This window comes from Pieris brassicae, chromosome 9 (genome assembly GCF_905147105.1).
Source record: "Pieris brassicae chromosome 9, ilPieBrab1.1, whole genome shotgun sequence".
Lineage (NCBI taxonomy): Eukaryota > Metazoa > Arthropoda > Insecta > Lepidoptera > Pieridae > Pieris > Pieris brassicae.
Window position 1 is genome coordinate 5,803,856 of NC_059673.1, and position 60,948 is coordinate 5,864,803.

Genomic DNA, 60,948 nt, shown 5'->3' on the forward strand with positions numbered 1-60,948 from the left:
AGATTTCGTTTTTAACACTAAATGGTAGCTATATTTAAACACAGCATGAATTTTAAATTAGGCTAAATACACAGTAGATTTAAAATATTTATAACCTGAAATCGTTTTTAAATTATTTTGAAATCGTTCCTAAATTGAGCGGTCTATATTGACGACTAGCTGAACTGGATTTTTTACTTAGCTTACCTTTTCCATACAAGATATGGAACCTAGCAGAATGTATAAATACTGCTCTTTCGGAATAAAAACTGAGTTTCCGGTTTGTTCTTTATACAATGCTGATAAACTGCGAGTAACTTTACGTTCAGTATATAAATATAATTCATAGATTCTCGTCTCGAAAGTTTAATACATAAAATGTCATTGTCCCGTCTACGAAGTTATGTATTACAGTATTTCTTATAAGTTCATACATCGCCCGAGCTCCCTTTTGTTTCAATACCACTTATGTTAGCACATGTTATATTGAATTTTTAACACCGGAAACCTCTCGCTTCTAACGAAAAGTCTATACACTTGGATATTAAATTCATGAAGTCTTACTTGAAGAAGGTAATTTGTGTTGCTGCATGTAATTTGACTATAGTTGCTTGTTCCTCTTGTATTATTGACGAAGTTCTTGGAGCAAGTTTAAGAATAAAGTGCTAGTGCCTCGGCTTTGTGGCTTTGTTATGTGTTATCAAGATATATAAAACTTGAATAATTAACTCCAATTTGTATCTTAAATCTTGCTCTGAGCTTTGTCAAATACATTGTCATTAGCATCAGCTCATGAGACAATATTTTGCGCCGCGTTAATGTTGCAAAGGGTTTGGATCATATGTGTAGCGCATTTGATTGTACTATCAAGCATTAAAACGTATTTGACATTCAAAACCCAATGTAGTCTCTAGTATGAAGCTTGTCTAATTATTATAATGCGAGCATTTTCACAGACCAAAACTAGTTTTGGTACCTCAAGGTGATTTGTTGAAGTCAACTATATAATTTTCAGTATGTTAAACCCAGCTTTACCTATTCTGGAAGCTCTTTAAAAACAATGTAATTTTAGCTAATTTTCCAATTTAATGATTGTTAATCTCGAGACTCATCTTCAGATTTATCCTAAGATTTTGATTCCAAATAGTGTTATATAGTATACTCGCGCCAAGATAATATAAACGCACTCCGACGTCGAGAATCACTCAAGGGTGCTTTTACACAATTTCCCCGGCATACCCTTTTCGTAAGGCTCCCTCTACCTCCCGCCCTTAGCAACTTCTCCTTTTTAAATCAAAGACACTCAAGTACTCAGCAGATTGAACAAGTTGAAACAGGCATTTAATTTTTAAGGATGAAAATGAAACAGAATCGTCGATATTTCAAAAGCATTAACATGACATACAGCCTGGTAACGAATTATTGCACTTAAAGTACCTATAAATATTATTTATGATATTTCGTGGCCAGAAAGGGAAGTGGTTTAACGTTAAACGATATATTATCTAAAAGAAATCGGTTTCTGGAAAAATGGAAAATTGCACGGCTTTATAAAAAATAAAATTTATTTTACTGACTACCTAACTACTTAAGGTAAGGGCACTGTTTGCCAGTGAAATCTGTATGCAAATCTCATCCCTGAGGTCGTAGGTACAAAACGTAGACTTTTCGACGTTTGACGAAGGTTTTTTTTTTATTAAAGTGGTGGTGACTTAGCATGTATGTATGTACGGATAAATTCTTTTTTTTTGGTAATATACGATACATTGGACAGTAAAATAGTTTTGTTCCACTGTCAAGTCAAATTTTGTTTTTATTGTTTAATAAACAAGTAGGTATTCCAGCGAATAGTTTGCAAAAAACTATTGACAAGTTTTACAAATCACATCGTCAAACTTATCTCGTTATCGGCTTCGTAATTTTGCACGTCCAAATCGAGTCACATGTAGACGCGAGATAAGGGTAACGGCTCTTTCAATTTACCGATTCGACAATCGCTTGTAAACGTGCGTTCGTTATCGAGTTGTTTTTATTACGGATTCAAACTTCGGGTGTTAGGTTTTGATTATAAAGTTACATTTGATAGGTGTATTGGAAAAATCTTATAGGGACGTTAAAGATTAATAATTCACATTCAAAAGATTTTTTTAAATATTCAGCTTTTGTTTGTTTCTAGGCTACTGCTGGTGCTTCACGCTATAAGTTTTGTGTCGAAACGGCCTCTGCGTATGTCTTTCAAGAGCCGAGCCCTTCCTTCTGGTACTGACTCCGTTATTTCGACAATTTTTTTTTATAGAACAGGGGCAAACGTGTAGTAGGCTCATCTGATGTTAAGTGATACCGCCGCCCATGGATACTCTCAATGTCAGAGGGCTCGCAACATTGCCGGCCTTGTAAGGATTGGTACGCTCTTGTCTTGAAGAAACCTAAGTCGAAATACTTTCATGTGTAATACAGTACGCTAGACACTTTCACTTGCCCATTAGAAAAAAAATGATCATGAAACAGATACAGAAATCCGAGGCCAAGGGTTGTAACGGCACTGGATTTTTTTACATGTTTATGAAAACGATTGTTTCACGTATATACTAGATTCAGTTATATGGATTTTTTCGTAGTCAGCCGGAGTTTTAATAACGTCAAAGTGCAGTTCCAAAATTCAGCTAAGTACCTAGGTATGACGCTGGACGTCCATGTTAAAAAGAGTGCGAAGAGTTGGATCTCCGTTACACTAAACTGTACTGGTTACTCGGAAGTCATTCCACGTTATCAGTACAAAATAAATTATTGATCAACAAACAAGTCCTGACACCTGTATGGATTTATGGATTCCAGCTGTGCGGCTGTACCAGTAATAACCATATCCAAGTAATCCAACGATTCCAAAACAATGTCCTCAGAGGAATAGTCAATGCCCCCTGGTACATTCGCAATTACGACCTCGATCGGGCCCTTAATATAGAGGACGAAAAAACTGCTGGAGCCCACGAACATAGGCTTCACCATCATCATCATCATCTAGTGAGAAGACTGAAAAGGACAAAACCATTTGAACTAGTGAATTAGTGATAGTGCACGTTAGTACTAAACAGTGAAAAAATAGAACACAAGAACAGAGTGTCTTCTCTTTAATAGAGACTGTAAGTAGTTTTATGGACCTGGATATGGACCTTATGTTAAAAGTCCTTTGTAATAAATTAGGTTAGATTTAAATTACTTATTAGTCTTAAGTTAAGCTAGATCGTAATGTTCCATGATGTCGTAGAGGAGAAACATATAGATTAAAAAAACTGTTTATAATTGTAATAAGATTCATATAATGTTAGGAAAACCTAATTAAGGCTGTGTAAATTAAAGAAATATCTTGGCTGACATCCGGATAAAATCTCTGGGCACGTTGCCTAGTGAATGTAATTTGGATACGATCTTTAACATTTTTTAATTTAAAACTTTTATTAACGATTCTAGTATGAAGTTTGATACTTGGCATTATTGTGCTTATCTAATCATATTAAGTATTTCAAACGCATTACGTTAATATAAAGAACAAAGTAGTATTTATTGATAGTAAGGTGTGATGGTGTAGGCGAAAAGTGTAGGTATTACGATGTATGAATGAGGTACGTTTACGGTTCCATAACCGTCTGATGGAATATTATTAAATGAAAACAAACGTATGCAATCGTACAATACGTAACAGTTGTCTGAATCCAAATTATAGACGAAGAATTTCATCAGACCGAAATCAAACTGTGAAAGGCATGGTAAAATAACTCTTTTGTTTAACTTCCTTAAAAACTTTATTAAGATATATACAATTCGATAGAGTATATGTTTTTCTCGGTGATAATTATCGCAATTAGGATACGAATCCTTAGAATTTTTATTTGTTTTTATCTACTGATTACAAACAATAAAAGAAAATAAATCAGTGGCTCTACAACCTCTTTAGATCTTGGTGTCAGATTTCTGTATATCTTTCATGATCAGCCAAACACCGTGTACATTTTGGGTCTAAGGTAAGCCGGTTTCCTCGCTATTTGTTATTGGTTTGTTGACTAAGTTTCCGCACTTAGACTCTCAATAGTTCCATTGTGCGTAAAGTCCTGGCTAACTAAACCTTACTCCTTTTAAAAGCACAGAAGCCTCATGGGCACTTCGCAGGCTTCACGGAGCGACCTCACTGTTCCGAGGATTTCTGGCCACAGTCTCGCATTCCAGGACTACGTGGGTGAATGATTCCTCTGCGTTGAAACAGCCTCTGAGGCTGTCTGTCAGTTTCCTCACTATGTTTTCCTTCGCCGTTCGAGCGATTGTTAAATGACCACATAGAAAGACAGTTCATTGGTGCACGTGCAACCGAAGATCGAATCTACGACCTCATGGATGAGAGACGCACGGCTACAAGGCCAACACTGCTCTGATTACAGAAATTCAAATAAAGAAAAACATTTATATAAAATTATTATAACGGATTTATCCGCCAAATTATCTCATTGATATAATATATTATTATTCAATATTTATTTGTGATGCAGTCAATAATTAGCCAAGCGTACTTTATAATTGATTTCTTAATTTAAAAAAAAAAACAATTAGTCGTAATACACTTTATTTACAAAATAAAACACAACTAATGCCCATCACAAGCGCCTTGCTGTCGAATCGCCACTTCTGTAAATAACAGACATGATGTCTTAAAGTCGGAATTAGATAGCTGGAGGCCTCGGGGCAACGAAGGACAGGCTCCAAATTATTTTCTAAATAAAATGGACAATTTTGTTCAGTTGAGTTTTCCAATAAATAATTTATCGTGAAAACAAGTTTAGATACTTTATTAAAGTCTCTATTGTAAAGATCCGGTTGCACTCTCTAAAGTTCAGCGTCTTAAACATTTCACCAAGGTGACAAATAAATTAAATTAAAAACAGATACGTTTTGTAGTAATAGTAGAAATCCTAAAATTGTGAGCTAAAAAAGCTAAAATTATAGTATTGTTAACATAGCTTTTACACAATATACACAACATATAATTATTTTACATATATTTTTTTTCGACGTTTCGCGTGCTTTACTGCTTGCGTGGTCACGGTGACTTTTAAATTATGTAAAATAATTATAAGTTTATAATAATACATAGCAACAAACCGGTTAAAAAGTCTTTTCTTTCAAAGCTAAAATTAATGATTACTAAATTTTTATACGAATATTATATAAAAGTCAAATTTGATTGCTACTACCATTCAGACTTCAATCCTGTCACAACACCCAATGAGTGATACCTGCATTATGGAAAAGGAAAATGGACCATCACCAAAGTAAGGAATTTTGCTTACCTATTCCACATTTTTGTGCGCATTCAAATTTCTCTTCATTGAAATATGTTACATTATTTGTTCCACATATAGGTTGGTAATCGGATGAGGTAGAGCAATCTTGAACACATTTTGTTCGGGCTGCGATATCCACCTCACTAAAAAAATATATTTTATGTCAAAGACAGAAATCATTTATTGATATAGGTAACACAATGTACACTTATGAACGTCAAAATTCAAATTTTACATTTACTGCCAGTTCTGAAATCAAGGGCGTAGAACGGAAGAGAAGAACTGGCAATAAACTCTCCGCTACTCTTTTTAATAGCCAAGTTTTTTTGTTTTACACAACGTTTGTAAGGAGCTGCAATCATCACACCATGTTCCACATTACATCAGCAGGAGGCATGGTGAAACAGGAGCACGCACTTACGTTCTCGTGGGAACAACATGCAAATACATAGCCAAAATAACTAACATCACCGCATACACGAATTCGAGTACGACCAGTCACCAGCAGTAGCACCCGTTCACGAGTATCCGCATAGCCAGCCAGCGGCCCCCTCGCCATATTTTAGGCAGAGAGACAACCCTATGCATGATACCCGATGGACGCATGTATGATATGTATCTTTAATCTCCACAAGGAGAATCTCATTTCCGTTAAATAGATTAAAAACCATAAATATTGTAAACTTAAACTTCACTCCCACACAGTTAAAACGTATAGGTACCTAAAAGTAAACCAAGTATCATTTCTTGTTTGAATTTCTATTTTTACGTAACTTTGTTTTTAAATATTAAAATATGATTGTTATAAATCGTCGGTTGACGGTGAAATTGTAGCCAATTTGTGTTTTGTCACATGAATTTATTTACTTATAAAGATAAAGAAGTTACGAAAATTTTGTATCGACTATTGTTAAGAATGAAAAGTTATTGTTTATTTTGTTTTATTTTGTATTAAATTTATAATAATTTGAATGAATTATATATCTCAATAGCTTCACCGATAAACGCTTGAATATCTTATTGAAACACCCACATATAAGCACCATAGAAAATTGTATATATATATATATGTTTTGTGTGTGAGTATCGTTGTAGCGAGGTACAATTACAAATATTTCCAGACCGAGGGCGGGCATTTTCAACATTATCATTTCAGATTCTATTATTGGCACCAATACACAAAGATTGACGATGAAGATGACACATGAATAAGCTAAAAATAAGATTCGTGAAAAGAATTTTTCTGTATTTATTTCTATATTCTCTGTACTGTAAAACAAGAACGTTTTCACTATGTTTTCGTTACACATAATTACAAGTTTATAACTTTAGCGCTATTGAAACGAGACTTGGCGATGTTTGACACCCGTAAGTCAAGAAATGTTGGATTTTGACATACGTTCGCGCTGTTTCTTAATCTCCTATGACAAATATATCGATTTAATTACGAGATTACGTCATTCAATGCCGGAGGGCGAGTGCGTTGCCAGCATTTTCTTTTCTGTCTTTGAAGGACTCTGAGTCGAATTGGTTCGGAAATATTTCAGTGGGCAATTGGTTCCACATATAGGTGGTGCGGGGCAAAAACTTACTTAAAACGGCATTATATAACGCTCAGTTGGTTGGCACAATGAGGTAATAAGGATATTGGTTCCTTGTTATAAATTAATTGATAATTGTTGAGAATTGATAACAAGTCCTCAATAGTAAGTCAATCATTAAAATCTGCTTTCTTTTAATACCGTTATGGCATTCGCTTTATTACAGCTGACTAGAATAAATTTAATAATTCTAATCAGTTTTATTGAAATATTCAGTAAAATATTTATTAATATTTCAGTACTTAACTGGAAATGTATGCAATAAAAATATAGGCCGCTTCGAAATGTTTTTCCTTCTGCAAAGAATTAGGTTAAGAGCGAACAAGCGCCCCTTAAGTTTAGGTTCGCAGTTGTCATTTAATGCTAACCTTGTAGAGATTTCTTTTTTAAATGCTATAACTTTTGAATTTTGAATTTCGAATGAGTTTTTAAGAAACAGTCATAGATAGTAAAGAATATTATGCAATTAGTATCAGAAGCCGTAGAGAACTAAATAAAGATGGTTTTTAATTTTTTTGTCCATTTATATAATATACTAGTGAGCTTCGGCTTCACACGGCTGGATTGACGTTTTAGTTGAAATAGTAACTTTTGTTATTTAGGGGCAATATTGTATTAATAACTAATTGGGAAATAATTTTAAAAATCGATCCAGTACTTTTTAGTGTATTCGTCACAACGACAATATACAAATAAAAATGCAAAAATAATATCTGAATACCGATTGAAATAATTAACAAGGCTGATTTGACTTCAATATTGGGACAAAACATAGATTAGCTAAGTCTCAACTCTTGAGACTTAGCTAATCTAAAGCTAAGTGCAATTCGTGTATCTCTAACATAATGAAATATTAAATCACAATACAGGATTCACGGGTGATACCTAAGTGTATAGCTTGTTTAGTATTTAAAAAAAGCAGTGGCGCTACAACCCTTGGTGTTCAGGCCTTCAGATATAGTCATCTGTTTCGTGATTATGTTTTTGGGGGTGATCAGCCTGCGACTCCCACATGCGGTCGACATTTTGTATCCAATATCGGTTTCCTCACGATGTGTTCCTTCACCGTACGAGTGATTATTAAATACACGCATACATACATAGAACTTTAATGCACAGTAGGGGTTCGAACCTACGACCTCAGGGATGAAAGGTGACCTCAAGGTGAACGCGCTAATGACTCAGCTAGCTAATCATTGAATAAATCAGTTAGCGAACTAAATTTTCCACAGTTGTCAATTATATTCGAAAATCAAATAACCTTTGACATAGTAAACCACAAAATTTAATTTCAAAACTAGTATATTTCTAATAGATGTATTTCAACTGCGATTTTTTTTATTTGAAATAAATATTTGAATTGCTATATCAATGTTTTTCTCATCAAACGAAGGATATACGAATTCGTGGAATAATTCTTTCGTTCTAATTTTAAACATGCGAACTAAAATTTAATATTCGACCCGTTTGAAATTGGAACAACCTGTCCTACTTTGCGTGTATCGCCCAAAGAGAAAATGTCCTTAGAAACGGCTTATCTTACAAAAATTACGAAAGGAAAGTTCATCTCTCGTTAGCAATGCAAAGAAGGGAATTTAGCCCGCGGTTGCATTTTTAACTACAGCTGCAAGGCATTGTGCGGCTTAATCTCACTGATCACGGCCGAGATCAAAAATGTTTATAGAGTCGTCCGCACTTATGAAATATTACAACGTCGTAGAATATTTTGATGCAAAATAAAATCTTAAATGCACTTTATTAAAGTGAGTGAACTTTAACTAAATATATATTTTCATATAGCCATTACAGTCTAAAACACAAATTTTCGGGCTTTACTAAAGTAGGTAGGCGGTCGAACATAGGTAACAACGAACAGGCGCAACCACTAAGCAATTGTGGATTTTATAAATTGCTGTTAATAATAATAATCCGGAGATGTTACAACCTTTCTTCCTTCCAAAGTTCCTTCCAGTTCCAAAGTTCAAAGGCTTTGAAACTTTTAAAATCATTATTTATTAATATAGAGTCACGTCAACCCTTTCTACGATCTTAGTTATTTAATAAAAAAATCAATAATAAATATACGTAAAAAGCTGTTTGGAGTTGGTTACATAATATTAAAAAGATAAGAAGAAAATAAACTTTCATAGTTTTCGCCACACAAAAATAGTAAAACAAGGCCAACAAAAAGAATCGTTAAATAAAATAATTATAAAAATATCGATATAAATAACATCAAATACCTTTTAGGGGTTGACGGAGGATTTATTTCGGAAATAATGACCGGATTGCCTAATATAGCCTTTTCTGTTGTGACAGCTACATCCGCCTGCTCACTTTGATTGGGGTATTGTGAGGCCTCGTTCCGAAAGCCTGTGGGAAAAATGCATATCCAATTACTGTAACTTGGGTTTTGGGAATTGCATATCTAGAATTCTATAGAATCTTAGAATTCTATATCTGTTTCGTGTCCATTATTATGAGTAGCGAAGTGAGGCACTTCTACCTGATATACCACGCCACGGTGTTTTGGGTCTAAGGTTTCCTCAAAAGGTTTTCCATCACCGTACGAACGTACACATAGAAAGTCTATTGGTGCACAGCCAGGGTTTGAAGGTACTACCTCTGGGATGGTAGTCGCTGCTCTTGTGTATTAATAAATGTATTTTTTTTAATTAACAATAGTCATTTTGGGGTGTCAAATACATATTGTTAGAAATAAATCTAAAATAATTATTATAAGTTATAATTGCTTTGATAATTTAACGTATGTACACAACCTCCCAAACTTATTGTCATACTTTTTAAAATAAAATAAAATTAGCACGATAAAAATACATCCAAGTATACATTGCTGTATTGTATAACTGTAAAAAATAATGCTATATTAGAGACTCTAGGACCGTTGGGTTCAAGTGTTCAGGCGCTAAATAGTTGGCGCCTGGTAGATAGTACCGATGACCATTGGTGCTTTCCCCGCTCAACGTATAGGTATCGCAATACATTGAGGAAATACTGCCAGCATTAAAAGTATGGCAAAGACCGGACTTTTAAAATTTATTTTAGTTTTATCCAATTACTATGTAGGTTAAGAATACTGTAAATACTCTAAATAAAAGAATAGTTTTAAGTTACAATATAATATATTTATGCCACATTTGATAGTATTTAAGTCGTTAGTTAAAGAAAAAATAGAATACGTATAAAAATATATAGGTACAATATAATGTGAAAGTGTCCTCCATACTTGTCCAAGTGCCATACTTGAAGTAGTAGATAAATAATAACAAATTTAAAGACAGGTTTAGATGTTATTTATAATGTTTTGGATCGAGAGTAATAATTTTTCGGCATATTGAACAGTTTCATCTTATCGAAAAATTGCTCATAATCAATATTTTGAGGTTTGATAGTTAAAAACTTATGAGGTTTTATAAAATTACAAATTGCATTTTCATTTTTAATACGCAATACTTCAAATTAATTCAAAATCATTTATTCATATACGTAAGTAACACAATGTACACTTATGAACGTCAAAAATAGAAATGTATATGAAATGCTTCTAATTTTACATTTACTGCCAAAAATCAAGGGCGTGGAACGGAAGAGAAGAACTGGCAATAAACTGTCCGCCACTCTTTAAGCGCCAAGTTTTTTTGTTTTACACAACGTTTGTAAGGAGTTGCAACCATTACATCATATTCTACATGTAGATAAGTAATTAATATTAATAAAATAATTTAAAAAAAAAAGATTTGTCAGATCAGCAGGAGGAAAAAGGAGCACGCACTTACATTCTCGTGGGAACAACACGTAAATACGTAGTCGAAATAACTAATATCACCGCATACACGAATTCAAGTACGACCAGTCACCACAAGTAGCACCCGTTCACGAGTTTGACGCATGGGCAGCCATCGGCCCCCTCGCCATATTGTAGGGAGAGAGACAACTCGATGCTTGGACGCCGATTGTATACTTTTCCAAATTCAATAGTAAATCTAGACAATAACAATATTTTTTTAAGCTAAACTTCAATTAATATTATCAAACTTACCCGTGTAGGAGTCACTCTGAGGTGGATATCCGTTCTGACTTGGGTATCCATTTTGGTAGTTAGTACCAGGATAAAGTTGACCACCCTGATACCCCAACTGACTTGGACTTTCATACCCCTGGTTTCTCCTTTGGTTAGCATTCCAGCTATTTGGTACATCAGTCTGTAAAAAAAATAGGCAAGAGGTTTCAAAATACCTATTTAATAGTTTATTTTTATCAATTTTTTTAACATGCTTCCGGGTTCTATATACTACCAGTTGTATTTCTTTACTAACTGGTAAGTAGTTAGGTTGTAGCAATAGTGATGAATCGTGATATAAGACCCGGAAATAAAATCGCGAAAAAAATTTTTTGGGGGCGAAAATTGAGTTAAATTAAAAATTCCGGGTTATAAATACAATTAAGAAGTTGTTTGAATAATATATTATAACGGTTTTTTTATTCAGAATTGGACGGACGTTTGGCTACAATACTACTTGATGTTCGGTGAGATGTGGCCTATTGGAGGACACGCATGTCCAGGAGATGCCTGTTTAACCGTTGCTTAAATGATCTAAATAAAATATTATACAGTCTAGGGTCTAGTCTAGTCCCATCCACCACTAATGAGTTAACAATACTTCCTGTCGTACGCACAGTCATTTATTACGACAATGCATTTAAAATATTTAAATTACTTTACCATCGATTTAAAAAATATATTACACTTAATATAAATTATTAAACAATTAAAAAACTTGTATTGTAGTATTGTCTTTTGTTAACATAGCTTTTACACATTAAGAAAACACTTTTTAAACGGATTGAAGCTATAATATTCATAAATTTATGTAAATAATTATAAGTTTATAACAATAATACATAGCTTTAATCCGTTTAAAAAGTAAACTTGTATTGTAACAATTAAAACTAAGAACTTTCGTCCATGTAGCAAGGTATACAGTTGCAAAGAACGAAGAAGGTTTCTCCTTGTTTCTTTATCCTTCCATTTAACATAATTGTTTAGCTTATCCAAAACACAAACGCCACTTAGAATAAAATAAAAAGTCCTATGCCATTTCGCCAAATCACCACAAATAAATTATTGAATAAAATTCTTCAGAGCACTGAGATGAGGCATTTAAATGTCATGTTTTAGGAATAAATCTCATTACTGAAAAGTCGAGTTAATCACGAAAGTTACCTGAATTCCATTTACTGGATACGGCTGAGGGTTCCCTGGATAATTAACACGCGGATTTAAACCATTATTCCAATTATTCGCTGTCGGGTAATTAGGGTTAAGTTTCTGGAAATATTTTTTAAAGAATGTGAAGAGCTGTTTTCGGCTTCTTAATTAAATATTGCGTTAAGAAAATTATTACGTATATCAAACGAAATCTTGTTAGCGGTAAGTCTGACCAGCGTATGTCAAAAATATATTAGATATTGACGTACGGGAGTCGTAGTTCGTGATAATATCGTTCCTGAATCTTAAGATGATATTCATATATTCAGAATCTCGTCCTGAGCGCTGTGAATTGTATCAAACCGTTTGACATACAGAGCAAATTATTTGACAGAACTTGAAACTAGAGTTAGGTTGATTGAATTTCTAGAATACGAAGCTCAGAGGCTTCGTGTTCTTATAATACATGAAAGTACATAAGTATTGTAGGCACCGCAAGCGAACCGCAAGTGCACCGCAAGTAAACCGCAAACGAACCGCAAGTATCTATACGATAATTAAACAACCATACTTCATAGATTCTGTATATGTGATATGAAATAGTTACTTCGAATTACACTACTTAATATGTGTCTACCTAAAGTAAACAAAAGTATTTTGAAAATATGCAGTTATATAGTGAGAATGAATGCAGCAACTCGTTTTAATTATATTAAAATAAAAACAATTGAAAGAACGAGGATGAATTATGTTTAATAATAACATTTTTAATTTCATATTAAAAACGCATGAATCTTAAAAAAAATCTGTTAGTGTTTTACAAATAATTGTAATTAAAAATTTAAAATAAATGAATTAATAACTTCGTTCTTACCTGAACATTATCAATGTCGCTTGGATTGCCAGGTTGATAATAATTGGGATTTTTTGCATTGTGCTGGCCAGAGTAAGCCGCGCCAGTCTAAAATTAAACATTCAATTAAGGTTTTTCTCAAACTTTCCTGCTTGGAAATATCCTGACGTCATCAGCCTGATGACGTCATACTTTTACATGAAATAAAACTGGTTACATAGGTAGAATGGAAGGGTGTGAAAGAGGCTTTTATCGCGATCGGACTGTTTTGCTTTTATTTCGGACAAGTTCTCTTCTTCTCTTCTTCCACACAATCCTCTAAAAATCAAACTTAAGTCCGATTGCCGATCCCAACAAAGGCCTCCTCCTTTCTCGCCCCAATCTAGACCAAATCTTGGCCGGCAAACAGTTTTGTTTTATCTTCCCAGCTTGTAATGTAGTTACTCTTATTACTTTTTACAATTTTTAAATATTAGTACTACGACTTTTATTGAAAACTAAAATATTTTTTTTTGATGGATATAAATGTTAATTTATTGCCGCCTGAAAAGATCTTCAAAAATTTTAGCTAAGAACCAATTCGATCAACGCTCCTTATACAATAGCATTTTAATCGGTCTTTTCGTTAAGGCGATATGGTTAGACAGACATGTCAAACTCCACAACCTTTCTTTTGCGTCGGAGTTAAACGTTATTGATAAATAGTAAAAAATAATTTACACACGTCAATATGTGTATAGATTGTTGTATAGTGTCACATACTTTTGTTGGCCGGTAAGAGCGACGCTGTCATGGATATTAGTATTGCCAGTAAATAAAAATTAACCATTATTAGGGGAATAATTCGAAGTCATGAAAGCTAACTTAATAATTTATTCAAATGTCTTAATAAAATAATATATACTAGTGGTTGGCAATAACCCTGCATGCTCCACCACGATGTATGCAAAAAAATTGTTACGCCATGGCTATGAAACTATTTAATCACCTTCCTAGAAGTTATAGATCACGACCATTTAATTCTTTCAATGTGAAGGTAATTTTTTAAATCAAGGTTCCTTTATAGCGTAGGCGAGTGGACCATAGGTTTAACACCAATTGTAAATAACTTTACTTTGACATTATTTTATGTCATTATAAGACATTGTATAAATTTATACGACATTTGCATGCCTATTTATATATGGCTGATTGTGCAAATCGATCTAATTATACCACTATCTTGGTATAATGATTTTGTTATTTATTAGTATCGACGTAGAAAATACAGTTAGGCTTAAATAAATGTCACACAAACTTAGGTACAACTGGTATGATAGGTTTTGTTACCTGTACTATTAATATAATATCTTTTAAGATGCATACCGTCAGAACTTTGCCATTGATTTTTATTAGATGTTCATAGATAGTAAAATAATGTGTTATATTTGAGATCTAACAGATATTATCAGTCAAACATTTCCATTTTAACAAACATTTACAGCCGCCAAGAAAAGTATGTGGCACTGTATAATTGCAATTTTCGCATTTTAATAAGATTAAAAATAACAAATAGCTAAAAACAAGGGTTTTTCATTACATTCGAAAAAGGAAACATTAAATTTAAGGTACTTAATCTCTCACCTGTAATCCATTCTGCGGGTAGGACGGCATGTTTGGATTATTAGAATTTACATTCGCACCGATTCCATTCCAATTCCTTCCTTCAGGATATTGACCAGGTTCATTGACCTGAGATTACATAAAATTCTTTAAAATTTAATATTCTTAATTGTTTTTATTATACTATATAGAAACTAAAATGATACACAACTATCTCCGCGAACTTCGAATTATTTATGCAATAGATAAGCTATAGTTAGCCTATTTAAAATTACCTGTAATTATATTTTGTTTAATTATTTAGCCGACATAAATTGCAACATATGGTTGCAAAAAGCCGATGACTAAATTAACGAAAATAAAGCTAGCATTTGACAACCCTAATGGTGCGGCTGACGGAGCTGGCAACCATTTTTTTATCAATTATCTAGAACATTTCTTTTAAAATGTCGTAAAATGTATTAAAACAATATATAGTTGCAACAACGAATGTGAACTATACAATAGCCTTTTTGATTTGCAAAACAAATATTACCAACAAATTTCGAAGAGGTTATTCCATGTTTTTTTTCATTTCCGGTAGGATTTTGCTAACCCTAAAATATAAACAATAGTTAACCAAACATCCTATTCCATTTTTGCGTATTATGTGTGGCCCGATATTTTCGTCAACTTAGACGTCAACAATTTCGTCAACGCGTTTTAGCGAGATACGAAATTGATATGAACAGTTCTTCCATAGATTATTATAAAATTGTAAGGTCTTCACAAAAATACTTAAAAAGTCAAAGGTTCAAATCGTTATTAACCAGATAGTTATCTCTGTATATATACTATACTATAATACGTCAGTTCGCACTCAAGTCAACGATCGATCTAACACACTACTGACTTTGATATATTTACAATTTACAACCTATAAGATGGTTATTGCTCTTATTACATTTTCTATGTATTTCACAGAATAGCTCCCAGAAACAGTAGATAAAAAACTTACCTGTGGTACTTGTTGGTTTGGATATCCTGTCTGGGTTTGGGGACTGCTCCATCCCTGACCTGGTAACGACGTTTGTGGATAATCTCCCTGCGATTAAAGGTTTTACTTGGTTTAATAATATTTATACAAAATGACACTGGGGCTTGGGATATATATATTTATTTATTAACACTTCGTTATATTTGAACAAAAATTGAACATAATCAAATCAAAAAGAGGGCAACTGGCGGCCTTATCGCTTGCGAGCGAAATCTTCCAGGCAACCACTGTGAGTAAAGAAAAAATAAATAAAAATGTATTAAATTACATAAGATAGGCAAGTAGTGCAAAAATACATGTTATACACAGTTATTAAGGAAAAAACTAAACAGGAACAACAAAAGAAAAACTAAACTAAAAAGATGATACATTAAAAATAGAAAGTAAAAAGTAAAAACATATACAAGTATCATCTTGGTATCAGATGATAGTTGTCCTATTATATGGTCACATTATTAACTAAAGACAAAAATAAACGAATGAAATCGAAAGTTATATACGCATCACCATTAGTCGAAATGAGACGTCAGGTGACGCTTCATTCATCGGCGATATTCACACTGTATCTGAAGTGTTTGTGAGAAAAATAGTTTTTACCACTATTAACACTATTTATATTATTATGAAGACGACGATGATGAAAAAGACTGTTAACTGGGGTGTATACAAACTCTATTGGATTTGCAAAATAAATATTATAAACAATTTTATTTAACCTTTGGATATTTATTAACAAATTTCCAATACGTAATACATACTTTTACTTGATTGGCAGGCGAGCCGAGGTTATTCCATGTATTTTCATATCCGGTAGGTTTTTCCTGAATATAAAATATAAGCAAAGGTTAACCAAACATCCATTACTTCAATTTTTAAGGCACGTTATAATAAACCGATTTGGTAGAGGGTTGTCTTAAAATCAAGAAAAAAGCGCAAAACCCCTTGGTCCTTAATACGTAACATTATTATTATTATAATTATTACTCAGGCAATCCAAAAAATGTGTGCGTGTACTAACGTGTCGAAAAAAGTGAAACTTCTTTATGACCTTATTTTTTGAAAAATGTATAGTGGATCTATATCCAACTTTACAGAAATTGGTTAAATAACGTTGAATTAGATAAAGTTTAACAAATGGCTTTTACTATCATAGACATGAATACAAATACTACAATTACTTCATTTTACCTCGTTACTATTAAGATTATTACAGAATTTCATTAATCGTAATAGAATTATTAGTATCATTGTTATCGTTATTATACATTTTTGTTAATTATGGCTTCGAATCAACCGTGTGGGGACAAGAAAAATATGGCGTGTAACGGAAAAAACTGACGCGTAACCGAAAAATGTGACGGGTTTTTTTCCAACACCGATAAAGAAATTTCACTTCAAAATTTAATAATAAAATCAGGGTACACGGTTTGGCGTTGTACTTTCAAATCTATTGTCCACATCCAAAATTAAGACATACTACTGGATGGCTAACGGAACAGTCGCGCTCTGTGGAGTGGGAAGCGCCGCCATTTTGAGGTTATATTGCTGCGTATCAAGATTTGCAATGTGTATTGTATGTATATGTAACTTTTGACTCGCCGATGCTGCGATGTTCGATTATGTTTTAATCATCAACTGTCGTTTAAATCTATCAATTATAATACACCTATTCAAGTAGGTACAACACACGGCCGTGTCATGACACAACCACGTAGATCACCTACACCATAACCATACACCCATAAGCATTCATGCTTTAGTTATATAATGTTAGTTCAATAAAACTGAATTTATAACATTCATACCAACATATGAAACATTTTGCTATTCTACACCATAGAGACTGACCGCAATAAAAATATAATAACCTCAGAGTTCAAGGAAAAAATATAAAAATATTTGCGTATTTATTAATAAACATTAAAGTATAAACACAAGTAATAATGGCCTTTTATTAAACACCAATACATACTAGTATCTAGAAAAGTAAATTGTTTTTTTGTACATTATCGCGTTTGTGACCGAGCGTAATAAACTCACCTGTGATACTTGTTGGTTGGGATATCTTATCTGTGTTTGGGGACTGTTCCATCCTTGACCTGGTACCGAGCTTGGAGGATAATTTCCCTGAGTATAAAAATGTTAATTAGTCTAAATTAGATTTAAATTTCATTCAACATCTTAACAACAATTACCGTTTTATTATTTATTTATTTTTATCGCTTTCAACTCTACTGCGAGAAATCTAATGGAGAAGCTGTGTATTAATTTAATAAAGCAATCACATCTTACGAATGGTGTCTTTGTTGCAGTAAAGTAGTTAAATCAGAGAGTTAATTGAATCTCTAGACAGTTAATTAAAAATCGATATTCAAACAAGTCGCTAAAGTTCCGTCAGACAAGTGAGTGAACGAAACGTTTAAAGAGTTTCCTAAACGTTCCTAGACAACAAGACTAACCTAACCTAACCATTTATAATAAAGAAAAACAAGGAATATCCAAGCTCTCAGTTCTTCACGATCACATCGAAATAACAATAACAAATGAAACAATTGTGGCGGAGTCTTGTTTTACCATCTTGTTTAACATTGTTAATCAACACGCTGGCTTTCGGTCAGACAGATAGTTAAACGTTTTCGACGCTGATTTATTTAAATCAAAATGCTAGCGACTTTATTGAATATTGTCATTTAATTAACTGTCTAGAGATTCAATTAACTCTCTTAACTGTGACATCTATATAGTAGTCATTTTTAGGACTAGTATATTATTCTATTAACAAACTCCTTCAAAATATTGTATATAAAAATTTACACGAACGGCTGTCAATGTACGAAATATACATTTGTTTAATTAATCTTTCTATATATAACATCTCAAACAAACATTTTTAATTTGAGGACAAAACGAATAGGTGAATGAATGAAATCTTTAGAATTGCGGGTGAGCGTTGAACCGTGATTGAGTATTATTTATTTTATTCATACAATATATTCACTAGCCATACAGGCTAAGCGAATACAATAATCTTAACAGGTAATATATACATTATACATACTTGCACTTGATTCACAGACGAACCGGGGTTATTCCAGGCATTCTCATTTCCGGTAGGCCTCTGCTGACCCTAAAATAAGTTCACTGTATACTGTACTTATATCGACGTATAATCACCCACCGACTTGGTCAATCTTGTAGAAAAACAAAAGACGTATGGTTGCCTAGCAACGGGCCAGGAAGTAAAACTGCAAATTTGCTTTATTTAATAAGACTATTATGTAATCAAAGTACTGAATAAATATATTTTTTAATTTATAAGGTATTATTTTTCACGCTTTATCAATTAATATGTATATCATTATTCTTTAAAAAAATTATAGGGAAATTAACAATAATTAATAAAATTAAAGTATTTTATTACAGGAAATAAGTATAGATTAAATAACATATTGTAGATAGTAGAATTTTTGATGTTATCGACAATATAATATAAAAATCTGAACAAAACAATTAAACACCCTTATGTTTTTTATGTTGCCAGCTCATAATTTATAGATTATAAATGATATTAAATTATGGCTAAAAAAGGACTCTAAAGGGATGTCACCTACTGTGGTTCATATAGTGGTCGATTGACAGTTGTTAATAGGAACAATGAAATTAACTCAAATAGTAGTCCTAATTAGGCGCATTTCAACCTAACTTTAGTAGTTAAATTAATAATGATTTTTTATAGAAATTACTAGGAAGAATCCCACGATCACAACATGGGTGTACAATAAAAAAGTGTATTGCAGTACATTTTAGCTTTGCAATTACAAAAAATCTTATTTCATTTCTTTTACTGCAAATATGGACAAAATCTGGGAAAATAGGTCAGTCAATTTCACAAGCGACTAGAGCCAAAAGGAAAATGAACAACATACAGGCTATATTATGCCTGTATTTACTTTAATATCTTGTTTACTCTATGATAAAATAAGAGTAATATAACATAGACAAATCAACAAACGAGGTTTTATGAATATTTAGTTTATGATGAATTTATATTAAAATATTTAGCTATTGTCTATGCTTAACATAGATAGCAACGAGGATTAATATAATTTCTAGCAACTGAATAAAATGTAAATTACCTGAATCGCGGTGCCTGGGTAATATTGTGAATTAGCCGGATAATTCATCCCGGGATTGCCATTTCCATTATTCCAAATATTTCCTTGGGGATTGTTCAACTGTAAGACATTCAAAGAAAACTAGAGATACACAGAAATTCAATCAAGATAGGATAAAAGATTTTTAGTCCAGCACAGTGTTTTTAATTATTAAAAAATCTAACCTACACAGGTATTTTAATGCTTTCGTATGTTTGTAGTTCAGATATATCTGAATAAAACTTAAACCAATAATAGACAATATTGTAACTAACAATGGTCTTATAACTGGCTGGTTGAATAAATAAAATATTTTTATATTTAGAACGCGCATATAATATAGTGAAATAAGTTCTATCTATATGAACTTAGACTTGAATGGAACTGCAGAACAAATGATTTTTTTTCGATAGTTTGTTTGTCGATTTAAATCTAATAAGCGGTCAAAACTGGTTTCTAAAAAGGAGCTCAAGGCTTTCAATAACTTGAAATGAGATATCAGAAAATTAATCATAAACTAGCTTCCCCCGCGAACTTAATAAGATTTTTTTACTTAGCTTAAAAAAAAATTATCTAGCTTATCTTTTTAGTAACTATATACTAAATGAACATTTTGCTATGCTACCGTATAGAGACCGTTTGCACAAAAAATAAGTACTAAATAAAATGAAATAATAAATTGTGTAATTTTTTTTATATTTCTCTCCACAAAGTTCAAGGCATAAATAAAATAATCGAATTGGTCCGGCCATCTTCGGGTTTGGCGCTATGCAATATACATATTTTGGGAATAATTTTCATTTATATAGATTTTGAGTCGTTCATCCATGATCAATCAATGAGAATCTCGAATGACTTCATTGATTTTTTGAATAGGAGTGAAGTTCGCCTCTTGCTCCCAGACATCGAACAACCGAATTGAAGTTAGCTGCGTTAACAACTGGTGCCATTAAGGATCCAACAGAGATGTAAGAGGTCAAGAGGCTTTGGCGCCATTCCCCCCGCCTACTTATCTTTTCTTATTTTATTTTTTATGATGTATCTGATTCACTTTAATTATGAATACGTATGGTTTTAGATAAATCACTGACACGACAAAGCCCTTGCATGACATCTACTTAATCTAGCAAACCAAGCCATAGTAAAATATAGTATGTATACACTATTAATACGTAATTAAGCTAATTGCTAGTAATTACCTGCCCCCCATTTACTGGGTTTTGCGAAGTCCCGGCTTGAGGATTTCTCCGAAAACCATACTTAGGAAAAAGATTTCCAAACAAACTATTTAAATCGAACGAGGTCTCCTTTTCCAGTAACTGGCCTTGTATGCGACCTGAAATATATTTGAAATAATTTTTATTACTTACGGATATTATATACATTTAGTTCCATATACATAATATTTGAAATATGCCCAGCGAAGTCGGCCAGTCCCGTCGATCGTTCGAGTCGTACATCAATAATTGTTACTTAAGTCGATATCGCAATCCTTATTTTAATACAATCCAATACATAGATCTTAAAAAAACTCTAATTCTTAACTATAAATAAGTCTTATGTCTCTTTCTGTAACATTGTGGTTACGCTGTGATAAAAAGATATAGCTGACTTTAGTTAAAACCGTGCAATTAGACTTTTTAAATATATCATTACGATGGATAGAAATAACGTTCAAAGCTTTTTCAATTAAGCTAGTGAAAATGTTTTAATTAAAAATTAGGTACTTATTTTGAAATAGGCAATAGCATTTTTTTGTAGATAATTTAAAGCGATTTAGGCAAGTCCACTTGAGGATATTTGACCTTTGTATAACAGACTGAGTATTTATTTTTACAAACTACTACTAATAGCGATAACTTCCAGCAGGTAACTAAACCATATTTTCTGTATTGCATATAGACTTAAGACTTTAAAAATAAAAATAAATATTTATAAATAGGCTAGTAGGATCAGCCTTCTGTGCGTTCATTGACGCACGCCGTCGAGTTTTTGGGTCTAAAGCAAGCCGGTTTTTTCACGATGTTGTCCTTCACCGTTCGAGCTAATGTTAAATGCGCACATAGAAAGAAAGCACAGCTCGGGATCGAACCTATGACCTCAGGGATGACAGTCGAACGCTGAACCAACTAGGCCAACACTACTCAACTTTCTCTACTTAAGCCTTACTTAAGTCTAAATCTATGTATTATTTACTAACTGTAACAGTTATGAAAAGTGTTACCTTTAAAATATGATTTTTCAATACTATCAAATTAAATGATATGGCAAAGAAATATATTTAGATAGAGGCAATTTAATGTGTTTTTAATTATGATGATAAAATAAATACGTTAATTGCCTATTTACGATTAAAACTAGTAAAATAGTGTTTCGTTTTAACACGTATTTTATTCACAACTGTCAAAGTTTTGTTACATAAAACAGACAAATCTAAACATAACTTCAACATTCACCATTAAACGCTCAAAATAATGAGTTAAATGACCGGGACTTAATACCCGATTTTTAACTAAATACTCATAATGATTTTTTAATAAAGCGTCATATTTAGACATTTTTTTTAAATAAATATAAACACTCACCAATGTCACACACACTTAAACAACAAAAGAGTAATAACTTTATGCAAATCATAATGCAACACTTAAACACGACCGGTACAAACTCGACGCGTGCACAAAAATAGTGACCCTGGTCATGGTTAATGTCTTTTATACATAATGATCGTCAATTATTAACACTCTTTTTTCATTAGTAATTAGTAAACATGTATTAGTAATACTCTAGGCCAGTCAAAGGGTAGGGGGAAGGGGGCAGTAGGCCAATAAAAGAATTAGGTACAGACCATAGATCAAATATAAGTTATTACATAAAACATATAAAAATACAACATTTCTTCACTGTACAATAAACAAAACATAATAACTAAGACATTATATTAAGGGATAAATCTTACAAATAAATAATTAAGGATAATTTTTTAAGATGGGGCTGGTGCCTTTTATTGGACCGGGAAACATTTTAGTAGTGACTGAAAGGGTTAACACATACAGTAATCTTTAATATGCAAACACTCTTTCGTCTCTTTCTATGAAATTACGTTAACACTATCATGGAAAGAGACGAAAAGTATTTTAGGTGAAAAACACTAAGTTAGTTTTTTTTAATACGGCGGTAATAGTTGGTGATATCAGGTAATATCAGGAACCACTAGTTCGATTTGAAAAAATATTTTTGTGTCTGTTAGCCTAGTTTCCTTTAGAGAATCCTTTAGGTCAAACCGCCTGCACGTATTATATGCATCAATTTATAAAGCGTCTGCGGGATGCCTGGAAGATGGTTTATTAGAGATAATACCATGGTTGTAATACGTAATTTCTTTATTTTAAATATTATGGCAATAGTTTTGACTGTATGCCAGTTTCAAGTAAAAGGTTGGGAAACTACACGCGACAAAAAACAAACGAAGATATCAAAAGAAAACAAAGGGATAAGTATAATTTCAACTTGTACCGTAATTAATAAACTAAATATACCACAGAACATAATATTAAAGAGCTATAAATGTTATATATGGCGCTTTTACGTTAAGAATTTTTTAAATCGTAATAAAAAGGTATATTAATTTTGATTCTTATTATTAATAAAAAAAAATATTTAAATTATGCTATTTCTTAATTACAATATGCAATTAGTGTTTAATACACATTGCATAAACGCAATCATTTTAATCCAGTACACTAGGTACTTAACCGAAATGTGTTAGTAAATTTTACTCATATAATCCACTAAGAAAAGTTTCGTTTTCCTCAACCTTTTACAGAAATTATTAGAACAATTCTTATTAGTCGCCGGAAATTGTAATCGAGAAAGAGTTTTCAGAACAGATGATTTAGTAAAAAGTCATAGAATAATTTGGAGTAGTTACAAAAAAAGGTGATTGAACAATTATTTATAGATAATTACTATATATTAAGATCGGTTAAATACCCACATGTAATATTTAAAGCAATCATGGCGGTTCAAAAATTCCAATTATATGACTTTGTAATTAAGATTTCATCAGAAAAGCAAAATACTATCATAAGTGTGAATAATACTAACCGCTTTATGAAGCATCTGGTATTTCATTAAGTCAGGGTAATTAAAGTAACGCGATGATTCATATTAATGACACTGATAAACATTTAAGCGGTCACACAGTAATTCAGAACAGTTTTAATACTAATATTTTAAAATAATTTCCTTTTCTGCACTGTTAAATTACCACATTTTAAAAATTACGCGCCAACCAATTTATGGTAAAATAATATTCCTATTACAGCCAACCTATAAAAATAATTACATTACTTGGCACAGAGCATAATATAATTTATATTATATTTGTGACATCTACAAATCGCGTCAGCCTGACAGTTGACAGCTATTAATACTTGACAATAACTTCGTACTGCATTATACGATAATATGTTTTTTAATTTATCTGAGTTGCCGACTTCGATGTTTTTCACTCAATATGGGGTTATAAAAAACGTCGAATTGATAACTTCCTTCTACAGGTTATTTTTAAATCGGTTAATAAACAGGATGAGTTTGCTATATATTTATATAAAAAAAACTGATAAACTTTACAAATATATTGTATTTACAATAACAATATGACCATTTTATACTGTTGGTTAAATTTCAGCTGACCAAAACAGCCCGAGCTGGGCTGTCAAGACTCTTGAAGTCAACAGCGAGATTCAAATCAAAAAATATATATTGTTATCTTACTCTATTTTATCTAACTACAAGATTTACTTACATCTGCTATGGTTTAATTATAAAAAAGTTTCAGTTAATTGTTGAACAGATAGACATGTTTTTTCTTATAAAGATAAAACAAAAAAGGAAACCAGACCATTGTTTTTTCTGATTAGTTTGACTATATAATAGCATCTATTTGACGTTTTCAGGGAAAATATTTTTGTGAAGTTGGTAACTTTGCCGCTCGCTGGAATTTGGACGCCGGCTTTATAATTTAGAAATCGGAAACGTATTAGACAAATGACAGTACGTAATACAGCGACATTTTTTATTTCTTGTTTTCGATTTGATTGAACAAATATAGAAAAGTGAGACTCTTGTTAACTTTTACAACAGCTTATTTACCGTGCAGGTCCGTAAAGTTATTTGATCAATAAGCAATGTTGTCATTCCTATGGCTTTATCAATCCTTACGTTGCATTATTTGTAGGTCCAGCCCAAAAAGAATTTTATATAGAACCGGCGTCGCGTAAGTTGCTTCAACATGAGCTGCCCTTTCGACGAAGAACAATTGACCCAATTAAAGACATTTGTTGAGCTTTGCAAAAATCAACCCCTGATACTCCAACATCCCAAATTATCTTTCTTTAAAGATTATTTGGTGTCTTTAGGTGTTTCATTACCCACGGCTACATTTGGTACGAAAACATTTGCGCCTGCAGGAGATGGGTATGTAGCTTTTTAACGGCACTATAATTATGTAATACAAATTAAACCATTGAATTTCTAGTGTATACTGATATTTTCTGTATTGTTTAGAACATTTTAGAGATTGTATATATTTTGTTATTCTAAACATAGAAGGTTATGCTTGTAGAGACCACAATATAGACTTCAATAAAATGTATTTTTTATGAACTTTTCAGTAACTCACAAAGCAATGTTGAAGATACTGCAAAGGAGCCATCTTCTGAATCTGAAGATGAGCCAGAGTCTGATGTGGAGCTTGATATGGAAGGTAAATTTTACGTGATTAAATTAGTTTCCTCTAATTAGGCTGTAGTATTTATGTACGTATAGATAACGACTATCACTATGTATGCACTATTGTAAATTTTAAGATGATTAACATAATTAAGATAGACAAAGTGTAATAAATGTCCAAAAAATACTTTTAGGTGTAATTGAAGGTGACCCATCTGAGGCTACTCAAGAAATGGGTGATGAAATGAAAGAGCCAACTGATGAAGAGAGAGACCAGTCTGATGAGAAGCGGTCTGAGGCAATGAGAGCTTTCTCTGAACAGAATTATGAAGAAGCCATAGAGTCTTACACTGAGGCAATAAAACTTAATCCCCTGAGTGCACTACTCTTTGCAAAGAGAGGTCAAGTAAGTGATGAGTATAATTATGAATTTGTCTTCAAATTTCAATCAATAATTCAAAGTACAATTTTTACAATAAGCTTGGTACTATGAAGTTTGTGATGTAGTGATTCAGAACTGACGGTGCGTAAACTGTACACCCATATGTTAAAATTCAATAGATTTTTGGTGAGTCTGTGAGTATATGGTAATTATGTATGTTAGCACTATGTCAAACATGGGCACCTAGTCAGTAAAATCATTGAAATAGCAGTGACACTAAGTAGCCAATCTCATGCCACCAAATAAAAAATCTTGTAAATTAACTTTACTGCACTATTTTAAATTATTTTATATGTGGAAGACTAAAGTTAAAGACACCTCTCTTACCTTATTAAAGAAAAACTACTATTAACTACAAATTGTTCCTTGCAGTTTCAGTTTATATTAATGTTTAAATTAGTTTTTGCAATACTTCATTAAATTTTTATCTGGCTTCACAAACTCTCTATAATTTTTGCAAAACAATAGAAGCCAGAAAAATGGCAAACTTTGTCAAGAACAATGTTTCTGAATATGATTTTGTAAACTTTAATTTGCCTCAACTTGGCTTAGCCCATCCTTGGAGTGTTACACAATAACATCTCTGAATGTATTATACTAAAAATATGGTATATGTATTTATTTTAATGTAATGTTTTGACAAAAATTTATATCTTATCAAACAAAATGAGTTACATAGTTATTTTGTTGTATTGGCATAATCATGACAATTAATAATAAATATACTTTTATGCAAAGTAATTAAATATCTGGTTTACATTGATATTGTATATTTCAGTATACTTTGTTAAAAAATAATAGTGTGTGTGTGTGTAAGCAATACATAAAAAAACTTGTATTCAAAGCTGTGGAATTATTGGAAACTAAATACAATTCCTTCCTTATTTTGTTTCAAATTCATTACAATTATACAATCTAGAACACCCATTTATTTCAGGTTTTTCTTAAACTGAACAAGCTCTATGCCTGTATCAAGGATTGCACTCATGCATTAAAACTTAACTGTGACAGTGCTGCCGCTTATAAGTTCCGCGGACGTGCTTACAGGTAGGTCTTGATAATAAATGCCTACAAAATGAAAACAAAAATACAGACCTATGTTTATAATATCACGATTTGTCTATTTTATTATTAAACCTCATTATTTACATAGGGAGTTAAGACAAATGTCAGCACAATGTTTTAATGGTAACACCATCGAACATGTTGAACAATGAACAAACAATTTGTACATATGTAGACTACATAACTTAGAGCAAAGTACTGTTCCTTTCATTGGAGCACATGACAGATTTCTGTGTGAGTTTTAATGATAGTATTGTCGAAAAACTGACATTCATCTACATGTTGAGAGAGCTACCTAATAACTTTATATAGACAGTGTTTGTAATTCTACTTCTATACGGCTGGACCAATTTTGATGATAAGATGAATGAGATGTTTTTATTATAGATTTACAATTAGATATTTTTTTATTAAAGACGTGTGTACAGGACAACGTCTGTCGAATCCCAGAGCCTGTAATTATATTATGTGGTTTATGCATGAAATATAAAAATCTTATATGGATTGGTAATTAGGCTTTTAGGTAAGTTCGAGGAATCCTCTCATGACCTCTGTGAATCTCTGAAGATCGATTATGACGACCAAACAAATGAATGGTTAAATGAAGTGAAACCAAATGCCGAGAAACTTCGTCAACACAACCTTAGTGTTCAGCGCAAGAAGGAAGAAAAAGAGGTAATTTAATTTTTTCATGATATTTGAATTTGGAACCTTACAGTGTTCAAAAAGGAGTTTCAATTTAAAAGGAGTTTTTTTTAAGCCACTCTATCCGTATTTTACCATTCACACATTTCATTTTTACCAATAAAGTAGTGTACACATAAAAACAATCTGCTAAAACACTTGTAATTTAACTTGTGAACCCATGGTATGCAACAGTTTTAAAAATGATTTCAGCTATTTCGGGCGAATAGTTATGACACATACCACCAAAGATGGCAACTGTTAAACCGAAGTTAGGCTGCGCTCAGTACACTGCCTGAATCCAGATAAATTTATTATAACTAATAAAAAATATCATGCAACTACGTTTTTCAGCGCCGGGACAAAATCCGTCGTGCTCGCAAGGCGCAAGAGGCTCGCGCTAAAGCAGCTCGTGAACAAGAAGCGAATGCCAACGCCACAGGCATGCCAGGAATGGGTGGAATGCCAGGAATGGGCGGCATGCCAGGAATGGGTGGAATGCCAGGGATGGGCGGCATGCCAGGAATGGGTGGTGGGATGTTTGATAGCGAGAACCTAGTGAAGCTTCTGAGTGATCCAGAAATCATGGCTGCATTACAGGTAATTTAATGAGATTTTTTTAATATAATTTGTTTATTAAAAATTTATGGTATTTAATTTTTTTTTTTTTTATTTCCATGCAATATTGGTATAGTATATTTAACATATCAAACAGATGTATTGTATACATAAATCCTTCAAAGAATAGACATCCCCAGTTACTCTTTACTTGTATTTTAATTTTATCTTAGATATTTTTTGTTACTATGGGATATATTTATAGTTTGATATTTGCAAACTACCTTATATTACATACTATTTACTATCTTGACTAAACTGTATTACAATACATTAATCATTGTATTTCTCTTAAAAACTAATTATTAGTAAATATTTTACTTGCAAAATGATTAAACCAAAAACCTAAATATAGTACCGATGTTGTGTATTTAACTTACATTCAAATATTTTTTTAGGACCCAGAGGTGACCAAAGCTTTCTACGATGTATCTTCAAACCCAGCCAACTTTGCCAAATATCAGAACAACCCAAGAGTGGCATCTGTTTTGGAAATGCTGCAAAAGAAGTTTGGTGACCAATGTGGTCCTAGTGAGTACCCCTAAAACTTTGTATGGGATTAGTCTATACCGTGACAGCGGTTTTTATACGTAATAGTAACTTAGTCCAAACTTTACTATAGATTCTCGTAAATTTATTGCTTTGAATTACCATTCTTTTTATGAATCGAACTTGAGTTGAACCAACCTTGGCATTACATGTGATTATTTTAATCAATTTTAACCTTTCTTGCTTTCAACATGCATATATGGTCACTCTAAGTATTAAATCAACTAATTTTCTTACAATAGGCTACTATTGTAAGAAAATAAATAACATTCTTACCATGGTCACTTATGCTATTTTGATAAACTTACTCCAGAAGTTGATGAAATCTAACAAAATAACATAGGGCTAGTAGGCAAAGCACGGGCTAGATCACAAGCTGTAACACTGTATTTGTACTTTATTTGTTTACCTACCCATATATGTATGTATGTATTTTTTGTTACCACTCAGTATGACTTTGCTGTGGAATGGAAGCCCGGTTATCCATTACACAGGTTCTTACCTACTTTGGAAACCAGTTTGTTGCAAATGTATATGGGAGAAAACATAAAAAAATATTATTATTAAAATTTTAATACAATGTTAACCATGGAGTTTGTAAGTACATAGGTTAAGTTATATGTTGAACTCTCTAAAACATTGAAATTGCCTTTATAAGGATGCTTGGTTGACTTGTCCATTCAACTCTGTAACAACTCTAATAACACCAGGAAACATGCATTCTATTCAGTGTCGCGATAGTTTAACACTAATTCTAAAATCTATGTTACATTTTCAGACTTGGGTGGAGCAAACCCAGGCGCAGGACCCGAAGGACCGAAACCTTTCGACGATGACGTAGGCCTGGACTAAGTCTTGAAACTGACGCCTGAACCAAGACAGATTTAATTCCTTGTTCAATGTAATATTTTCAAAGTACACATTTCTTTCATATTTTTTTTATCTGATGATTATTAAGTTAGATCTGGTATCTAGTTATATATTCTACTGATTGTCGCCAGAAAACTTGTACTAAGTAGTTTCGTGTCCAATATGTTATAATTTAATTTATAAACATCATAAGGAGGATTTCTTTTTTTATTATTTGCAAATTCAATGATTCTCTGTTGGTTTTTGCTAGTCACATCTTAAACAGAACAAATAATATTTTCACAGGGCATATAACTATCTCTATATGTGTTACGAAATTTACATTGCCAATATGTATCTAATTCAGACATGAATTAAAGCCATTAATGATGGCCATCACTCATTCAAATTTATATGACTGTATTGTAAGAAGTTGCATTTAAATATTTAATGCTTTAAAAATTTAGTCACTTATCCTAAGGTGATGGGTAGCAATCCAATAGCACCCAAATACTATTAAGTGATAAAGTTAGAATGTTATTCAAGTCCATCTTAATATAGTATATGTATTATAATATACATAAAATAGTAATCTTTTTCAAAGTGATTTCATCATCATGAAAATGCTTCATTAGTAATTATATATTGTTAGATATATCTAAAGTCTGATTGTGCTTTTAAATCTTTTGTTTGATAATAAATATTTTCAATAATTTATGGTATTATTTATAAAATAATTAACTTTGAAATGGTCATATAAAATATATTTTTAATAGATATGCAATAAAATTCTTCAAATTTGAACACAAGTTCTAAGAAGTTATCATAAGCCATCTTTATAACATCAAATCTTAAATTATTAACCAAAATTCACTGAAGATACGTTAAAAAAGAACCACTTTTAATCTACTGTTTATTTTACACAAGTATTTATACTATTACAACATTTTACACATCATTCACTCGTCCCCACTTTAATCTTATTTTCTTTTCATGAAGTTTCAACCATGACGGCATCGACTTTGGTAGTGGATGAGCGTTAGGAAACTTCAGAGGAGGAGGTGGGCTCTTGAAGGGATCCTCAGATTGAAGTTTTCTTAATAAATATTCCTTTTTAATTTGTTTCGGATCCCTGTATTTATCCATATATAAATTAAAAGGTTTTCTTAATGGGAACCATTCTTGAGGTCTTATGTATGGATCAGGGAAGTCATACTCATACACTGTAAATAAATATATCTAAATTAGATTCTTTAGTTAATAATTAAATATAGTAATTTATTTAACACAAAGAAAATTCTGTCATACAGAAGCATTTTAAAATCCATTAAACTTAGTAAAAAACAATATTATGATATAATATTGTTATAAATATCTTACTTGGCTCTTTTTGATTTAATGTTTTATGAAAGAAGTCTCGCACAGTTGAATCCCAGGATGTTTGAAAGAATGCCAGGCCAGCAGGAGTTATTACATCTTGATACTTTTTATACCAATCTCTTGTGACAAATGTTCTGTCTTCTAGAGAGGATTCAGAAGTCACTAAAAATTTACCAAATTATTAAATTTAAGATACAATATAAATAATAAGACATATGGCAAAATTGCAAACCTTTTGGTACTTCATATGATAATTTTTCATTTTGCTTGTACAAGACAAATGCATAACGATGATACCCAGTGCCTTTCAGAGGAAAAGGTTGTAAATACTCTATAAGTGTGTCACCTTTGTCTACATCTCTACCAGGTATGTTAGCTATTAGCCAGTGAGCATATTCTTTGTTTTCTTCTGTTAAATGACCATCTAAGCTAGTTAGAACAAGGGTCCATAAAGTATCTGGAGCACATTGATAGGAGACAATAGGAGGTTCGATGGCTTCAGCTGGTTTAATAACATTTCCAGAATAAACAGGTAAGCATGAATCATTCTTTAAATCATAGAAAATATCCAAATTTAAATATGGAATAAAGTATCCCTCTCCATACAAATGTTCAAAAATGGCGTAATGATCAGCAATTTGTTTTTTGTGTAGAGGACCCACTGTTTCAAGCCATACTTTTTTAGATTCATCTAAGTCAATGAAAAGTTTCTGATCTCTGGCAAGTTTTTCAAGGTTTTTATCGTTTTTAATAGCCTTAAGATGTTGAAATTGCTCTTGACGAACTTTTTCTTTTCTGAAATATTTTAATTTAAATATTAGTTTGTCAATAGGTTGAATAAGATTATTGGGTAGTAAACAAACCTTTCAGGTGGGAATCCAATATCTATTCTTGTTGTATAAAGTTCATCTTTGTAATTCAATTCATCAATACGTTCTTTTATTGTTCTACAATAAATAGGTGCCTTTCCTCTAATCTTATGAGCTAACCTCAATTGTTGTCGAAATTGTGAGGTATTCGTTCGGAAGATGCCTTTTAAACCGAACATTTTAATTTTATATTCAGTAAACTAACATTTGACAAATTAAAAATATTTTTAGTACGAATATAAAGAATTTACTAATAGTTTAATAGATTATACATTAGTAACAAACGTAAAAAAGTATATCTAGTTATGCCAACTTTTCGTAAAATAAGGTTTGTCTTTGTATAATTCTAGCCTGTGGTAATGGTATAGTAATACCGGAATCTCATGGCAAATAAGGAAATACAAATTTGTTGTAGGCAATACCGGGAAATATAGATTAAATGATCTTGTTACTGCCTATTTTTATTTAGGTCTTTTGTATTACTGAACATGATTAGTGATTTATAAGAAGAATATTGTTATACATTCTTAAGATAGGAAAGTATGTAATGAAATATAGATCAATCGTAAATTACTTTATGTACTAAGTTATTATATATCATTTCAGGGTATAAAATATTTATTTTTAATTTTAATTATGTTCGAGATGTTTGTTAACATAGCCTTTCAGTATTCAAAATAATTAATGTCAAATAATAGACCTGATTCACTGACATTTAATCGATTCAATGTGGTCCAATTATTGAAACGGATAAAAACAAAATTTATACCATGAGGTTTGGACGTTACCCAATCAACGAGCAACTTAAGCTCAAATCGCATTGCACATTACAATTTAAAGAATTTTAAATGTAATAGTGTTAAACTGTAAGCAATATGTTAAGGTATTTCAGATGTTTCGGCAGTTTGCAATCTCGCGATATATATAATAATCTAATGATATTTACAATTTTACAGAGATACTCATAATATGTTACGGTCCCCCCGCTAGATAACTGACGAGGCTCTGGTAACCCAACTGTGTCGGTGTAGCCACACTCGAAGCAAAGATGAGTAGGCATAGGGAGAAAATGATCTCTGACTGATTCTACGAATCCCGGGGTAAAACAATAAAATTAGGATCTTCGAATGTTAGGTGTTTTGCAATAAGTCAGCGAGTGGCAAAATTTAAAAGAAGTGAGACGCTTACATATTGACATTCTTGATATCATTGATACTAAATGGACAGGAATAAATAAGACCATGATTACAGTGAACGTTTTCTACTATTCAGGAAGGGCGATTGAATGGAAAGATCCGGAGTAGGAATACTATTAACAAACGAAATACCAAAAGCGGTTATAGACTTTACACCTATTTCTAATAGAGTAAGTATGCTGACTAAACACCAGACTTTTTAACGTCATCTAAACATGTGCACCTAATGAACATGGCTCCGGAGAAGGAAATCGAAGGTTTGTTTGACGATATTCAGATACTTATGAGGCATAAAATCATGAAATAAACATTAATAGCCAGCCAGAATATACGCCGAAGTGATATTAACCATCGTGCTGGAAGTAACAGGCGCGTTCAGTTTGGATGATGGCAATGATAAAAGGGACACGTTAATACGTTTCTGGCTAGCAGATAAATATATCACCCGCGCAGATTGTATACAAGAACATCACCAACCAATGGACAGATTGTGCGCATCCAAATTCAGTATATCATAGTTAATTAACGGTACAGAAGTAACACTACTTATAAAAGCGCCCAAACTAAAATTCAAGTGTAAACCGAAAAAGGCATCAAAAATTAGTCAAAGCAAAATATAAGTACTTAACGTAAAAAAAACTCTCTCAACTAGACGTCACAATAAAAGTACGTAACAAAAAAATGAATTAATGGGGAACAAATTTTAATTCCAACTCACTGCCATCTACAACGGCAGAACTTTGGAAAAGCCTGAAAAATAACATCAACAATGCTGCGGTAAGTTCATTGAACGAAAAAAACGAAGAAAATTCAATTATGGATGACAGAAGGCTGTATAAGAATATTAATCGAAGATGATATAATTCATACACAGTGATTCTCAACAGGACAATAGAGTACCAACCTCTTATAGCTGCGCCATGTGATAGAATCACTAACTAATATTCAACAAGAAATATCGTATACAACTGAGAGAAGAGGATCAGGATCAGTTGCCCCTGTATGAGTTACGTATATACACTGACTGTTCAAAAACATGGTGTGGCTCAGGCGCTGGCATTTTCTCCTTTGATCTCAACATCAACATACACCTACCTCTGGGCATACAGAGCACGATTTTCCAATGTGAATGTGTCTCTCTAACCGAAGCAGCCAGAGCCGTACAGCGGATGGGAATTAATGACTTTGCATTAAGTTCATATCCGACAGTGCATCCGTGCTGATGGCGCTCGGAAACAAAAACACAAACAGTAAATTAATACTGGAGTGTCACGAAGCACTGGAGGCTATAGGTCTAACCAACAGAGTTACCTTACAGTGGATAAAGTGCCTGCTGGCCCGCATCCGCTCCTCCCCTTGCCCTTCTCGCTAGTGCGAACCTGGATTCGCCAGAGATCCGCTGAACGCCAGCATCAACGATGGTCGCGAAGTGTAGATTGCAAACAGTCCGAAATGGCTCTGCCGGCTGTGAACCCGCAACTCACTAAGCGACTTCTAATCCTCAACAAACCAATCTTAAAACAATGATAAGGACAATCACGGGCCATTGTCTCCTTAATAAACATCTTTTTGTCAACAGACAACAGACAGCCCCTTGTGCAGAGGCTGTTTCAGCGCAGAGGAATCAGTCACCCACGTAGTCCTGGAATGCGAGGCTGTGGCTAATCAACGCACAAAAATCCTCGGAACAGTGTAATCCACAAATAAATTAGTAGAGGTGCAAGAAAATAAAATATAACTTGTATGAAATTTAAAAAGCAATCGGAAGAGTAAATTATGAAGTAATAAAAATTAATATTATACTGTCACCACTGTTTTTCCGAGTTTACTATAGAGCGAGCTATAGAACCACAAGATGTAGGTGTAAAGGTGAAGTGAAAAATCATAAATAACTACGGTACGTAGATTAAACAGTTATGATTGTTTCATCAGTGGAAGACTTGCGAACACTTCTAGAATGCACCATATTAGCGTGAACGCTAAACAAAGGTAATGGTCATTGCCTATAATATTCATAGCTCTTGATTGCGTCCAGCAATAAAAGTCCTATCAAGTAATTAAATTTCGAATCGAAATGGCCGAATAGTTGTCGTTAGTAGTTGTCGTTGTAAAAGTAATAATTATATCGTCGCCTCATTAGTATTAAATTCAGGGTTCGAATCTTATTCTGTTACATATAGATTCTAGCACAATAACACTGTGAGGCGCTAACTATTAAAGAAGAAACAAGAAGGTGCCTCGAAGCTTTATGACGGGGTGCTGCCGTCACATGCTTCGATCGATACTATTATTGCATCTTATAATGATGGACAAAACTCAAGGTAACGAGACGGGCTGGTAGAAGGAAGAAGTCGTGATTGGGGAGTGTACGGAAGTGGACCAGCATCATATCTGTCGAGTAACTGTTTAGGCTAGCGCAAGATGATAGGGAGGTACCCAGCCCCTCCCCACCACCTATCATCTTTTTACAAGTAAAGAAAAAAATGTCCACAAGATCATCCGAAGCTTTTGCTTTTAAGGACAATAAAACAAAAGTGAAGAACTAATTATCTCACAATTTCTAAGATGACTGTTAGGTGTTATTAGATTATATATAAATTATAATCGAGCTTAGAGCCAATAAATCTGTGTACTTTATTAAATTATTTTAAAGAAATAATGTTTCTTCAATTCAAATAAGGAAAGATTTTGTCAGTTCCTTTAATTAATTTTGGTACCTTTAAAAATCATTCGCTGTGAAAAAAATTGCTACATAAGCCTAACATACAATATTAAATTCAAATACATGCGTTCTAAACGCTTCATTAAACAGTCAATTTAGAGAAATATGAAAAATTCTAGTCAAGAAATATATCAAAGATCCCATTACTTACAGAATACAATAATTTAAAAAATCTGTGTCACTGGCACAAAGGCATGATAATTCTGTGGCGCTATAATAATGTGTCCATAAGTCTAACATACGGGCGGACAAATATTAGTTTCGATTTATCGTTCAGCTCTTTACTAATGAATACTCTCTTACTAGCAATTTCTTGTATTTTATTGTTCTAAGCAAAATCTACAAATATTGTAAAGCTGTGAAGTGTAACATAATCACGATAACAAATATAAATTTATATTATTTTGTGACAGTTGGACAAAATTATAAGTTATTAAATTTTTCTTTGTAATTTGGCCATTAGTGTAGTTTTACATTTTAAATGAGCAGCACTTCCAAGACTCAAGCTCCCGAGTGGTTATTAAACTTAACGTTAAAACAAGAAATTTACCAAAAGATACTGTGCATAATTACATTTAGTGAGTGAATATGAAACAATTAATATAAAGCGAAGCCATTTACACATGGCGAGAAGTCACGTAGACTGTGTTTTGTTCAGTGAAATGCTGAAGCAACAATCGATATTTTTGTTTATACCTTGACACCAGAATAGCTGTTATTTTCAAGTGTGGTTTTATAAAGAATCTATTTAAAATGGATAGCAAAAATATTCAGAAAAGTGCGATGCACAAAAGTGCGGAGTTTACTTTCACTCCTCCGCCAGCAGCTCCTGTATTTGAACCTACCTTAGAAGAATTTGCAGATCCCCTCGCATATATCGCTAAAATACGCCCTGTAGCTGAGAAAACGGGAATATGCAAAATTAAGCCTCCATCTGGATGGCAGCCACCTTTTTCTTTGGATGTTGATAAATTAAAATTTGTTCCACGAATACAAAAAGTTAACGAATTAGAGGCGATTACTCGTTTGAAACTTCTTTTTCTCGAAAAAATATTAAAATTTTGGGAATTACAAGGTTCGCCATTAAAAATACCAATGATCGAAAATAAAACTTTGGATTTGTATTGTTTAAAGTTTTGGGTGGATGAAGAAGGTGGATTTGAAAATTGTAACTCTCCAAAAAAATGGCGTAAGATAGCAAATTCCATGGGTTACAGTCAAAATGCTAACACAATGAATTTTCTTAGGAATAATTATGAAAAAATATTACTTCCATATGAAATTTTTGAAAAAAGTAAGGCTGCTATACTGAAAACTGTCAAAAAAACTGAACACAAATCTGAGTTAAACAATGAAAAAGAATCAAATACACACCAAATAAAAGAAGTTTCAATAGAGTCTATAACTAATGTTAAAAGTGAATATATAAAAGAAGAAAAACCACATACTAGCATAAAGAAAACCAAAACAGGTTCTGATATAAAGCCTACTACTACTTGTGAGAATAAAGATGGTGAAACTGTTAAGCATAGTAGGGAGTTAAGGCGTTTAGCATGTTATGGACCTGGTCCAAAAATGCCAGGACTTAATGATGAAGAGTTTGATATAACTAAGTCTAGGAAGAGACCTAGATATGATTTAGATCCACTAGCAGATTATACATGTGCTATTTGCCAGAAGGATCATAGAGATGACTTGCTTTTAATTTGTAATGGCTGTTCAGATACATACCACACATTTTGTCTAAAACCACCATTGAATGCTGTACCTGATGGTGACTGGCGTTGTCCATGCTGCATTGCAGCTGTAGTACATAAACCAGCTGAGGCTTTTGGATTTGCTCAAGCTGAAAGAGAATATACTCTGCAGCAGTTTGGTGAAATGGCTGATAAATTTAAGTCTGATTATTTTGGGATGTCTGGACATCTTGTACCTACAAATGTTGCAGAAAAAGAATTCTGGAGAATAATATCATCAGTTGAAGAAGATGTTACAGTGGAGTATGGGGCTGATCTCCATTCCATGGATCATGGATCAGGATTTCCTACGAGATCATCTTTAAATCTTTATCCTGGGGATCAGGAGTATGTTGATTCTGGCTGGAATTTAAACAATCTTCCAGTTTTAGATGGTTCAGTGCTAAGATTTATCAATGCTGATATATCTGGTATGACAGTACCCTGGATGTATGTTGGTATGTGTTTTTCAGCATTCTGCTGGCATAATGAGGATCACTGGAGTTATTCTATTAACTACTTGCATTGGGGTGAACCTAAAACTTGGTATGGAGTTCCAGGTAGGGGAGCAGAACTATTGGAAAATGCTATGAAAGCTGCTGCTCCAGATTTATTCAAGACTCAACCAGATCTACTCCATCAGCTTGTTACAATAATGAATCCTAACATTCTGATGGCAGCTGGAGTGCCAATATACAGAATCGATCAAAATGCTAGTGAATTTGTTGTCACTTTTCCAAGAGCTTATCATGCTGGTTTCAATCAGGGATATAATTTTGCAGAGGCAGTTAATTTTGCTCCCCCAGACTGGTTAAAAATTGGAAGAGAATGTATAAGCCACTATAAAAATTTGAAGAGGTTTTGTGTCTTTTCTCATGATGAACTTATTTGTAAAATGGCTCTTGAGGGTGATCGCTTAGATTTGGAAACTGCTTTGGAAACACAAAAAGAGCTTGTAAATGCCACAGAAGAAGAGGGACGTCTAAGAACACTAGTTGCTAAAAAAGGATTGAAAAATGTACAAAGAACAGCATTTGAATTGCTAGGTGATGATGAAAGGTTATGTGAAGTGTGTAAAACAACATGCTTTTTGTCCTCTGTATCATGTGTAGAGTGTAAGCAAATGGCCTGTTTATTACACGCAGATGAACTATGCAAATGTGCATATAACAAAAAAACCTTATTTTATAGATATGACATGGATGAATTGCATATAATGTTGCAAACAATTGATTTCAGGGTTAATAGTTTTGATAAATGGATGACTGAAACAAAGAATGTCCTTTTGCCAACAGCTCCAGACATTGGTAGGTTGCAAAAACTGAAATGTCTCGTAGATGAGGCAGAGGAATTAAAAATACCAAAGTGCACATTACTAACACAGTTGAAGGAGGAGTTTACAAAGGCTACTAAGAATGTAGAAACTATAGTTATAGAGTTAGATGATGATTAATTAATATGGGTTCCAGTACAAACCTTTAGATTTACTTAAGAAAACATTAGGTTGCATTGTGATTGTGATTTTGGGCACTTAGAATTTAGGAATTATACTGCTACTGTAATTGTAAACATCAGTTCATCACAAGCGGCAGCTATCATCACAATCTTACAAAAGAAGGTAAAGTCAATGTATGCAAATGAAAATGAAGATAACTGATAGTTTTTATACTTGTATTCACACCTAGTTATAATTGTAAGATTTAGTTATAATTATTAATGCCCACCGTAAAATTAATTACAATCTTAAAAGGATTCATACTTATTGTGACATTAATTGCCCTTGTTAATTGAAACTGTTCTATGATCTCATTCAGTATTAATAAAAAATATAATTAATAATTATTCTAAAATTTTAATAAAGTATAGTATTGTTATCTATTATCCAAATATTTCCAAAAACAGAAATTATGATTGTATATTTCAATTACAATTATTTTTTTATAACATGCAAAACATTTAGTTAGTTATCTGACACAGTTCTTTGATTTCTTTCGAAAAAGCTATTATGTACCCGATATACATAATTTGATCTGTATATAAAGAGTTTCCTTAATTATAAGTCATTAAATTAAGTATTTGATTGCACACAATATTCTTTAGTAGGTTGTAGTTTCGTTTTATGCCATTATTATTAATTGACTGATTAAACTAATAAAAATATCAAAGTGTAATTTAATTTTGTCAGAGCATCAAGTGTACCAGTGGATTGAAAATTTTGTGTGATGAATAATTTTTAGGAGAATAATTTGGGTAACCAAAATGGTTAGTAAAAATTGATCTATGTATTATTTACTCTCATAAAAAAATTACTTTGAATTATTCAATGTGTGGTATGTACTTTAATGTTAAATAGGTAAAAACATAAAATAACAAAAATAAATCCTATATTATAATTCATATTGTAGTTTTATTCTACGTTTTAAATAATTTTAGCAGCCTAGCTTGAAATTGCTGGATTCGATTTCGGAGATAGGTTCGGAAATATAGACCTGATTGATGCTTGTAAACTTAGTAAAGAAGTGATAGAAATCATCGTATATTGAAATAAGTCATGCTTCGGTAAGAATATTTCAATTAAATTGGACAACCATATGTTACCCTAATTAGCCTAATTTACAGACGTATAGTTCTTGCTGTGGCTAAAGTAAGTTTTTCTCTTCTCAGGATCACATAATTACATAAAAAAGCAATAAAATCATTAAATCGGAGTGCTTTTATTAATATAAAACATATTTCAGTGCTTACTTTACAGATTTTCATACATTATTCTTTGTAAGGTTAGATTACAGCCAGAATTATAGCGTATACAACAATAAAAAATACATGCGATCATTCTTAAATTACTTTTTGTAAGAACAATTCGTGTACTGACATAAATAAAATGATTGACCATAAAAAAATATTAAGGCTAATTAAAATTATGACAAACTTAGTTTTAAAATCCGAGTGTTAAAGAACAATGGCTTATTATATCTGAGCTAAGTACCAATAATTACTGCAGTAATAAGTACATATTTTTTGTGTGCTTGTGTAGACAGAGAAATTAATAAATTTATACAAGTGAATTTTTCAAGTGTCGTGAAAACCGCAATAAATTCCGTATAGCAGTTTATATATAATATAACAGTTTGTCATGTTCATCACTGGCTATTTTGTAGGCATTATGAAGCTCTAGAACTCAATCATATACATATCCCTAAATCGTTAAGTCAGCGTTCGTAAGAAACGTTTTGGTTCGACCCTTTTTTTCTCCGACTGCAAGTTTGACTATTATGTAGTTTTCTATTATATTTATTATTATTAAACTACAGTTTCAGAGATTACGCCACGGGCTCAATAATTATTAGTATAAATATTACAACAAGAATGATGCTTTTCTTATATTCTTTTGTTGCAGGTTTAAAATCGTACGTGAGCATCCTTTTACAGTTTGACACTTGAAAAATTCATAGTACGTACACGTAAACATATTTATTTTATAAAAAAGTATAGATATTTAAAATACATATGAAATATAGTAAGACAAATAATTTAAAGGTATAATGGAAGACAATTTTAACTCCGTTTAGAGAGAATATTCTGCCAATTAATTTATTAGGCATATGTGATTCATGTGCTTCAATGCTGAAACATTGTATGTGACCGCAGGACCAGAATAAAATCATTAAATACGTATCATACTAATGGAGATCATTGAAAAATTAACAATTAACTTAAAAGTTTGTCCGCTACTGACTACAGTCATACAACTTTCGTGTGCTGCCATAAGTTAACATTTGAGAAGAATTAGTTTACCATATCTTGCTTGTAGATTCAACGTCAACATATAATAAAGATACCGGCAAACTTCATGAGCATTCAACAAGGGAGTGGAGAAAAGTTTGCGCATCGTAAACAGCGCGGGATACAAACGGCAACTGATTTACCATTTTTTTTTTTTTTTGAATGGAATCTCGCTGTTGGCCTTAAGGGCCTTTACAGCTCAGCTCGGGCTGTTTTGGCGAGCGTAGCTCGGCCAGAATGGTGTTTTGTCCCGCGGCTAGCGCAAGGGCGTCTCCTGTGAGACTCGAACCTCGGCTTGGGCCGTCGCGGGGCGGTCAATCGCCTGAAGGGCAGGACGGAAGCTCACTGGAGTGAGCGAAGTGCGAAGTTAAGGTCCTCGCCTTCCCCGGTGAAGGCGGTTTTTTACCCTAATCTGTGATTGGCTATTTTTATTATTTTTGGCCGGGCGGGCGGCTTTTAATTTATCGTTTGCTACGGTAATTGGATCATCCGGATCCGTTAGTATGTGTCGGGGCCTCCTACGAGCCTTTTTTGTCGGGAAGGGGTAATAGTTGATGCTATTACGCACCAGCGGATTGGGATGGTGTTTAGCCTTGTCAAAGTGGCGTGTGGACGCCACCTTCATCCATTGGGCTATGGTAGGGAGCTCCAGGTCGTGGTGGAGATCGACGTTTCTCACATAGAAGGGCGCACCGGTCGTGATTCTCATGAATCGCGACTGAAGCACCTGTAGCCGGTGAATATAGGAGGGGGCACAATGCGCAAGACTACGCTAGCGTATGTCATGCACGGTCGGATGCATGCATTGTACAGGGTCACCTTGTGTCTGAGAGACATTTGACTCCTTTTATTTAGGAGGAAATGAAGGCGAGAGAGGACAAAATAGGCCTTCTTGCGAACGGCGGCTATGTGCTTACGGAAAGACATGCCGCTATCGAGCGTGACTCCTAGATATTTGACGGACTTTTGCCATGGGATGGCTTGCCCGTATAGAGTTACCTCTGTCTTGAGGTGAAATTTATCCCTAGCGTTAGCACCGGGGTTGCCCCTGGCAAAGAGAACTGCTATGCTTTTCTCGGGATTTATTTGGAAGCCCCATTTCCGAAACCATTCGCCTAACGACATGGTAGCGGTCTGAAGTCTGTCCACGATGACACCTCTATCTTTGTGGGTGGTATAGAGAGCGGTGTCATCGGCATAGAGGGCTAGCTCCACATTGGGAGCCCTAGGGATGTCGCCGGTATACAGCGTGAACAGAAGGGGTGAGAGGACCGAGCCCTGAGGGACTCCGGCCATGATGGGGCGAGGAGACGATAACGTTCCTTCTACGCGATAGCGCATTGAGCGGTCGGACAAGAAGTCGTGTACGATACGCACGAGTCTTAGTGGCCTGATTTACCAATCACGCGATTGACACGTCACTCCCGCCGCCCCATACTTCCATCCCCTCCCAGTAATACCTAAAAATCGCTTCTGCGCAGGACATTTGTTTAAGATGTTTGCCGGTATCTATACTTAAAGTACGTAGGTACGCGTTTAGACGTACATATGTACGCGTGGCACTATGGCGAGATTTGAGTATTCTTATATCGGTAAATAGTATATGTTAATGGACGGATTAATATAATAATACTTAAGTAGAAATTCTTTGGAGTAAATTCAATAAATACCTTACTCTAAATTTTCTAATTAAACAAGTTTAAATCTATAAGATCTTTAAGTTGAATGATAATTATTATATAATTATAGTTATTTTTAAATATATTTGAATAATTCAGACAATAACAGTCTTCAAGTCAACTTTCTTAAGTATATATTTGCTTATGTAAATTCTTAATGAATTAGTAGATAAAAAAAATTACAAAATATTTTAAATGTAAGGAAGACAAACATTTTCAGACCATAAATACTTTATCGTTCATTATGTAATTTAAAGGTTCATCTTGATTATAGATGCAAATGTCTAGTTTTATAGCTTATTATAAGTTCTAATAGGAGATTGTAGGACAATTAAATTACACATAGAGTCATAAGCCTACAGTTTCATGTAAATTTTAACGAAAAATCAACTTTATCGGATGTTATTTTTACAAAATTGTATCAGTGTTTTCACACATAAAAGGGCACTTAGGTCTTTTTACTTTTGCACTTGTACTTCTTATGTGAGATTATGGGCGCCTTCAAACTTGGCAGCGCTACTTCCGCGCTGCGCCCACGCATCAGTTCAAAGACTAGTGCTGCGCGCACGTATTTTTTTGTAAAATAGACTTGCAACATGAATGTGAACGAAAATCAGGTTGAAGAATTTATCGATAAGGTTGAGAGTCGTCCAGCGATATGGGATTCGATGTCCGGCAAGTACAGCAATAAAATTGAAAAGAAAAAGGTATGCGAAGAGAAATACACAATAAACTTATTGAGTATTTCACAAACAAAACAGCAAGTGAAAAAAATAAGTACATTTTTAACACGATTATTTTATATTTACTTGCCATGACAATTCTCCTTCTGGCCTAACAAAAAAAAAACCTTTTTCGTTTCAATAGTAACACTAAGAACAGTGTTTCTTCGTTAGAGTTCATAATAGTGAAATATGTACTACACTACGATTCTCAAACATAGCGACAGCAGTGCGGCACGTTGCGGCAAATTTGAAGGCGCCCTCTATAACCTTGCTATATATATTATTTTATTTTTTAAACTTATGAATGTAGGCCTAACCGGTTGCAGTTATAGTGTCTCTCATTTCCCTGCCCTTAGTCTCGATGGGAAGCGCAAGACACGCCAGCGCAGCTAATATAGCAGCGAACGAATACACACCCGTTGCAATTACTATCGAATTTTTAAGTAGGACCTGTAAAATTAATTGTTTACACTCCATGTATTTAATTCTATAGAAATCTAGACTTTAACTAAAAAGAGTTAAGAGTTTATGTATGTTATTAGATCGATTTAATTGCATTTCAAAAAAGGTTAGTTTATCACCAAGGTTCTTTACGTGGACCAGTTGTGAATTTTTATATAATAATAATTTATTGCAGTACAATAGTAAGTTCGCATATTCTATCATATACAATGGCGCGCAAATTATATAAAGGAGTTTTACATTTCACATTATTAGTCATATTAAAATTGGTCAAATCTTACATTATTTGTATCGTATATATGTTATTAAATCTATATCAACTACAGTGTTTCACGCAAATAATCATTTATTGAGTAATACATTTTTTCCAATCCAACCAAGTCGATTTTCAAAGACTAGTCGGAAGATATTTTAATTCTTTTTTTGAATTATTGAAAACCTTAATAGCCATACAAAAGGTGTATGTTTTGTAAACGCCACAGACTGCTTCTAAGACATACCTGAGCGACATACGGTGTGATCATTGCCCCTAATCTGGCAACACCGCTACAAGCGCCTACCGCTGTCGACCTCAACGCCGTAGGGTATACCTAAGAAAACATAATTATACATCTTCCAGAATATATAATATAAAAGTATGAACGTATTCCAAATTTGTCTAAGTTTACGATACAGTTGTGAAACACGAATTTTATGCCAAAAAAAAATGCATACCGAAACAAGCTTTGTCATAGATCATAGTCATGAGATACACCCGATGTACGTATACCACGTATACACAAGAGCGTTGTCGACATTTTAAGAATTGGTGTACGCTTAACTTGAAGTATCCTATCACGAATTGGTTTGGTAACTGCCTTAGGAAACTCTCAGTTATAGAACGACAGACGTCGAGGTGATACAGCTGGAATTTGACATTCCGCGTCGACTTCCGATGCTAAAACTCAGAGCCAGTCGAACAACGCTAGGCACTTTTAACAACTTAATGCCTGAAAAGCATGTGTATGTAAAACAAAAGTCCCGCGTTTTTCTTTTAGATTTTGAGACTTTGAGAAAAGAATCACTGTCTTCAACAATAAAAAGCCGGCAATGCACTCGCGAGCCTTCTGGTAATGTGAGTGTCCATGGACGGGCGGTAAGACTCCTGCCCGTTTGCCTCCTGTTGCAAAAAAACAGGCAGGGAAATTTACTAAAACAATAAATATTTACTTCTAAAGATAACTTTTCAACGCTTACTAATGTTAAAAGGTGTCTAAATATGTTTTGCAAGTTCCCAAATCAAGATCGAAAACAAGAATTGGTAAAATACTGTTCGTATTTATAAATATTTGCCTTTTGCTCTTCATAAAATGAATTATGATGAAAGAAAGTTTTTCCTCTCTCAATTCACTATTAATAAATAGCGATAAATAACATGTAAAATGCGAATTTCGCTGTGTAGCTAGTACCCGGGCAGGTTATTTTTTTTTAATTGTTAAAAATATAAATATAAACTCTTATTTACTCAGATATTTGCATTTAACTCTAGCATATATTTTTGCGTTAAGATAATAGACATCAACATACAAAAAAATTCTTCAGTTCAAAATATAATTTTACATACCTCTGGTGTATAAACGTAGGCTGCTTGGAAGAGTCCAGCAATGATACCACGAGCCAGAAATAAAACGCATGTCAGGAATGTACGGCTATAAGAAAAAGTTGAAATCCGTTTATCTCGAATTTAAAACGTTACGGATCTGAATTCAGTGACATTGGACTTGAGATAAGATCACTTTTCGTAATTTGCATACAAATTTGTTTAGTTTTAGTGGTCACTGTCGAGAAGTTGTCTCAAGCCTCTAGTACGATAGCTGACTTGCGCAACCTGCGCTGACACGAGTGAAGTTAGCTAATGGTTAGCATAGATTGCGCTATCTGTATAATAATAGAATGGAATAAGACAAATAATATAGATTTAAGATTTAATAAAAAATAATTAATTAAGAAATTTCCATAAACAATTATGAGTCACACCTGACGAAACGTGATTTTGTCGAAAGCCACGATTTATGGGGTTTTCATAATTTGAAGCCCGCGACGAAGATATTGGTCAGACTAGCATGGGTATATATTCAAGAAAACAAAAAAAAAATATTTTAAACCATATTTGTTATTTTAAAACATAGAATAATTATATTATTCTATTATAGTCTTAAAGTTCAATTCATATGCAAATAGCGCCATCTATGCTCTCCACTAGCTTGCACATGCATCTTGGCACATGTTGGCGCAGTGTGCATCTGAAGCCATCTTTTCTATAAGCTGCTTGAGACAGAACTATGACCATAACGAACTTGTATCAAAAAGGTCACGTGACCAGTCACAGAGCCGTATAATGATTTTAAATTGGTTATTATAGATCAAGATTATCGTAGCTACCTCTATACTGACCATTTTTAAACGTTAAAAAAATGCCGCAGACTGATTATGACAGTTATGTATTAGGATTACGTCTGTATAGTAAAAACAAAAGTACCCTGCCAATCTGCAACAATTTACATATTTTAATACTCACTTGGTGTTATAAATAAGTACACAAACGCACAAAGCGAATATAAGAAACTGGATCGCCATAGTTCTTTTCCGTCCAAACTTTTCGATTATGAATATCGTTGCGAAGATACCTGTAACATTATAATACAAAATATTATTCTCATAATGGTTGTCTGGAAGAGACAGCCAGTTGCTCTGCTTTTTTTAATTATGTTAATTTTTTTTATAGTAACGAAGTGGTAATAAATAAATAAAAAGTATACATAACAACAAAATCGAGTTTCTTCAGATATGTATAAACGCGAATACGGCTTTATTTTTCATGGTTTTTGGTTACAAAATTTACGGAAAAATAAATGAGAAATTTCAATACAATATGTTGTGACTTTCGTAACTGTCAAACATTCTATGTTCACGCCGTCAATACGGTAAAGATATACGCAAAATAACTTTATTCATATAGGTAAACAAGTACACTTATGAACGTCAGAAAAGAAGTTAAAGTAATTGTAAATTTACATTTACTACCAGTTCGCAAGTCAAGGGCGTAGAGCGGGTAAGAAGAACTGGCAAGAAAATCTCCGCCACTCTTTTTTATCGCCAAGTTTTGAGTCATACACATTGTTTGAACTGGAGCAAATCAATTCCAAGGATTAGGTCAGTAGGATCATTAAATATTCGTCAAATTTATAAAAAGCTTTATTGATTTATTTACGTTTTCACAATATTCGAATAATTACATGTTTTGGATCTTTAAAAATGTATAATAATGTCAGTAATGAATAAAAATTGACATATATAGTGGTTGTCATATATTTCTGCGTGCGTTCAGAAATGTCACTATGCAAAGTAAGGAAAATATGTCAAGTTACTCAAATAAACAAGTGTACAATGTACTTTATTAAAAAGTTGCACTACTTTTATAAATGATAGATTTAGTTCTGGATTATTATTATTATTTCTAAACCTATTCGATTTAGGTTCCTTTAAGAAAAGAGCGTATTACGTCCTAAAAAGCCGACTCAGGGAATTGTAGGCGTCCATGGGCGGCGATGAAATGAGCCTGTTTGTCATAGGCAGGGCTCAGGGGGTCACACGTGATCCCTGAGATCTCGTTAATGTTTATTGATGTAAATATTGAGATAAAATCTAGATTTTTTTGTTATTGACTGTGTGTTTGTATTGATGTGGACAAGCTCTCAGAATAAGATGGATTCCGATTTTACAAAATAAACTTACGTAAAGTACTTTTTTTATATAGCATTAAGGTAAGTTAAAGCCTTACGTTTATCGTTAACTAGCGGACCCGACAGACTTCGTTCTGTCAAAAAGATTAGAAATTTGGCAGCTTTTTGTTCCTACCAATTTTATAGTCGGCGCAAAAAATTCTCATGAGGGTGATGGACGATGGATGGATTCACCCTGATGATAGGACGATGTGTGAGGTTCAGCTCGGGTGAACAAAGAATCTTCGCTTCCACGAACTTTGGCCACTCTTCTGTGACCCACTAAAAAACCCGACTGGGATGTCTGCTAGAGGGCTTCAAACTAAGAGGCGAACTTAGAGTTCAAATCTGATTGGAAAATAATCTAAAAGGATAGTGGGAACCTAAAAGTGACAAATATTTAAAAATTGTATGCTTCATAGATATATTTTCCCATTAGTATGTATTCAAATAATTTTGCTCAGATAGGGATATTAAATTAATAATTCAAAAATTAAATCTTTTTTTTAACGCGATGTGTTTGACAGATGTAATGACGTGAAAACATATGCATTTTATGTCGCATGCCGAAACTGAAATAATTGGTCCAGGCGTTGTAGAGTTATGCGCTTACCAACACATTTTGCGATTATTTTTTATATTATAGATTACGAAACACGTCTACTCCGAAGAATGATCTTCTAACTACTGATGATATTGAAGTCAATATTTATTGAAAGTGTAGTACGACCAGTTGATCCAATATATATTGACAGTTGACATTGACCGTATAAAAGACATACCAGGAAATTCAGCAAGCGTGGTCCACAATAAGTCCATATAGTCGGTAGTCTGTAATGGACGGCAGTCCGCAGCACACGCTTCTTCGCTGCCAGAGGGACCGGTTTCAAAGAGCTCCGTTGTCATCAGCACTAGGCCGTAATAGCAGAAGGCACACGACATCCTATTAACAAAACACGGATAAACTATCATTTATTTTCTATACTTCAGTGAGTTCAGTTCTGTGGCGGTTGTTGTAGGAATGCTCAAATAAAAACATTTATTCAAGATAATTTAAATTATTTCAACATCAAAAACAAAGAGTTTCATTTAACAAAATGAAACTCTTTGTTTGAAGCTGGGTGTCAACTGGGTTTAATGGTTAAATATGAGCTTATGACTAACACAAAATTTACTGTTGCGACGCTAGACTAACAAAAAACTAACTTGACTTATTGGAAGGTTTTCCAATCTAACTGACACTGATATATACAGCTATGATATTGTCAAAAATTACACGTCGAATTATAAACTTAGATTTTTTTTTAAAGTTTATTAAAAATCGATAGAAAGTTCGTAGCTGGGATCGAAGCTACGAACTCAGAGAACAGAGTCACACGCTGAAGCCACTGGCCAACACTGCTCGAACTGTCCACGGCTGAGTAAACATATGTTCTCAAACTCAAAGAAATCTATGTGAAATTATGATTAGGTCGCATCACTTCGGTATAAACGTTAACCATACTAACCAAATGACCCAAAGAAGGAGGCTTGTATTCCGTAAGTGCGGGATGAGCAGATGTTTGAGTCTTCCACGTTGTCCTATACCCACTGAATCGTCACAGACCAGTCTTCCTAATAACATCGGCCGCCCATTGTCTTGGGCTATCTGTAAATTTTTGTTAATATTATTTTAAAATAGCAGTTATAAATAATATCCCGGAGCACTACAAGGCCTCAGATTGGATTTCTTTGATTATTTTTATTTCATGTATGATCAGCCTTCTGTGTTTGACACACGATACATGCCAGTTTCCTCATGTTTTCCTGACCGTACCGTTGGTTCACAGCCGCGGATGACACACAACATGTTTAGATTTTTTTCAATGACGTAACGAAGTTTAAAATTAAATAAAATAATATATATATATATATATGTAAGTCAGATAGATTTTTGATCATCTTTATATATATGTCACTGAACTCCTCTTAAACGGCTGAACCGATTTGAATAAATTGTTGGATGGTTAGATTCACAAATCAGTCCAGAAGATGGCGCTGCATTCGGTATCTAGGTTACTTATCTATAAATCAAATTAACAGCTGAACAGATTTTGATGAAATTTTTCGACTCACTCGACAACTCAAACGAGCGTTTCATTCGCTGTTATTTAAAAAAATTTAATATAACATGAAAACTGATAAGGCAAATTAGTATAGAAAATCTAAAATAGCTAATAATTGTAGTGTTTTTAATGTTACAAAAAATACCTTTTCTAGAGTTGCCAATGCTTTATCAGGCTGTCCACTTGCTACATGGAATCGTGCCGACTCTGGAAGCCACTGAAATATAAACACATAAATAATATCTTGTGGAAGACGGAAGGTCTTCTTACGACCTAACGAGAGGATCCTCGACCAGACCAGAACTCGAACCACTGACTGGCTGAAGGCCTCAGTGGCTAAGGTTTCGAGAAGTTGTATACAGTCAAAACCATTTACGACGACATCGTTTAGTACAACATATCGATTATATTGACCAAAATCAACGGTCCTGTCTGAATTCTATAAGATCGCCTTTTACGACATCGCTTAGTACAACATATCTCTTTAGGCGACTACATTTAACTGATATTTTCGGAGAATTATATCTGTTAGAACGACCCGCCGTATTGTAAACATTTGCATAGGTGAAGGCAGTATTTCCTTTCTACATCTGGCACACTAAAGACGACGACTACAAAACTACTCGAGTTTAGGTTTTTAAAGAAGAATAAAACAAATTACTATAGAAGAAAAATTATAATTTAAAATTATATTTTTTATTATAATTTTCATGTGAAATAATTAATTAATTTAATACATGACTACATTAATCACACATTCAATAATAAGTATTAATGAATTATATTTCGGGTACTATTTCCGAAACAAAAAGTTCCTAATTCATGGCGGAAATCTGGATATTAAAAGAATTTTGGTCTTGTACTAATGTTTTTGAAAGAAATACTTACTGGACATATGATAGCAAATATGAGCAGTGGAATTGTAGAAATCGCTAACAGCCAATGTACTCCAAGGGTAGGCATAACCACTAAAGCCACGGCTACTTCCAAACACGCGCCTAAAGCCCAAAAACACTGAAATATGAAAAGAACTTATTAAAATATTCAAGAAACTTTAAAATATGTATTACCATTCAATTATACAAAACAATAACAGTAAAATACGGTTACGTGATACAGAGCAGTCTTGGACTAGTGGCTTAAGCGTGCGATCCTCATACCTGAGGTCTTGCGATCGTATCACCGCTGATTACCAATGGACTTTTCTTTCCATGTGCGCGATTAGAACTTTTTCCTACGGTGAAGGCAAACATCGTGAGGATCCAAATATCGATGACACATGTCAGAAACAGATAGCTAATCTTTTCTTAATAATTGCCTATGAAATAAAGATGACCAAAGACACTGATGCAATCTGTAGTCAAGACTTATTTAGATAGATATGAAATTGATTCCTCTTTTGTTAAGAATTCCAAATCCGATATTTTAGAGCTATTAACTCGTGCATTTGTTTTTCGAAAACCATGATTCATTTCATTTTCCCGTTTTTTTAATTTTTATTTGTGTCACTCTATTTAAAAAGATAAAAATAAAATATTGTAAAAGCGAAAATTTACTCGTGAGTGTTTGGTGGACTAGTGCTGATGTTGTTCACTATACCTAGTAGACCTAATAATATTTGAAAAAAGTACACAATGTTTGTACAAAAATGGACATATGTCTTCTATACATTCATAGATAACGATAAACTTTTGAATAATTACAATAAATTTATGTTTAGAACGTATCTGGAACTAAATGAAAGCTCTGTTGGTATTCTGTAACTGATATTGATTCCATTAATGAACTAATTATACTATTTATGTGTAACTATTAAGTGTTAATAAATAAAATAAATTAATTGGCTTATTTCAATATGCATAATCTTCGGTTTTTACTATTCTTAATTATTACAAATTGCTAAATGCTAAACCATAGATGGCTCAATGTGAATTAGAAATATAAAAATTTACGTTATAAATAACAATCGCGTTATTCAAACTCTTAATATATTTATTGCTCGAAATCGCCATCTACTATTTTAACATGTAAACTTTTTCTAAACACTGCGCCATCTATAGTTATCATTAGCTAACTTGATATATTTCAGCGCCACCTGTTTTCAAGTATAGTAAAGAAAGAGTGCTAAAATACCGCTTTTATTATGTTTACATCAACATCAATATTGACAATAATAATCTTAATCTAAAACTGTCATTCAAAATTGAATTCTGCTAATTATTAAAGTTCAAATTGGATATCTAGTGTTACAGTATTGGCAAAGCTTCCGCTTCGATCCAAATACGTAACAATATTTTTTTTGTAAAGATTCGACAGAAAAAATTCTATTAAGCCTATTGAAAACACTTATTACACTCTATACTCAATATAACATTTCAAAAAGTATCACATTGGTTTATTGAAGTAGAAATAGGCATCTGTGGGACAGCCGAACACTCCAATAGACCGATTATCACTGAACATCAGGTAGGATTGTTGACAAACAAATGTCCAGTTCTTTATTTAAAAAAAACAGTCTGGATGTGACGCTAGCAGTCCATTTACATCGGGCCTAAGACAAATTACTTTTTCGACAGGAGTGATCCACTACCGCTGAAGAAGCGTTCTCTCAAGCACCTGATATGTTGTGCTATTTTCTTTTTGCTTGTTTAGTGATATTTTTAGTAATGTAAAGTAATTTTTTTTCATAATGAATTCAAGTTATATCTTACATATATATAATTTTTAATCATAAACAATAATCCAGTAGCGCCACAACCCTTTGATGGAAACAAATCATTTTTATGTCATACACGTGATCAACAGACTATGTATGACACAAGGCCATATTGTGTTTTATTGTTTGCCTTCATCGCAGGATCATGTGCTAATAACATACATTGAAAATTCCATTGATGCATGACCTCAGGTTTGAGGGTTTTAAGTCTTAAAACTTCTCTCATAAACAACACAACCGAGATTATGTCCATTTTGGTCATTTATATCAATGACGATATCCAACAGTCAATGTCAAAATTGCTAATTATAAATAAATACTTACGTCCAGGAGTACCACACACTTCGCTCGCTGTTTAGTTGGTAAAAACTCCGCGTACAATGTAACACTGTAAATATCAAACTCCTTTTTAAATCATATTTGTAACAATGTACATGAACGTCAATATATAGGAACATCTATGTTTATATTCAAATCAGGCTGGCAGAACTCTGAGACACTCTTTGGAATCGCCAAGCTTTGTATAAGGTTAATGTAAGAAGATGTAACAATTTGCTTTGCTTCACTTGAAATATTAAAATAAAATATTAAAGTAAAAAACGCTAAGCGTCAGACGAAACACAGGCCTAATTAACAAAATAGAAGCACGCACTTACGTTACTAGTGTAAACAAAACATACATAGTCAACCAAGTTTAAAACGTCTGAAATGTCTGATTGAAATTATGGATAATATACAAGTTCAAACACTTGTTAATGAGCACAACGCATGGCCAGCCGTCGCGTCCGTCTGCACATATTGAAGGGACCGAATGCATGGCCGACTATTCATAAACACTAAATCAGTGACTATTAACAAAAATATCTTTTATTTCTTCCTATTAAATTGTGTTTACGTGTTTTAGTTAAAATTCTGCAAATATTAGTTAAAATAACAAGTCTACTTAAGTAATTTCATTTATAAAAAAATACAGTATATTAATCCGTTTCGTTAAAAAGTTGTGATGTTTCCGGCGGTTTCACCCGCGTTGATTGAAAAACCCTACATATATGCAAATGCAAATAGTTGACTACTTTGGGAAATTATTAAAATCAATTGAAATGGTTTGAAAATTAATCATGTTTGCGTATATATTTATTTGGATTAATATAATATTTTCAAAAAACCTTCGCAATTTATTTTAAACCAATATTACTAAAAAATTATGCAACAGAAAAATATTTTTTCAATTCGAACTAGTCGTTACTGATAACCGTGTTTAAGCTAACAAAGAAACTCTTGACCTTTACAATATTAGTTTAGATAAATAAATAATAATACTTACGATTGTGGAACGCATCCTATAGCAAAACCCACAAGACCTCTCAAAAATAGTAGCCACAGAAAATTTGGTGCAATGGCACTGAGTAGACCATAGTAGAAAAGTAGTACACCACACATACTGAGAGCCTAAAAATATACAAATTCCTACAAACTTCTTCTAATAGTACTTATTAATCCTTAAAAACTACATAAAGTAAAGTAAGTAAGTAAGTAGTATTCATAATAACGGCCGTTTCTTATAAAAGATTTTATAATCTTAAATTATTTCCAATCCAGATTTTTGAGATCGATCGAAAATTTGCATTTCAATGTAACAATCCCTGCTTTGAAATCCTTGTAAAAAAAGGATTGGAAGTCATGTGGTTTCGTTTTACGCGTTGCCCTTAATTCTGAGGAACTTATATAAATAAAACTTGATTATTCATATAAAACTTATAGTTTTCTTGTAAAATATAATAATTTTTATATAATACCACATTAAATTGCGAGTAACAGCTGTTTATACTTTAACAGCAGAATTTTGTTTAGCATAGTGTATCTGTTGTAATATCGAAAATGGAAAGTGCAGAATCGTACTAATATCCGTATCATTGACACGGATATATTTGTCACAGTAAAATTGTAAATACCGTTTGATTGTAGTCTATCTCGAGACTGTGAACTGTCGAAAGGTTGTGAACCTCAACGTATTTCTTACTCTTTTACGTATTATTATTCGCAAGATTGTAATCCATCTAAGTGAAACCGTCAAATTACAATCTTAACAATAACAACAATATGAACAATTTTACGGTGACATATACATTTTACAACAAAGATTTGATCTTAGTGACAACTGACAGTTGACAAGTAGACAGTTTTAGTTTATATTAGCAATGGAGCCTGAAACTGTAAGTATTTATAGCATCTTCCTGTTTATTATAAGAAAGCGTGTGTTAATGTAAAGTACACTTATTATGATGTAATTTGTTTGTAGAACAAAAATAAAGGTTTTTCCAAGGATGAGACGTTATGCCTTCTCTCATTAATTGAGGGAAGTAAAATTATAAATAAGGGAGCGAAAGCCACCAGCAACAAATTAATAAATGAAGAATGGCAACGAATCACCATCGCCCTTAATGCCTTGATGGGAACCTGTCGCCGTTCGCCTCAACAATTGCGTTTAAAATGGGAAAATTTAAAAATCAACTCACGAAAGCGTACTACTGAATTACGAATGGAACGGATCAAGGTAAACTATAACAAAATCACATTGTTTGTACAATATGGCATGTTATAAAAGTCAAATTACTTTCAGATGGGAGGCGAATCTCCAGATTGCTTAGCGTCGGATGAAATCCTGGATAGAGTAGCAGCCTTGCTAGGCTGCACTGGACAGGGACTAACAGCAAATATTGATGGTGATGTAACCCAAGCAATTATTGGTGACGGGATTGTTGTGGATGATAGTGGCCAATGTAAAACAGGTGTCAAGAGAAGATTAACTAATGCTGACAATGGGGTATGGGCAAGAAATGTTGCTATAGCGGAGTATTATAATACAAAAAAAAAGTTTTTAGATTGTAAGCTAGAGCAAATTATGTTAGAAAATGATAAGTTAAAATTAGAAATTAAGAAGCTTCAGGAGGAAGATGAACCTTAGAATTTAAATAAAAATGTTAGTATTAATTTTAATTATGCTTATGTTAAGTATTATTTTATTTATTAATATTGTATAAAATCACTTTTTAATAGAAGGTAAATTTTAGTTAAAGTAAATAATAAATAAAATTTAAAATTAAATCTTGCCTATTTCTTCATGGTATCAAAAATTCCACTTACTGTACATGTATATCTCCTATCATATATCTATCTATTGTATATCCTATATTGTATGTTTTAATTAATAAAACACACAATATAGGTATATCCTATTGTATAGAAATTTAACTACCTTTACTATAGGCCAGGCAATATAAGCAAATTTGCCCCAATAGCCAATAATTTAGTGTACATTAAATTTAGATGACTAGAGTTAGATGTTTTGTAAAAGCAGATAACCAAAGAAAAGCTCCTGTCTTAAGTGACCTATATTTTTTTAAGTACTTACTGTTTTTCTTCCATATCTATCACTTATGTTTCCCCAAAAAGTAGAGCTCAACATCATGCCCATAAATACCACTGTTGTTGTTAAGGCTTGCTGGTACCTGAAATATACAATGACTTAAATATTTTTACTTACTAAGAAAAATTAATTATACACATGTCCAGATAAACAATGCATCAATTGAATTTGGATCTTTTATAAACATTTAGGTGACAACAGATGGTAGCCTTCTATGATTACCTTCATTGAACAAACATTTAATTCAATAATTAAATTTATTACAAAGTAAGCCAGATGTGATAAGGCTATCTGCCACATACATGCTAGCCATAGAGGTAGTGAAAACCTTTTTGGCATTCTATTTAAAACTACAAGTCAGATATTAAAGGGCATACTTGCTAATATTCCATTCACAGTGGAGAGCCGGAGAAAGTATACTCAATATTGTCATTTCCATCGAATCAGCCATCCAACAAAGACCAGTAAAAAGTGATAATTTAACTTGGAACCAGCCAAAACCAAGGGCATTTACTGCTTGGGTAACTGTAAAGGTGTCTGAAAGCCAATTTAATAAACTGTATGGTAACATTCCATGGTGAGATTCCATACTCATTTTCACTCACTCATTGTATATATAAGATACTTGAAGGTGAGGTCAAACTTTGAAACTTAGGAGATATGGGATGTATTCTGAAATAAAATGAAGTGACGAAAGAAACTGCAAGAACCGGAAAAGTATACGTGTGCTACATACCATCTGGTACCACCGAAACTGAAGCCATTTCGATTTCTTGTGGGGGTGGCATAGGAACCACGGGTTGCCGTAGCTCTTTAGCATTTTCATCAAGATCTTGATAACCTTTTGATCGACGCATTATACAATCTGTTTTAGATGTGACGTGATTTTTAATGTAACGGTAAAAATTTGCTGCTTTGTTATACAATAGGAAGTTCTCGTAGAAAATCAAGCTATAAAAACTTCCAATCAGAATATTACTTTCACTAATAGACCTTATTAAAATAATGATAAAAATGACTAATTATACTTAATATAAGGAAAAACTTTCGTTTAATTTTTAAGTTGTAAATAAATAAACAAAATTCCTGGACATTTCACCGAAATAATAAGATAGTCGGTAATCATAAGTCTCTAATGACGGATAAATGATAACTGATAGGATACGGTAGATGTATAACTGTATAGGGTCACGGCAATGTCAGTAATGACGTTTAACAGTGACTGTTGTACCTACCTTTTTTTGACAGCTGTCAATGTACTTTTTTCATTTATGTAACATGATTATTATTAATTATTTTATTTTCATATCCAATTTGACTATTGTATTAGTTGATCACTTACCGGCTGTTATATCACGGTGGTCATATTGTATATGATGTATAGTCGGTTCTTATGGCGTAGATGTTCAACGCCATGTGCACCGACTATTTGATCTTGTTACCGTTAAGAGCTAGGGTGTTGGCGAGCATTTCAGTACTTGTATAATTTGCTCGTATTTAAAGGAATTAAAGATCGGATCAAACGGACGAAAACTTCGTACGTTTTTAAGCTACATAGGTTTAAATCTGTAAAAAAATCCATACCATATCATTTGCACGTTTCTCTTTCTGGAGTTAGTGGTCAATACCATTTTAATAGCGAATAAAATCTATACCGCAGACTTCCAGTTCTCACCACAAGCATTACCGCAGTAATTGTGTCCATTCGATTTATTTATATATATATATATATATATATATATATATATATATATATATTCTAGAAGCCCCTAAATACAAAAAAAATTGGCAGACATTAACTTACTGACTATCATTACAGTTCGTAGAAGTTCGCGAATTTAAAAAACGTATTATGGCTAGTAACGCGATTATTAGTAGAATGACCCCTTTTCTTCCTGTTTTTTTGAAGCAATATAAACAACAGTCAAAGAGGTAGACACGAGCAAATGTTATAGCACACTTTGTTTTGTTGACACTTTTGAACCGCTCTTAATAGAAAATGCAGCGCTACGATGGTGGCAGACAATTTTTCTGTGCGAGCTCCCTGGCTATAACGGTTTTTGAACTTTATGGAAAATTAAAAAATTATATAACATTGATAACATTATACTGGTTGTGAATATAATAAGATTTTTCCAGACCAAGAACATGCAAATGTAAACCGTGAAACTAGTTATTCCATTGTAAACAGCACGAACTGATATCGCGGGTTGGTAACTATAATAAACGTATAAGTATAAAAATCTATTGTATATTTATACCTACAGATAACAAAAATAATGTATAATAACAAACGCAAATATACACAAAAACAAATGGTAGCTTTTTAATTAAATAAACCCTGTTAATTTTAGTTAAAGAAATATAATCATGCTATTTAAGGTAAGAGCGCATGTGTCACAGTTGTTCAGTTTACTTACTCTGTGCTTTGACGGAACTGACGTCATAGTCAGCCCGGAGGGGATCGTGTGGAAGTAGGGAAAAGGATATAAAAACAAGCTGCACTTGCGCACCCTGGTTTCCCTACCATAGCCCAATGGATGAAGTTGGCGTCCACACGCCACTTCGACAAGGCTAAGCACCATCCCAATCCGCTGGTGCGTAAAACCATCAACTATTACCCCTTCCCGACAAAAAAGGCTCGTAGGAGGCCTCGACACACGGATCCGGACCATCCAATTACCGTAGCAAACAATAAATTAAAAGCCACCCGCGCGGCCAATAATAATAAAAATAGCCAATCACAGATTAGGCTAAAAAACCGCCTTCACCGGGGAAGGCGAGGACCCTTACTTCGCACTTCGCTCACTCCAGTGAGTTTCCGTCCTGCCCTTCAGGCGATTGCCCACTCCGCGACGGCCAAGCCGAGGTTCAAGCGAGCCCAAGCCCGAGCCGAAGGCCATTAAGGCCAACAGCGAGATTCCATTAAAATAAAAAACCAGCCTGGTTAATCACTAAAATTTTAAAGTGAATATTGAATCAGTGCAGAAAAGTGTAAAGTGACCAACTGAAGTAATTCCAATACGGTTAGTATTGGAATTACATTGGACATCAAGTTAACACAAATTACTCTAAAAATAGAGCCAGAGATTGACATACATAATATTTATCAAGAAGGTTCAACAATATACAAAAGGTAATAAAAATTATTCAATACATTTAACTATTCACTTAGTGATACCTAATTTGGCTGTTTGTGTGATGGTGTAAAAGTGAGGGTAAGTACGTGAAGGTGTGTATGCGGGGTATGCTCAGGATGCAGGTGATTTTGCTCTATGGATATTCTTAATACTCCTTTTAACCATATTCCGCGATAGCTTAAACAAGTCAAGGCTTAAATATTGGTCGTCTTATGTCCGGACTTCGCGATACAAAACTGAGTTTTTTGCAAAGTTAGTGTTGATGTGATGAATATGAAACAAAGCACGATTACGAGTCTGCCTAGCAGTCCCAATCGTGCATCGTGGAACGAGGAAGGATATTTTTTCTAGAAATGAGTTGCAATTGGTGTTAGGGCACATTATTAAAAAGCCACGTGACGCAACGTGTTGACACCCGACGTGCATTGTGCACATTACTAACACGCGACACTATGACACGTTTGAAAATTCCGAATTCATTTAGTCGACAATAGTGAAACGTATTAAAACGCCACGCGACCCGACGAAACGCGACGCGTGTTGATGCGAATCAAATTGTACTATTTTCTAGGAATAGAATCACACTTTGAACATCCGACTCCATGGGAACACACGCCACCCTATTATGATATTCCAGATCGATGTGTTGTCGATGGTGGCCACCCGGCTCGACCCGACGTCTCGCGTACAGTGTGCTGCTTGACAACACCAGACGCCGCGCGTCAATCGTCAATCGCACGAATGTCACATACACACATTATGACATAAGAAGAGAAGTAGAAGCTGAACAGTCGCAGAATGAAAAGTCCTGTTAGAAAGTAAATAAATTTATAACAATTTTAGTCACATATAGTATCATATATGTTTAATTACAACATGTCACAAAATATATATACTTTTGATGTTTAAAAAAAAGTAAACTAAAAATCTTGATATTCGATTTCTCGAAAGATTTGCTATGTTACTTCGAATATAAGGAACAAACATAACCTCTTCGAAGCCTTTCTTAATGTCATAGAGTGAGATAGTCCAAGGCTCTCAGACCTTTCTAATTGTGTAGGAGAGAATACCGAATAATTCTAATTGTGTTAGACCTAGGGTTGTTCTTCTGTTGGGGAATTAGCTCTTGGATGGATCAAAAGCCTTCGAGAGATACTCGAAATTATTAGGCCCTTACATATGAAATTGGGTTTTGTATGGGAGGAACAAAAATTCGAATATTTTAAATATAATATATTTAATTAATCAAAGTATGAACCATTGTTTTCTATGCACTTTTGCCATCTCATAGGTAGTTCATTGATCCGTTTACTAAAAAAACCAGTCGGAAGGGAATCAATAAAATCTGTGAAGGCGATTTGGACTGCCCCATCAGAGTTAAATTTTTTCTCTTGCAAGAAGTTGTCCAAATTTCGAAAAAAATGGTCAATGGAATGGAATGGAATCTGTTGGAACAAGGTCCGGGGAGTACGGAGGATGTCTTAGACATTCCAATTGAAGCTCTTCTAATTTGGTAGCC

General features: G+C 33.2%; 6 protein-coding genes across 7 annotated transcripts; 3 read left to right on the forward strand and 3 right to left on the reverse strand.

Moving 5' to 3' along the window:
- Positions 1-4,583: 4,583 nt before the first annotated feature.
- On the reverse strand, positions 4,584-24,058 carry LOC123714296 (putative uncharacterized protein DDB_G0282133). Of its 2 annotated transcripts, XM_045668511.1 has the most exons (15): positions 22,840-22,869; positions 22,371-22,530; positions 20,985-21,121; positions 19,768-19,866; positions 18,690-18,758; positions 17,672-17,758; positions 16,390-16,452; positions 15,593-15,679; positions 14,617-14,724; positions 13,015-13,101; positions 12,156-12,260; positions 10,971-11,133; positions 9,154-9,283; positions 5,316-5,452; positions 4,584-4,653 (listed from the first exon to the last, which is right to left on the reverse strand). In XM_045668511.1, the coding sequence occupies exons 2-15, from the start codon at positions 22,420-22,422 to the stop codon at positions 4,613-4,615; spliced, it is 1,365 nt and encodes a 454-aa protein (XP_045524467.1). In that variant the 5' UTR covers positions 22,423-22,530; positions 22,840-22,869; the 3' UTR covers positions 4,584-4,612. The 2 variants fall into 2 exon arrangements, with proteins under 2 accessions (XP_045524467.1, XP_045524468.1); XM_045668512.1 differs by lacking the exons at positions 22,371-22,530; positions 22,840-22,869 and adding an exon at positions 23,893-24,058.
- Positions 24,059-24,781: 723 nt separating this feature from the next.
- On the forward strand, positions 24,782-30,441 carry LOC123714375 (hsc70-interacting protein-like). The gene is made up of 9 exons (XM_045668609.1): positions 24,782-24,949; positions 25,028-25,266; positions 25,464-25,555; positions 25,716-25,927; positions 26,901-27,010; positions 27,544-27,703; positions 28,067-28,312; positions 28,729-28,861; positions 29,658-30,441. Exons 2-9 carry the CDS (start codon positions 25,082-25,084, stop codon positions 29,729-29,731), a joined length of 1,212 nt encoding a protein of 403 aa, XP_045524565.1. The 5' UTR covers positions 24,782-24,949; positions 25,028-25,081; the 3' UTR covers positions 29,732-30,441.
- A 97-nt stretch (positions 30,442-30,538) lies between these two features.
- Positions 30,539-32,495, reverse strand: LOC123713992 (39S ribosomal protein L38, mitochondrial). Its single transcript, XM_045667947.1, has 4 exons — positions 31,972-32,495; positions 31,341-31,903; positions 31,109-31,270; positions 30,539-30,951 (listed from the first exon to the last, which is right to left on the reverse strand). Exons 1-4 carry the CDS (start codon positions 32,154-32,156, stop codon positions 30,677-30,679), a joined length of 1,185 nt encoding a protein of 394 aa, XP_045523903.1. The 5' UTR covers positions 32,157-32,495; the 3' UTR covers positions 30,539-30,676.
- Positions 32,496-35,902: 3,407 nt separating this feature from the next.
- Positions 35,903-39,979, forward strand: LOC123713991 (lysine-specific demethylase lid-like). The gene has a single exon (XM_045667946.1). The coding sequence runs from the start codon at positions 36,649-36,651 to the stop codon at positions 39,082-39,084; it is 2,436 nt and encodes an 811-aa protein (XP_045523902.1). The 5' UTR covers positions 35,903-36,648; the 3' UTR covers positions 39,085-39,979.
- Positions 39,980-43,289: 3,310 nt separating this feature from the next.
- On the reverse strand, positions 43,290-57,420 carry LOC123714488 (synaptic vesicle 2-related protein). The gene is made up of 13 exons (XM_045668749.1): positions 57,026-57,420; positions 56,667-56,826; positions 56,275-56,371; positions 54,187-54,311; positions 53,187-53,250; positions 51,035-51,160; positions 50,292-50,363; positions 49,550-49,689; positions 48,824-48,984; positions 46,838-46,946; positions 45,884-45,968; positions 44,781-44,870; positions 43,290-44,268 (listed from the first exon to the last, which is right to left on the reverse strand). The coding sequence occupies exons 1-13, from the start codon at positions 57,144-57,146 to the stop codon at positions 44,131-44,133; spliced, it is 1,488 nt and encodes a 495-aa protein (XP_045524705.1). The 5' UTR covers positions 57,147-57,420; the 3' UTR covers positions 43,290-44,130.
- On the forward strand, positions 55,020-55,895 carry LOC123714489. Its single transcript, XM_045668750.1, has 3 exons — positions 55,020-55,075; positions 55,162-55,416; positions 55,483-55,895. Exons 1-3 carry the CDS (start codon positions 55,061-55,063, stop codon positions 55,825-55,827), a joined length of 615 nt encoding a protein of 204 aa, XP_045524706.1. The 5' UTR covers positions 55,020-55,060; the 3' UTR covers positions 55,828-55,895.
- Positions 57,421-60,948: the final 3,528 nt, after the last annotated feature.

Excerpts from the sequence above, each read along its gene's own strand:
- LOC123714489 (XM_045668750.1), top strand. Across the intron at positions 55,417-55,482 it reads TACGAATGGAACGGATCAAG|ATGGGAGGCGAATCTCCAGA; the intron begins GTAAACTATAAC and ends AATTACTTTCAG.
- LOC123714296 (XM_045668511.1), bottom strand. The coding sequence starts at position 22,422 with ATGATTTGCATAAAGTTATTACTCTTTTGTTGTTTAAGTGTGTGTGAC. Across the intron at positions 21,122-22,370 it reads TTTAAGTGTGTGTGACATTG|GTCGCATACAAGGCCAGTTA; the intron begins GTGAGTGTTTAT and ends AATATATTTCAG. Across the intron at positions 5,453-9,153 it reads CCTCCGTCAACCCCTAAAAG|TGAGGTGGATATCGCAGCCC; the intron begins GTATTTGATGTT and ends ATATTTTTTTAG.
- LOC123713991 (XM_045667946.1), top strand. The coding sequence starts at position 36,649 with ATGGATAGCAAAAATATTCAGAAAAGTGCGATGCACAAAAGTGCGGAG.
- LOC123714488 (XM_045668749.1), bottom strand. The coding sequence starts at position 57,146 with ATGCGTCGATCAAAAGGTTATCAAGATCTTGATGAAAATGCTAAAGAG. Across the intron at positions 49,690-50,291 it reads CATTGGCAACTCTAGAAAAG|ATAGCCCAAGACAATGGGCG; the intron begins GTATTTTTTGTA and ends AAAAATTTACAG. Across the intron at positions 48,985-49,549 it reads CTCCTTCTTTGGGTCATTTG|GATGTCGTGTGCCTTCTGCT; the intron begins GTTAGTATGGTT and ends TTTTGTTAATAG.
- LOC123714375 (XM_045668609.1), top strand. The coding sequence starts at position 25,082 with ATGAGCTGCCCTTTCGACGAAGAACAATTGACCCAATTAAAGACATTT. Across the intron at positions 28,313-28,728 it reads AAATCATGGCTGCATTACAG|GACCCAGAGGTGACCAAAGC; the intron begins GTAATTTAATGA and ends ATATTTTTTTAG. Across the intron at positions 28,862-29,657 it reads TGGTGACCAATGTGGTCCTA|ACTTGGGTGGAGCAAACCCA; the intron begins GTGAGTACCCCT and ends TTACATTTTCAG.
- LOC123713992 (XM_045667947.1), bottom strand. The coding sequence starts at position 32,156 with ATGTTCGGTTTAAAAGGCATCTTCCGAACGAATACCTCACAATTTCGA. Across the intron at positions 31,904-31,971 it reads ATTGGATTCCCACCTGAAAG|AAAAGAAAAAGTTCGTCAAG; the intron begins GTTTGTTTACTA and ends AAAATATTTCAG. Across the intron at positions 31,271-31,340 it reads ATCATATGAAGTACCAAAAG|TGACTTCTGAATCCTCTCTA; the intron begins GTTTGCAATTTT and ends GTAAATTTTTAG.